This window comes from Rutidosis leptorrhynchoides, chromosome 4, assembly GCF_046630445.1.
Source record: "Rutidosis leptorrhynchoides isolate AG116_Rl617_1_P2 chromosome 4, CSIRO_AGI_Rlap_v1, whole genome shotgun sequence".
Taxonomy (NCBI): Eukaryota; Viridiplantae; Streptophyta; class Magnoliopsida; order Asterales; family Asteraceae; genus Rutidosis; species Rutidosis leptorrhynchoides.
In genome coordinates, this window is record NC_092336.1 from 419944984 (window position 1) to 420017072 (window position 72089).

The 72089-nt window shown below is 32.9% G+C and overlaps 2 protein-coding genes, 2 non-coding genes and 1 pseudogene across 4 annotated transcripts in view; 1 reads left to right on the forward strand and 4 right to left on the reverse strand.

Moving 5' to 3' along the window:
- Positions 1 to 20841: 20841 nt before the first annotated feature.
- On the forward strand, positions 20842 to 22825 carry LOC139842050 (uncharacterized; annotated as a pseudogene).
- Positions 22826 to 29672: 6847 nt separating this feature from the next.
- On the reverse strand, positions 29673 to 30284 carry LOC139842051 (uncharacterized). Its single transcript, XM_071832228.1, has one exon. The coding sequence runs from the start codon at positions 30282 to 30284 to the stop codon at positions 29673 to 29675; it is 612 nt and encodes a 203-aa protein (XP_071688329.1).
- A 17539-nt stretch (positions 30285 to 47823) lies between these two features.
- LOC139845695 (small nucleolar RNA R71) lies at positions 47824 to 47930 on the reverse strand. Its single transcript, XR_011758458.1, has one exon. It is a non-coding gene; the product is annotated as a small nucleolar RNA R71 (small nucleolar RNA).
- Positions 47931 to 66817: 18887 nt separating this feature from the next.
- TRNAE-UUC (transfer RNA glutamic acid (anticodon UUC)) lies at positions 66818 to 66889 on the reverse strand. The gene has a single exon. It is a non-coding gene; the product is annotated as a tRNA-Glu (tRNA).
- A 1418-nt stretch (positions 66890 to 68307) lies between these two features.
- The window catches only part of LOC139844210 (syntaxin-132-like), a 6828-nt gene continuing 3046 nt past the window's right edge, over positions 68308 to 72089 (reverse strand). The window contains exons 9-12 of the mRNA XM_071834431.1: positions 72037 to 72089; positions 71883 to 71963; positions 69186 to 69251; positions 68308 to 68754 (exon numbers count right to left, since the gene is read on the reverse strand). The exon at positions 72037 to 72089 is cut by the window's right edge and continues 25 nt beyond it. Of these exons, the coding sequence (XP_071690532.1) occupies positions 68581 to 68754; positions 69186 to 69251; positions 71883 to 71963; positions 72037 to 72089 (374 nt within the window). The 3' untranslated portion in view covers positions 68308 to 68580. The remainder of the gene's footprint in view (positions 68755 to 69185; positions 69252 to 71882; positions 71964 to 72036) is intronic.

Here is a 72089-nt window from a genome sequence, read left to right on the forward strand (position 1 = left end):
TAGTGAGGCTTCACTCGTACGTCTGACTAAGTCTAACATAGTTAAACATCTAAATATCATTCCTGCAGTTCCTGTAACCACATACAAACACGGATAGGATAATAACGAGCAATTATGGTGGCCTGTAAACTGTTGTACCTGCAATGGACGCGGGTAGATGTCTAGGAACTTGCATAAAATGCATCAACAGAAGGTGTGAGTTGTAAGGAAACGAAGGAGGTGAATTTATAAGAAAATCTCCGACAGAACAATTAAAATGGACGATCGCATTTAAAGCGGATCCTAATTCCCTTGATTACCTGAGAGTCAAATCTTATTAAGAAGATTTTCTTCAAATCCCTTGAAATCTGGGAATCAATCATATCTACGTCAAATAATAAGATGAATCTACACTTACTCATTTCACTCTTCTATGTTAGCTTCATTCGTACTCTTCATATAAATGGATTGTTTATCCAAATTTTTCGCTGATGATAAAACTCTAATTTTCAGCCCGTATGCATCATGAAAACATACTTATTATCATTCACGACCTTTCCACTCAAATTTCGGGACGAAATTTCTTTAACGGGTAGGTACTGTGACAACCCGGAAATTTCCAACCAAATTTAAACTTTAATCTTTATATGTTTCCGACACGATAAGCAATATTTGTTAAGTTAAATTGCAAGAATTTTAAACTATGTTCATACATTCATTCAACCTCGACCATGTTCCAATGATTCACGAACCATTAAACGAATATGATTATATATGTATATGTGTATATATATTATAACTTGAAACGTAAACAAAATATTAGATTAAATACTTTATATGATTGTATCTGTTTCAAAATATTTATCAATGGAATTAGAAGATAAGATCAAATGATTGAATTATCAGATATATTGAATTATGATTACAAGTCTCTGTTGAAAGGCCCACGTTGATTTGAGAAATCTTTCCGTTTTAACAATATTCGGAAAATGGTAAAGTGATTTATAAATAAGAACAAATTGTCAATCATTGAGAACTAGACAAAGGATAGTGGAAGATTGAATCTCATAAAGACTCGATTGATCTATTTAGTTTCAAACGTACAAAAACGTTTTCAGTTTAAAAAGAACTTTATTATTAAAACGTATATAACTTTTATAAATATCTAGAACCACTTTTGACAACTCATTACTTAACTAGTATGATAAAGATAACGATATTTATATTTTATTTTATTAAATATATATAACGATTTAAATTAATATTATATATATTTATACGCGTATTATACGTACATAGTTTTATACTTTTACTATACTTAAACTTTACCTTTACTTTATTTTTACTTTACTTTAACTTTAATAATTCACTTTAATAATTCATACTTTAATAATTCACTTTAATAATTCATACTTTAATAATTCACTTTAATAATTCATACTTTAATAATTCACTTTAATAATTCATACTTTAATAATTCACTTTAATAATTCAAAAATCTATTATAAATAGAATTCAATAGGTTTCATTATTTCATAGAAACTTGAAAATATTTTTCTCTAAACTCTCTCAATCGATTTACATATATATATTTACTCTGTATTATTTCAAGATATTATTAGTATACATAAAATATTACGACGGAGTGCTGTCCGAGTGATTTCGAAATTGTTTTTCGAGTAGGATAGGATTAAGGAAATTATGGGTTATAGCTATGGAGGTGATTGAGTATGGTTCATGGGTATGCTCGTGAGGTCAATATAGTGTTTATCATTTCCGTTGCGTCTACGTACCTTTCCTGCAATATTGAATCTCAATATTGATACGTGAGTACTCATAATTTAACTTTTACATACTAATAGTATATCCCTGACTAGTGCTCGAGTATTTAGGATTATGCATGCTTGTACTTTTGATATTGCCCTTAGACAGGTTAGGTTGAATATTGAATTAGTTACACTTGCGGTTGAGATAAGGTATAAGATATGCATGTCCTTGGAAAGCTAGCGAAAAATTAAGGACTTTTCCTTTAGATATCGAATGGTTTCGATGAATGGATTAGAAGTTATAATCAATTGAATTTTCTATATTTTTATTAAAAATGATTATTATTATTATCGTCGTTTTTATCGTCGTTCTAGTTTGATCTTATTATTATCATTATTATTATCTTTATCAATAAAAGGGATTTATCATTAAAAATTGTTATTTTTTTTATTATTACTATCGTTATTATCGTTAATGTAATAATTAGTATTATTATTATTATTATCCAATTATTATTATTATTATTATAATTATTAGTATTATTATTATTATTATCATTATTAATATATATATATCATTATTTAAAAATGGATATTGTCATTGTTATTATTATTATTACTATATTATCATTAAGATAATTATTAGTATTATCGTTAAAAATATTATAGTAACTATCATTATTAATATTAGTGTAATTAAAACAAATATTTGTAACACCTAATTATTTTGATTACTATTATTATCATTATTATGAACACGATATAAAAGACGATTAAAAGCTATTAAACGAAACGATTAGGAAATAATGAGTAAGAGTATCATGATGAAATTAAAATATTATAAGATATTGATTTAGATAAAATTATCGTTCTTATTATTTTTATCATTACTATTATTATTAAAAATATCGTTAGTATTAAAACTATCATTTTAACAAAAATTATCATTTTAATAGAAATGTCATTGTTACTATAAAATATCATTATTATTATTATTTTAAATAGAATTATTATTTTAAAGATAATATTAAAAATTATCGTAAATATTAAAGTTATCATAATTAGAATTATCGTTTTATCATAATGTCATCTTAGTAATTATAAATATTGATATTTTTATAATAATAATTATTATTATAAAATAATACAACTTTTACTTACTATCATTATAGATATTATTTTATCAAATAAATATGTGATACAAACATATTTTACTACGTGTAATAACTTACTTTAATAATACCTATCATATTATCTTGATGATATTAAATGAACCCTATAAATTTTATTACTTAATATATATAAAATTATATTATATTATATAAATTTAATATAAAATTTTATTTATTAATAAATAAATTATATTATTTACTCTAATAAATCTTTTAAAAATATAAAACGACGATATTTAAACTATATATTAATCATGTATAGATTTTTGGAAATTATTTTGAGTCAAATTTACTTTTGTTGACTTTTGCATATTAGTCTCGAGCATTAGGATTGTGGTACACTATGACTTGGCCTAATTTGTTAGACAAATATTGACCAACACATAATTATATATAATTAATTTAGGTTCATGAATCCGAGGCCAACCTTGCACTTATTCAATGACGTTATATGTATTTTTACTACAAAATACAGTATGGTAAGTTTTATTTGCTCCCTTTTTAAATGCTTTTGCAATATATATTTTTGGGACTGAGAATACATGCGCTGCTTTTATAACTGTTTTACGAAATAGACACAAGTAATTGAAACTACATTATATGGTTGAATGATCGAAATCGAATATGCCCCTTTTTAGTCTGGTAATCTAAGAATTAGGGAACAGACACCCTAATTGACGCGAATCCTAAAGATAGATCTATTGGGCCTAACAAACCCCATCCAAAGTACCGGATGCTTTAGTACTTCGAAATTTATATCATGTCCGAAGGAGGATCCCGGAATGATAGGGGATATTCTTATATATATCTAGTTAATGTCGGTTACCAGGTGTTCACCATATGAATGATTATTTTTGTCTCTATGCATGGGACGTATATTTATGAGAACTGGAAATGAAATTCTTGTGGTCTATTAAAATGATGGAAATAAATGATTATGATAAACTAATGAACTCACCAACCTTTTGGTTGACACTTTAAAGCATGTTTATTCTCAGGTGTTAAAGAAATCTTCCGCTGTGCATTTGCTCATTTTAAAGATATTACTTAGAGTCTTTCATAGCATATTTCGAAGAACGTTGCATTCATTGAGTTCATCAAAGATTATTATTAAATCAATTTATAGTTGGATAGTGGATATTATGAAATGGTATGCATGCCTGTCAAATTTTGATGTAAAGAAATTTTGTCTTTTAAAAACGAATGCAATGTTTGTAAAATGTATCATATAGAGGTCAAATACCTCGCAATGTAATCAACTATTGTGAATCGTTTATAATGTATATGAACGGGTCATTTCAAAAATAGCCTAAAAAACCATCGAGAAAACAATAAAAGTTGTTTCCCGCTAACCTCTCTAGCATTTGACCCATGAAAGGTAACGGGAAGTGGTCTTTGCGTGTGGCGTCATTCAACTTTCGGTAGTCAATACAAACACGCCACCCCGTGACCGTTCGAGTGGAAATTAACTCATTTTTATCATTGGTGGTAACAGTCATACCACCTTTCTTAGGTACACAATGTACCGGGCTAATCCACAGACTGTCAGAAATCGGGTAAATCAGACCTGCATCGAGGAGCTTCACGATCTCTTTCTTCACGACATCTTGCATGTGCGGGTTCAACCTCCTTTGACGTTGCACCACAGGTTTGGAGTTATCCTCCATTAGGATTTTGTAGGTATAATAGGAGGGACTAATACCCTTAATGTCGTGAATTTTCCACGCAATGGCCGGTTTATGGGCCTTTAGCATGGTTACAAGCTTAGTTTTCTGACCTGCAGTAAGAGAAGAAGAAATAATTACCGGGAGCTTAGATTCCTCCTGCAAATAAGCGTATTCCAAGTGATCTGGAAGTGGCTTCAATTCTAACTCGGGAGGTTCTTCAATTGAAGACTTGCTCCGGTAATCATCATCACGATCGAGTTCTTTGAACTCCTCCTCAGTCGGCTCATAGCCGTTTTCCATAAAGGCGGTTAAAATGTCCACCTCCTCAACCTGCAACTCCTCATCAATTTCAACCAATGAGCATTCTCCTGAACCCTGTAACTCTGGGAATTCCTGCAACAACTCAGACTGGACATCCTCAGTGTTAAGAAAATAACATGTATCATCAATGTAGGTAGGGTATTTTAAAGCATGGTCGATTGAGAATGTTGCACTCAATTCATCTATCCTAAGGGTCAACTTTTGGCCATAAACATCGATGATACATCTAGCAGTATTCAAAAATGACCGACCCAAAATAAGTGGAATCCTTTCATCCACTTCCATATCCAAAACCACGAAATCAGCCGAGAAAACCAACGACCCAGTCTTAACTAGCATATTCTCTATAATTCCATGAGGGAATTTAATAGAGCGGTCAGCCAGCTGAATAGCCATACGCGTGGGTTTTAACTCCTCGAGGTCTAGCTGTAAATAAATAGAATAAGGCATTAAATTTATGCTAGCCCCCAAATCCGCCAACACCATCACACAATCTAAATTACCAAGTAAATAAGGAATGGTAAAACTTCCAGGATCCTCAAGCTTCTCGGGAAGCTTGTTTGCAACTACCGCTAAGCATGCGGCATTCAACCTGACTGAAGACACGTTCTCCAGCTTCTTCCTGTTAGTTAGCAAATCCTTAAGAAACCTTGCATACTTTGGCATACCTGCAATCACATCAATAAAAGGCATATTTATGTTAACTTTTTTAATCAAGTCCATGAATTTGGACTTTTCCGCCTCAAGCTTCTCCAATCTCTGCTTCCTCGGGAATGGGAGCGGTGGTTGATACTCTTTAACTACCGGTTTCACAGCAACGGTTTCCGGTACCCTCACAATCTTCTCAATCACCTGTTCTGGCTCCTTTTCTCCCTCTGGTTCACTAACAATGACTGGTTCACTATCCTTAGCTAACGGCACTCGCAAATCATACTCATTGGACTTCCTTGGTGAATCATATGCTAAACCACTTCGGGTGGTTATAGCATTAACGTGCCCATTCTTCGGGTTAGTATCCGTTTTACTCGGTAATTCCCCCGGTTTCCTCTCATTACTCTGATTAGCAAGTTGACCAATTTGTTTCTCCAGATTCTGAATAGCTGCTTGTTGATTTCGAAACATTTGATCATTCTTCTCATTGTTTTGGGTAACAGTAGTAACAAGCTGAGTTTGAGATATCACAAGCTTTTCGATCATAGCCTCAAGGTTGGACTTTTTCTCTTTGGCTTGGGGCTTCTGAAAATATTCGGGAGCTTGCTTTTGATAACCTCCACTAGATCCTGGCTGGAACCTCGAACCTTGATTACCTTGAGGATTATAAGGATTGTTGAAATTCAAATTAAACTGAGCACGTCCCTGAAACTGATTGTTGTTCTGTTGACTAATAAAAGTGATCTCTTATTCCTTATTCATAGTCAAACCCGCATCACAATCTTTTGTTAAATGTAATCTCCCACAATATTCACAACCAACCTTCATACCATGAATATCCTTATCCAACTTCTCTAAATGCCTACCAAATTTATCTAACTTAGCATTTATAGACCCATAATCATCATAAGCACCAGTGGTTTCAGACCTCTTTACTGAAGCTGAACGGGGTAACTTATGATCTTGATGCCACTCGTGAGTATAGGCAGCTTACTTTTCAATAATCTCTAACGCTTCTTCTTCTGTCTTATCCATCAAAGTATCTCCTGCTGCTTGATCAATATTCTGGCGAGTTGGTATGTCACAACCTTTGTAGAAAATATGGACCTTTTGTAAATCATTCAACCCGTGTTGCAGACACGAGCGTAACATATTAGAATAGCGGTCCCAAGCATCAAATAATGTCTCACTGCTCTTTTGCCTGAATTGTGAAATTTCTGCTTGAAGTCTAGCAGCTCAAGACGCAGGAAAAAACTTTAATAAAAACTTATCCACCAACCCATCCCAAGAGGTAATCGCTCCCTCGGGTTGCTTATCTAACCATCTCTTAGCTTCTCCCTTAAAGGTCCAGAGAAAAAGCCTTGTCTTGATCGAAGTATCAGCAACCTCATTCAGCTTGAATAAGTTGCAAACATCATTAAAAACACAAATATGCTCGTTAGCATCCTCACTATCCTTGCCATGAAATTGGAAATCAGAAGAAATCAAACTTAGAATTGGACCTGCGATTTGGAAAGGCTAAGTGATGTTTGGTTGAGTAATCGAATTTCCTTGGCCAGCTCGGGTGGCCTTCAATTTTTATGCCATAGTCTGAGGACGAGGTGGTTGATCAGCCATCTCTTCAGTCTCAAAAATATCTAATGAAACGTAAGTGTCTTCTTCTTCGTTGATTTCAGGTGGTGTATCGGGCACCACAGTCTCAGAACTACTACCCAAATGAATTATATTATCACTCGAAGAAACAGGTGAATCCACCGTAGACTGTTGCTCTTGACTTAATGCTCTGTATAACTCTCTTTTGGGTTCGTTAAATGGTCGAAGAATCGGAGAATTTGAAGAACGCGTATGTGACATACACTACCTGCTATCTTGCAAAACACAAACGATAAAACGATTAAATGCACCGACTCAAAAAATAACTAAGATCTAAGAAAAATAATAATAAACTACAATTAAACTAAACTAAGAACAATTAGATAACAATCTTAATTTCCGACACAACTATCCCCGGCAGCGGCGCCAAATACTTGATGTGTAAAATTGTGTCTATAATTTATCTCTGGAAAATGCCGGTTTAAAAGATTACTACACACTAACGGGCAGTGTACCCGATCGTGTAATAGTATAAATTTGGTAATTTCGAAATCGTTCCAAGGACAGTTTAAAGTTAGAATTAAGATTGCAACTAATGGAAATAAACTAAGTTAATCAATTAAAATTGAAAGTACGAGATAATTGGTTTTTTGGCTATTTAACGATTAGCCAAATCAAGGATAGATCAAAAGTAAAAGACAATATTTTTAGTTTTTAAGTTTAAATAAATTAAATTGCAGACTCAACGAAAAATAAAGTTAATTGAATTCAATAGATAAAGGAATGTTCGCCTAGATCTCCTATTTGCAGTGTCGGATGATTTTTTATTAAGCACTAGTTCTATTTATCAATACATGCAACTACAAAGTCGGTTTACCCAGAGTTCTCTTTTAGCAAACACGTCAAACTAGGATTTATTGGCTTAGGGTTCCCTTTCACCAAAGACCTCTTTCGTTTGTGACTTAGTAATTAACTAATTATAAGATTAAGATTCAATTGGTTACGCGTTCGCTCCACACAATTCACCCCTATTTTGTTCAATCTATGTTACCCGGTTTACCCCCTTAGTCCAGTAAGCACCCAATTGATTAAGACAAATCAATTGAAAATTAGTTCACTAAATTGAAACAGGGTTCCCTTTGTTCAAACAAGATCACTAATCAATCCAAGTAACAATTATCAAATCTCATAAGAATGGTTCTTAATCAAAACTCATAATTATCATGTATTAATCAATTTAAACGTTTAAGTATCATTCAAACACATACGAATATTCAATCTAGACAAACATTAAAGAACTTAGCCAATAATCATGGCTAAAACCAAAATCACAATCAAAATAATAGAATAATTCATTGTTTGAAACAAAGAGATTAACCTAATAGATGATTGAATCTTGAACGATGAATGAATCGAAGCACGTTCCCGTAATGATTGAAGCGTTAGAATGATCTTGGGATTCCCAAAAATCACCCTTTTTCGTCAAAAAACTGCTGCAAATCGTCTGGGAATAGAATATGATCATTAGGGTAAAAATCCATGCCTTAAATACCCCAATTCTGAAGCCAGCTAGAGATGGAGCGGCGCTCCAATTGTTGAGCGGTGCTCAATATGCTGATAACCTGATCTGTGGACTTTTGAAAACTCTCGAACTCATTTTCACGCCTAATGGAGCGGCGCTCCATGTATCTGAGCGGCGCTCAAGGTCCAGTTTGCTGAATCTGGAGCTGAAAACTCATAACTCAACCCAAACGCGAATCATACCAACTTCTTTCACTCATTTACATAGAAAGTCACTAAAACCATCAAATAACTTCAAATTTAATCTTCTTGGTCTTAGAACTCGAAATTATTTTCACTTATCGAAATAAACGCCAAATCGTATCCGAAAGGACTAAAATGTGATCGATATCGCTAAGAAAAACGTGTATTAAATATGCGATATCATTGACTTACACACGTTCCCTTTTTTCCATAGTTATAGAGTAAAATCGTAATTTTAATTTTTTTTATCTTTTTTATTTTTTTGCTATTGTAAAACTTATCTACTTTGTGTTCTAGCAGTTAGCAAGAAGTACGTTTATCATGAGAAACTGTGAGTGTGCGGTTTTGCTTCGGATGCTTCAACATAAATTAGATCGACCCCGTTCCCGTTCATTTTCGGTGCACTCGCTTTATATCTCCGACACACTAGGAAGGACGTTTATTTTATATCTAAAGAGGTACATCATATCATGGTTCCGAGTACAAATATCACTATCCATAAATAACTTTATACGGTGTGTAATTTGGAGTCTTTATTTAAACTTGAACATCAAGTACCTCTTTACATACTTATTAATCATGTTAAATGTATAATCCCATTGGACTTATTAATCAAGTTAACATAGCAGAATATGTGTCTTACTGATATAGAAAAAGGAAGTTCAGTTGTATTATTCAAATATGACTGGCCTACAAGTTTTCATGTGCACAATCATTTATAAAGAACAAGAAAAAGGCTACATAACATTAGGAATGATGTTAATGGAAACATGTTTTTGTTTGATCTGACCATAGTTAATGTATAATCGGGTAATTTGGGAGGGTCGGTGATAGTGCTCCAAATGAACATATATTTAGTATCAATATCCTTCCAATATGTAAAGTTTTTAGTTACTATTGTTCTATTTTTATGTAATAATCGTTTAAATAAATAAGTGCGAAGATAAAAGAAGAAAACGACTATTTGAAGATGCAAACGACCAAAAAGCTCAAAAGTACAAAGTACAATCCAAGTGGTTCAAATTATTGATAAGAAACGTCTCAAAAGTTACAAGAGTACAAGACGCAAAACGCAAAGTACAAGATATTAAATCGTACGAAAGGACGTTCGAAAATCCGGAACCGAGACCTGAGCCAACTATCAACGTGCAACGCAACGGAGCTAAAATTACAAATCAACTATGCACATGAATATAATATAATATATATATAATTATATAAAATTATATATATATATATATATATATATATATATATTATATATATTAAATAAATATGTCGACAAGCTAGGAGCCAAAAAGTATGTGACCAGGAAATGACGGCCATGCGATCGCATGGCCAGAAGGCACAAATCTCATGCGACCATATGAGTTACTGTAGCAGGCCACATTCTATAAATTCAGCATTTTTCGGACGAATTTAACACATTTTTTTTCAATCTCTCTTTCTCTCTATGTAATATATAATTTTAATTATAATTTTAATTATAATTAAGATTAATAATAAATTATGGTTTAGTTGGGTTAATGTAATAAATGTTTTACGGGTTTTCGCGATTAATCACCACTGTAAGCTATGTTCTTCCTTTTTAAATTAATGTCTCGTAACTAAATTATTATTATGCTTATTTGAGCCGAAGTAATCGTGATGTTGGACTAAATATTAAGACGGGGTTATTAGATTTTGTAGCATAATTAAGGTTTGGACAAAAGACCGACACTTGTGGACATTGGACTATTGACTATTAAAAGATAGGGGGTATTGTCTAATCGAATGACAACTCATTGGAACCTGTCGAACATATCTTCAAATTAGTTAATCTAATAATTATTAAAATGATTATGTATGTTCTATTTAGTGACGTTTATACGACATCTTTTACGATCATTTAATTAATTATTCGGGTTGGGTAATTGATTATTCATTCTGATCAAGTGGGTAAATTAATATTCATATCTCATTAAAATAGGGGTGGACTACATACAAGGATAATTGGTGTAATTGTTAACAAAGTATTAAAACCTTGTTACAGTGCGAATCCCTAATTAGTTGGAATATTTGACTTCGGGAATAAGGTTAATTTGACGAGCATTTTATAATTATGACCGATGGACTATTATGGACAAAAACCAGATAGGTATCAAATAAACCAGGATAAAGGACAATTAACCCGGGTAACAATTAATTAAAATCAAAACGTCAAACATCATGATTACGGAAGTTTAAATAAGCATAATTGTTTTATTTCATATTTCATCGTACCTTTATTTACTGTCATTTTAATTACTGCAATTTACTTTATCGCAATTTAAATTCTATCATTTATATTATCGTCATTTATCTTTACGCATTATTTAAAATCGACAAACCGGTCATTAAACGGTAAACTCCCTTTTTTATAATAATATTACTATATATAATTATATATATTTTATATAAATATAGTTGTTAAAAATATAGCGTTAAAATCTGCTAGCTCCCTGTGGAACGAACCGGACATACTAAAAACTACACTACTTTACGATTAGGTACACTGCCTATAGTGTTGTAGCAAGGTTTAGGTATATCCACTCTATAAATAAATAAATAACTTGTGTAAATTGTATGGTATTTCGTAATAAAAATATAGCTATTTCGTATACACCGCTGCACACATCAAGTTTTTGGCGCCGCTGCCGGGGACTCGGCGAAATGCTATATTTTTACGCTATAATTCTTATCTCTAATTTTGTAAAAATATTTTGTATTTATATAAAAACATAAAAAAAATAAAAAAAAATTACTATATATATATATATATATATATATATATATATATAAGTGTTAATTAAAAAGTTTTTATAATTTAAAAAAAATTAATTTTCTATTTTTAGTTTATAATAAAAAATTAATAAGTGTTTTTATATAAGTTTATTTTAAATTTTTATAAATATTGTGTAACATTTACAAAAATAAAAAAAAAATTGAAATCAAAATAATTAATAAAATTATTAAACGGGCCGAAGCTGTTCGAAGCCCGAATGAATTCTGAAATTGTTGGGCCATGCGATCGCATGACCCAGAAGACAAAAACCCATGCGGTCGCATGAGCTGTTCTGACAGGCCAAATCAGAGGCATTTATTACGCAGCTAGGGTTTTAAATTTATTATTATTATTTAGTTTTTAGGGTTTAATTAAAATATTAATTAGTAATTTAGTTTTATTTTTAGTTTTAATTAGTTTTATTAAGTTTAATAATTATTATTAACTATATAAATTAATACTTTTATAAAATAATAATATAAAAATGATATTTTTATAAAAATAAGTGATTTTATCATTTTTTGTTTCTTTTTATAATTTGTATATTTTAAACATTTAATTCGTAATTTGTATATTTTTCATTCGTAATTAGTTTTAAGATTAGTATTTTGCCGCAGTTAATTTTTATTTCTAGATTTTAAGACTTTGCTGTAAAATCCCTTAAGTGCTTTTTCTTTAGATTAAGATTTAGGCGCTTTAGAATTTTGCGACGCCGTTTATATATTTTAGTGCCTTTTAAGTTATTGTCGTTTTGGATATAGATTTCCTTTTAAGCTTTAATACCTTTAGGAGCAACTTTTTAGATTTAGTTTTTAGACTTTTAAGTTCCGACGCTCTACTTTCTTATTATTGTTTTTCGACTTTTTATTTTTTGACGTTTTACGACGCGCTCTTTTTCTTTCTTATTTCTCGATGCTCTAGTTTTTAGGACATAGAATTTTCTATTTCTTCTCTAAAATTTCAAAACGAAAAATTATTTTAAGCGGTTAAATTGATAGACATCCAAAATTTTCTGGTTCCTAGTAATAGTTGGATTTGTTAGTGGTGAGTTGTGGGCTTCCGATTTAAAGGGTCCTGGCTACCTGCTGCATCTATTGGCTATTCGAAACGTGGGCAAAATTAGAAAAGTCTATTAATTTGATAACTTATATAATTTTTATTTTTTTTAACTAATAGGATATTCAGTGAATGCACCGAGCAAAATGTTCACCACCTGTAACTCGATCAAGACATCTAGCCAACATTGTCGCCGTTGATTTTTCTCTAGAATCGTCATCAAGTCGACCAAGTACTCCAATTCAAATTTCCAATAATCTATTTTTTGAACCCAACCTCACAATTGAGAATCCAGAGGATATTCAGGGATAATTCAGAGATCCTAAACCACTAATCATTCCTCCGGAACCACAAATTACTCATCCAGAGATTGTCGAGGAAGAAACCATTAAATCAGAATCCTCTAGTGATTCAGATTCAACAAATTCAATTATGGAAGTAACAGAACCTCTAAGTATGGAAGGCCGAATGAGAGCAACACGCACGGGCCAAGGTCGCGCCATTATTAAGCCAGATATTAATGCACCAGATTATGAAATCAAGGGACAAATCTTACACATGGTAACTAATCAATGCCAATATAGTGGTACGCCAAAAAAGATCCAAACGAACATCTTCGTACCTTTAATAGGATATGTACTCTATTTAAAATCAGAGAAGTGGAGGATGAACAGATATATCTCATGTTATTTCCCTGGACTTTAAAGGGAGAAGCCAAAGATTGGTTAGAATCGTTACCTGAAGGGGCGATTGACACATGGGATGTCTTAGTTGAAAATTTTCTTAAACAATTCTTTCCGGCATCTAAAGCCATGAGACTTCAAGGAGAAATTGTTACGTTCACGCAAAAGCCAAATGAAACTCTATATGAGGCGTGGACAAGATTTGGAAAGTTGTTAAGAGGATGTCCGCAACATGGTTTAGATACCTATCAAATAGTACAAATATTCTACCAAGGATGCGACATTACTACACGAAAAGACATCGACATAGCAGCTGGTGGTTCCATTATGAAAAAAACTGCAACCGAAGCTCACAAAATCATTGATAACAAAGCCTCCCACTCACATGAGTGGCACCAAGAAAAAGATATCTTTCGTTCATCTAAAGCGGCTAGATCCGATTCTAGCCATGACTTTGATTCCGTTTCCACAAAAATAGATGCTTTCGAGAGACGAATGGAAAAAATGAATAAAGATATTCACGCAATACGAATCAGTTGTGAGCAATGCGGTGAACCACACTTAATGAAAGATTGTCACATTGAGAAAACCATGGAACAACGAGAGAATGTTTCCTACATGAACCAAAGGCCGGGAAATAATTATCAAAATAATTATCAACCGCTAAGGCCAAACTTCAATTGAAATTAAAACATTCTTTACAATCCAATTGGACCCAACAATAATTCGTATAACCAACAAGGTCCGAATAACCAACCAACTCAAAACAACACTTTCAATCAACAAAGAGCTAGCTTGTATAAACCACCATAACAAACCGAAGAGAAAAAGTTAAATCTGGAAGAAATGATGGCAAAGCTAATGGAATCTCAAACACAATTTATTACATCTCAAACCCAAACAAATGAGAGGTTTGATCAGACATTAAGAACTCAACAAGCTTCCATTTTGAATCTAGAAAAACATGTAGGTACTCTTGCTAGCATGATGAGTGAGAGGGAACAAGGAAAGCTACCGAGTAATACTGAAGTAAATTCCCGAAATGAGAATGTTAATATGATTTCAACGAATTCTGAAAAACCAGCATCAGAAGATGGGAAGGTTTTAGATGTGAGTAACAATGAAGAAGTTACAACACCACCACCACCACCCGAGTATTTAAAGCCAGTAGTGGCACCATACAGACCACCCATCCCGTTTCCAAGAAAAGGAGTTGAGTATGAGCAAGTAATAGGTAATAAAGTTTGTGATACCTCTGGAAGAAGAAAAAGAATAAGAAAGTACAAGAAACAAAAACCGTAAAGATAAACCCGGTGAAGACAGTTCCACCAAAACCTCCACCCAGGGTGGGTGATCCGGGTGAATTTATTGTTCCTTGTCTACTTAGTGATTGTGTCATGTATGATGCACTAGCAGATTTAGGTGCGAGTGTAAGTGTTATGCCTCTTTCATTATATAAGAGATTAGGAATAGGTGAGTTAAGTCCAACGGAAATGAGTGTTTGACTCTTTGATCAAACCATTAAGCACCCAGTTGGAATTGCTGACAACCTACCCATTCAAGTGGGTAATTTAACCTTTCTAGTCGAATTCATTGTCATTGACATAGAAGAGGACTCAAACATTCCTCTAATTTTAGGCCGACCATTCTTAGCCTCCACCAGGGCGTTATTTGATGTAAGAAAAGGTAGAATGACACTTAGTAATGATGAAAAATCGATCACCTTTGTGAGTCGAAAGTCTAAATCTCCACCAACCAAAATCGTTAAACCAACAAAAATGATTGGTAAGAACCATGTTGTTTTACCAACTCCAACGGTAGTACTTAACAATAATAAAACGCCTAAGTGTGGGGAAGATGAAGTAACACCTAATAATGACCTGATAACAAAGAACCCCGTTGGTGATACAAAATTAAATGATCCCGTTATTAATAGTTCAATGAAGAAACTTATTAAACGGATTCGCGATGCTAGAATCAAGGGAAACTTTAAGTTATGTAACCGGTTAGTATCCAATCTATCGCCTAAAGAAAAGGCAAAACTAGTTGAATTTGTGGATATTACACATAAATCTGACAAATGGCTTAAAGCAAAAGTCACAGATATGCAAGTTGATTATGGTCCAAAAGAAATTGACAATGAAGTTAATCACAATTTAGACACCACAGCTACCTAAGTGTGGGGAGATTCAAATGTTCTAAAAAGAAAATGTTGTCTAGAGTTAGTTGTTCTGTTCTCATGTAGTTCCGAGAATGGAATCCGATTGGTCTTTTCCACTAGCAGACACTAAAAAACTAGTTTTCTCCCCCCATTCTAAAATTTTTTGTTTTGTAGGTTTTGTATGAAATTAATTTACATTTTTAAATTTAATTTTTGTGTGATTTTAAAAAATAAAAATTACTTTATTTCATTAAGTTTAAAAAATGATTTCTAAAATTCATCGTAAGTTGAAGACTAGGTCATAGAACCGAAATTGCTTTACCCGAGGGCGGGGCGAAAAATTTTGTTATCATTCTTTTTAATTTTATTGATCTAAAGTATACCCAAAAAAATTAAAAAAAAACCCCGAAAATCTTTGCTTATTAAAACACTCGCTTTGAAACGACAATTTTTAATTATTCATTTAAATTGTTTTAATAAATAAAGGTTTTATAAAAAAATAAAAAAAATATTATGTATATATATGTTTGTATTTTATGTTATGTACAAACAGGGTAAAACATCGTACTTTCAAAGACTGACATTAAGTTCAGCAAAAGCTACTAATTTTGACGACAAGACGCAAAATATCAAATGTGATATAAAATAATATGTTTGCAAACTCGGTATTTTTAATCATTTTTCTACACTACTCACCCTCATGAATTTAAATTTTTACTGATTTCATGCAAATGAGGGCATTGCAAGATTTCAAGTGTGGGGAAGGGTTATAAATTCTCTCGGGTTTACACTTAGTTTAATTGCCAAATTTTGTGAAAATTTGAAAAAATTTCAACTAAATGAATTCAAAATCATGTTTATACATATTTATGAACGATAAAACTAGGTTATAATACCGAAATTATTGTTACCTAGGAGAGAACATAAATGGAGAAACAACCCAAAACGTTAGAATTCATTTAAAATGGAATAGAGGAGAATAAAAAGGCAAAGAAAAAAATAAATAAAAGCTAAGTGTGGGAAGAATATACCAATTTCTTTAAAACACATATCACATATTTGGTACAGATTATTGCAGGTACTTTTGCTTTGGACGATTTTAATCAATTTTACCTAATTTACTGTAATATATTTGAAAGAAAGATGGATCTTCACGATGAATCAATTCCATCATTAAAAGGAAGTAAAGTCTTCCGAAAAAGACACGCGCTTCTTGATTTAGGTCAGGAAGTTGTCGTCCAGACCAGCTGTAGGTTGACGAAAAATCTAGAAAAATCATCTCTAAAATCAGCAGAAAATCCACGGACCTCAGCATCAAACAGGGTCGCCAAGTGGTCAGACTTATCCTAACCATGAGAGGATCTGTCTCGTAAAATGGGGAGGGCGTCGTGCAAATTAGCTTGATAAGACTAATGAATCAGACCCCCAGAAAGGATAATCTCTTTAAAGATTAAAAATCAGCTTTTAAGCCTGATATTACTCAATCCTTGAGATTGACCTTAAAGATTGAGAATTACAAACTCATGGAATTCGATGATATCTAAACTCGAGCTTGAACGAGAAAATATTTTGATCAAATTAAAACCGATTTGTTTTCTGAAAACCTATTTTCAATACGTTCATTACCATTGAACGTAAAATCCTAAGAATTCACCTGGAATTCAATAGGTAACCTGAACCAAATTGGGTGTCAACCGTAAGAACGGTGGTTGCATAGCATGGTCGAAGACAGGACCTTGTACCAGACCGAAAAATTATAGGGTGATCTTTACTATTTCTCCTACAAAGGATAGTAATTGCATCCGACACATTGTGGACCATGAACATTTGCATGTCATTAGACATTGCCTTAACAGTTGCTTGTTCAACGCTTTCCTTTACAACCGGACGGTAGTTTACCGAAAGGTAATATACGGAGCAAGTATACTGGACGTGTTGCTTTCCTAATACAAGGATTAGCAAGTGGGTGACACAAAACCACAAGTTTTTGAGCTAAAATTTTCAAAACTGAAACCCACAAAAATATTTTGCAAACACCGGTGAAGGGTTATTCCGGAAAACTTAGCTAGGGTAAAAGCTAGAATGAATTTTCAAAAGATCAAATATTTTCATAAAGATCCAATTTCCTTAAAGGATCTAAATTTTCATAGTCATGTGGGACTATAAACTACATCGTTACTATCATTGTTTATACCGCTGTATTAAAATCACTGATGTATAAAGTGTGAGAATAAAAAAAGTAATTCGAGTGAAGTGTGATTTTATTTCAAGTTCTGTATTGCTTGAGGACAAGCAACGTTCAAGTGTGGGGATATTTGATAGTGCTCCAAATGAACATATATTTAGTATCAATATCTTTCCAATATGTAAAGTTTTTAGTTACTATTGTTCTATTTTTATGTAATAATCGTTTAAATAAATAAGTGCAAAGACAAAAGAAGAAAACGACGATTTGAAGACGCAAACGACCAAAAAGCTCAAAAGTACAAAGTACAATCCAAGTGGTTCAAATTATTGATAAGAAACGTCTCAAAAGTTACAAGAGTACAAGACGCAAAAATGCAAAGTACAAGATATAAAATCGTACGAAAGGACGTTCGAAAATTCAGAACCGGGACCTGAGCCAACTATCAACGCACGACGCAACGGAGCTAAAATTACAAATCAACTATGCACATGAATATAATATAATATATATAATTATATAAAATTATATATATATATATATATATATATATATATATATATATATATATATATATATTATATATTATATATATTAAATAAATATGTCGACAAGCTAGGAGCCAAAAAGTATGTGACCAGGAAATGACGGCCATGCGATCGCATGGCCAGAAGGCACAAATCTCATGCGACCGCATGAGTTACTGTAGCAGGCCACATTCTATAAATTCAGCATTTTTCGGACGAATTTAACACATTTTTTTTCAATCTCTCTTTCTCTCTATGTAATATATAATTATAATTATAATTTTAATTATAATTAAGATTAATAATAAATTATGGTTTAGTTGGGTTAATGTAAGAAATGTTTTACGGGTTTTAAAGTCAGAACTCTGTCCGTGTAACGCTACGCGATTAATCACCACTGTAAGCTATGTTCTTCCTTTTTAAATTAATGTCTCGTAACTAAGTTATTATTATGCTTATTTGAGCCGAAGTAATCGTGATGTTGGACTAAATATTAAGACGGGGTTATTAGATTTTGTACCATAATTAAGGTTTGGACAAAAGACCGACACTTGTGGACATTGGACTATTGACTATTAAAAGATAGGGGGTATTGTCTAATCGAATGACAACTCATTGGAACCTGTCGAACATATCTTCAAATTAGTTAATCTAATAATTATTAAAATGATTATGTATGTTCTATTTCTTGACGTTTATACGACATCTTTTACGATCATTTAATTAATTATTCGGGTTGGGTAATTGATTATTCATTCTGATCAAGTGGGTAAATTAATATTCATATCTCATTAAAATAGGGGTGGACTACATACAAGGATAATTGGTGTAATTGTTAACAAAGTATTAAAACCTTGTTACAGTGCGAATCCCTAATTAGTTGGAATATTTGACTTCGGGAATAAGGTTAATTTGACGAGCATTTTATAATTATGACCGATGGACTATTATGGACAAAAACCAGATAGGTATCAAATAAACCAGGACAAAGGACAATTAACCCGGGTAACAATTAATTAAAATCAAAACGTCAAACATCATGATTACAGAAGTTTAAATAAGCATAATTGTTTTATTTCATATTTCATCGTACCTTTATTTACTGTCATTTTAATTACTGCAATTTACTTTATCGCAATTTAAATTCTATCATTTATATTATCGTCATTTATCTTTACGCATTATTTAAAATCGACAAACCGGTCATTAAACGGTAAACCCCCCCTTTTATAATAATATTACTATATATAATTATATATATTTTATATAAATATAGTAGTTAAAAATATAGCGTTAAAATCAGCTAGCTCCCTGTGGAACGAACCGGACTTACTAAAAACTACACTACTTTACGATTAGGTACACTGCCTATAGTGTTGTAGCAAGGTTTAGGTATATCCACTCTATAAATAAATAAATAAATAACTTGTGTAAATTGTATCGTATTTCGTAATAAAAATATAGCTATTTCGTATACACCGCTGCACCCATCAGCCGGGTTAGGTCAGATTGACTTTCTAAACATTATATATTATTTGACAAGTTAAATTTAATTTACTTTGTTGTTTTTTCTTTTATTTTCTTCTAAGTCAGACAGATATGAACAATCATTCGTCCTTTTAAGGGTCTATCGAGTAAATGAGGTAACTTTAAGTAATCATACATACATGTTTATGTTTATAAATTGTACCATTTTGACACTGTTTTTTTTTTCTTACTTACAGGGGACAGAGCAACAAGTACAAGGTGTTTTAAACCCTTATTGATTTGGCAGGTAGTGAACGACTTTTTATAAGCAAAGCAACCAGGGAGCGATTAAAGGGGACACATGTGTCTAACCATAAAATATGTTTTTTTTTTTTGTCTGCTTTGTTCATGAAGAAGACGTAGAGATACTAATTTGTTTTGGTTATATTGTCAGGCAGTTAATAAGATTTTATCTTAACTAAGTGATGTTTTTTGTGCCTTGGCAAAGAAGGAATATCATGTTCCTTATAGAAACTCTAAACTTACCTACTTCTCCAGGTACATTACTTATTAAAACCCTTTTTGATAAATTGATATGCAGCCAACACTTCTAAGATTCTTTGTGGCATAAAGCCAACTTTGGTGAAAACATCATCATTTTTATCATTTTTAGTTTAGACACGTGTAATACTTTTGAATATGTGTTAATAGAAGTTCTGCATTGTGTGCTTTTTTGTTTGATAAACTTGAATTCTTGGTCAGGTATATTCAATTAGAATTGTGTCAAGTTTCCTTATTACGTGATAATTAGGTGTGTAGTGTGTATGTGACGAAATGACAGTCATTAGGGAGTACTATATACTACAAATTTGTTTCCTTATCTTTTTTGTTGGGTCGTATCCTGCAATTTGTAGGACAAAAGATATGGCTGCCATGGAAGAGTTGATGTCATAAGGAATTCAGTATGCTAACCAGGTACTCTTATTCAATCTTTTGTTCATTATTTCAAGCTAAACATTGCTTATTTGTGTCTGTACAAATTCGTGATGTTAGGTATTGATTTAGGTCTACAAGGTACTTGCGTGATAATTCAGGAAACGAATTGGAGCATAAACCAAATTTGCAAATATGATTATTATATACGACATCTAGAATCAAGAATTAGCGTACCGTTGTCGAGGTAACTTTTTACCTTTATCAGTATTGAAACCTTTATCAGTAGTGAATTTTTGAATTTTACATTATTTTAGTTGATAAATTTACAAATATACTCAAAACTACAATATTGACTAAGATTACTTGTGTGGAAGTTTGGATTAGGGATTATCATTCAATTTATTTGTTGTTCACGTCTTTCTTCAAACGTTGTTGTTATCATGATCAAATTGTTGGTGTTAGTTGATGTTACTTACAGTGTAAATTTAAAGGTTTATTATTTCATACCTTATAATCTTTGTCTCCTTATTGTAAAATTGTTGGTCTTAGTTCTTATTTTGGAACCATTATCCCTAACTAACTATCTATGATAAAAAAATTTCAGCCACTTACAAAGACTTTCGTTAAGGCTTCCGGCATCGAAAACTACAACGATTTACTACTTGTCAATCGTCATATTACTACATGGACCGCAAAATTAAAGAACCAGGGCAACACACATCAAAAGCCGCACATTTGTGGCTGAGGTGGTTTTGTTAAAGGCAATCATGTTAAAGTTGGCGACAAGTTATCCTTCATGTAAAAAATAATGTTCTTCGTGTGCAACTCAAGTAAGACTGAATGTTGTTCAACTTTATGTGAATGTTCACCTCTTTTGAATGGCAATTGTTTATGTCGTAAACGATCTTTGCTATATTTTGGGTTGTAAATTCATTATGGGGTAAACATTTTGATGGGTTTTGAATGACTACTACTTTTATGTAACTATCTATGCTTCTATGCTTTATAATTATAATAATGTTGTTTACAAAATGTAGTTAAAGGTCATGGTTGAGTCATATAAAAAGACCATTAATTAGTATATATTTGTTAGTATATATTTGGGTGTAAATATTCTAATTTTACTGTAAATAGAATTCATAAAATAACCCTGCGAATTCGCGGGTCTTTAACTAGTATGAATTACAATTGAAATGTCAAACAACAACGACAACCACCTTACCCTAAGCCTAATACAGATGCATAAACTCAGCCCCTAATCCAACCATCAATAATATAGTATACTTCTATGTTTCAAGTTTGAACAAAAGAAAATAAATATAATTATTTAAAAGTGTATGAAATGTTATATATTTAAACTTAGTAGCTCATTGTGAAATTTTGTGAAAATTATTGTAAACCACCGTCAACCGTGTTTAACTTCAAGCGCTGAAACAACTCGAATTCAGTAAACCCTAGAAAATGGAGGAAATGAAAGACCAAAACTACTGGTTCTGACGCAAGCAACGACGGAGTTACAGCAGCAGATGCTCTCAAAGAGTTGCTACGTTTTTTTAAAAAAATTCGCCCCGGGTGAAAAAAAAATTCTGTTTTCGCCACTGGCCACCGCAAGTTACCGCAGCAGAGGATGAAAAAAGAAGTGAGGTTAGTAACGGAAATTGGAATCTCAGTCAGTTCTGGTACGAACCGTGGAACTGCGGAGACGGTGGCACGTGAAGTTTACGCGCTATATACTTTGATGAATTCCACACCTTCTGTTGCTTGCATTGCGTGTCCTACCTTCTACGCTTATCTCAAGGTATATATACTCACGTATCGTATATACATATTTATTTTGTTTCCAGAAACTTTCTCTCAATGTGCCTGTACAATATTTAAAATATGATTAGCGATTTGAGAAAATGCAAAGGTTAATTTTGAATTTAGTAATTTGTAATTTGTGTGTTCGTGTTCAAATTTCTTTCAGAAAATGTATCATGATTTACTTGTGCAACTCTTGTAATATGATAAGCGATTCGAGCAATATGCCGATATGGAAGTGAATTCACTTTCTATGACTATAATGAACCGCTAGAGCTACCCTCAGGATTCTAAGTATAGACCCATGGAGTCACGGGACACCGCTAGTTTGAAAATTTTTAGTAGAAAATACTCTGTAAATTGTATAGGACACCACTAATTTTAAATGTATGACCCCATATACTTTTCAAATCTATAGTTTTTCTTTTGAATTGTATAGAACACCACTAAATTCTGCTACTCGGATCCCATATATTTTTCGAAATTCTATTCTTTTTAAAGGTAGACTATCACTAAAATAGCAAATATAATGGGTATCGAAACGAATTCCGGGACACCATTGATTTATAATCCTGGAATCGCCACCGGCTACCCTCCTCTATGAAGCAATCTTTCCGTATTATTGTTGCAGATACTCTGTACCTGGTAATTGTTACTCACTACAATATGCTAATGCTAATTGTTATAAGAACTAAAAATTTGAAACACTTTGCTTGTACATCAATTCATAGCAGTGGTCTAGATTTTAAAATTTAAACTTTATGAAAGCCTTAAAGGCTACAAATGTTGGATGTTGTGTGCTAATGGTCCCTTAGATGTCCATCTTATTTCGGTTCTTCTGTGGTTTAACTGGAGATGGTTAACTAGGAAATGCATATAAATAGGCATAAGACTAAATGACCGGCTTAATGAACAGTGAACGCTGGTGTAGTTTGTGTACTAAAGTACCACGTGCACACATTATGTCAAAATGCTTAACCAAGAAATAACCTTGATGACTAATTGTTGCAATTATATAAAGAGCTTTGTTGTTCATACTTCGTCTTGTACTTCCGTGAAACTTGATGAAGTAAATTGAAGTTATTAAAATGGAGAATGATATAGAAATTTGGGAAAACATATAATAATTAAGTATACTATGTCTACAAGTGGGCATTTCATTTCAAGAAGGATGATACATGGTCTTGATTATGTCGCATATGATTTCTTATGTTGCTTGTTTATTCTAATAGTCAAACTTAACAGGATTCCAATAGTCAAACTTTACAGCATTCTAGATGGTTTATGCGAAAGCTATAATATGTTTATATATTTGCTACCTTTGGTAGATCTTCACCAATAAATAATCTAATTGAGAATTTTACACCTTGCATGAGTTTGTGGATTCAAGGCTCACGTCATGTCAATGATGATATTGTATTAGTTAAGTGACATGTCTGTTAATTTATGTGGTATATATACTTACAAATACATGGCTCCATGCCTGAGTGAGTTCCTAACGCCTGATTTATATTTGTGTATGAGATGGTTCAGATTGACCGGGGCATTTTGGGCCTTTTAGAAGCTGATCATCTAGGTAGATTATTTTTAGCAACTGTAAACCTGATCAATGAAGAAGGAAATTCAATAATCCTGTTTTGTTATTTGTTTACAAGAAGCAGGGTGGTCAGCCGCGCGTTGTGGCGGCCACCCCTCATTTACGTAAAACTTTTTTGTAGCATTCAATTATATATTATAATAAGAATATATTAAAGCAAAGCAGTTAACGTACCTATAAAACCATAATTCGTTTTAACATATTAAACATTTAATACAATTGCAAAGAACATATTATTGCAAAGAAACATATTGTCATATATTACTATATGGGTTGTAATAAATTAATTATCCTAAGCTGTCCAAATTATGTCGTATAATATTTTTTTTGAGATGTATCAAATTAATTGTTATAAATGATGGCCTATGTGTGTGGCGTGTGGCAGTGCGCTTCAGACCGATTGCTGGTAAAAATTGTACGTTCGAAAATATGATGCGAGTTAATTTGTGTAGAGATGTCTTTTTATTTCGCTAGGAAAATGAAAGTATTTTTGTTCAAAGCTTGGGGTGGGTTTATGAGGTTTTTTAGGTCTAAAAGCTATGTGCGTAGGTTCTAAAAGTTGCGTTGCCGGAAGTATGGAGGTTAGAGCTGGTGGAACAAAGACGAAAATAATTTAAAAAAAAAAAACATAAAAAGGACAAAGGAGTTACTATTGAGGAATAGTAACCTTTTTCCTCAATTGTATATAGTATTAATATTAAATATTAATGTTATGTTGTATACGTAATAATGGATAATTGGATTCACGTGCAGTGCAGCGTGATAGAGGCGTACAACTCATAGGCTTGCGCCCATGTGGGTTTCGCCCACAACACTATGACCCTGGGTTGAGATTAGGGGGATGGGAACAGGGGGAGCGGGTCTTTCGAGAAATTGTCCACTCCTGAGCCGAGGCTAGCTTCAGTGTGCAACTCACTCTCAGTGGTGTGTCTGTTTACTGTTTAGGTAGTTTTGTAACTTGTATTTGATACAACACAAACCGTAGTAGCTCTAGAGGAAGTTAACCGCATAAAGATTGTATATGTTTATGTTCGTTACCAATTACCACAAACGATGTTAGTAACTGCGGTTGCAAAACTTCTATTTTTTGATCATAAGTTCAATACTTGTTATTTTTTCCATTGTACATACAGATAGACTAAAAGCATGTCATCCGTTATTAGCTTAGGTGATATGCAACAGAGTACTAAACCTTTTTTCGATTGCTCGTTATTGAATTTTACGTTGTTTTGGTGGGATTCCGTTAACGTTGACATTAAATTGTTTTTGCTCGAATGTATGCACAGTATAATTAAAAATGAAAAATACATGATTAAAACGACAAAAAGATATCCAGGTAAATATTACATTCATTATGTAATATAGAATCAAAAGAGAGTCAAATGAAAGTACACATCAATCAGACAAGTGAACACTGAATAGATACGAAAGATTTTAGCCTCCACTTATGGGAGGTATAATAGCTAACTCATCTCCACTCTTAACGACTGTAGACTCACTTGTGTATTCTTCATTCAATGCCATTACCATACAACCACGCAGCTCATTTGATCAATCCATAATTAATGAATTACTTAATTACGAATTGAGTGCAATAATAAGATGAAGGATGGGATGTTTGATGATTATTTTGGGCCCCGATGATCGTCTTTCACTTTAGCAATCAAGTGATCAACCACCCCGACCCGGTCTTGATTGTCAATTAGCATGATTCACCTTAGCGCGATGTAAAAATCCCTTGGGCAAGATCACAAGTGGAAATCACAAAGGCTTGGGCAAATGGCAGAGAATCAACAACCTATAAATGAGAGGCCATGCTCTCTATTTATAGTATTCGAAATATCCGCGGGTTGCGGATTGCTTAACTATCCGCGAAAACTTAGCGGATTAAACCGCAGTCTTTTGTTAATGCGAAAACATAACTGATGTGCTTATTTTCAGCAGATATTGCATAACTTTGGATTATAATTCGCGTAATTCTGCTTTTAGCCTTTAGCAAATAAAATATACATATACAATGCTATGTATATGATCAAGTCCCCTCAGTTTATTATGATACATCTCGCATAGCAGATGTATCATGATAAACTCTAAAAATTCGCAGTTGTCATAACCATTACTCGCATTGAGACATTTACGCTCTATCTTTGTTACCGTTACAGCAAACTAAGTTACCGTTGTTATTCATTATCTAAAATGTTATCGTTTGAATTATCTCAACGAACAAACAACACAACCAAGTATTACATTTGCATCCCCTATATATACCATGGACCAAAATAACAAATTTCCCACTTGCATATTCTGAATTTCTTCGCAATTAATCAAATTCTCAATTAGCCTTTACAACTTTCTTCTTTATTCACAACTTTACCTTCATTCCAAAAATGAAAATCGACGAGGTTGATAGCAAGGTTAACCCAAAAACCTTGATCACCAAACTATTAACAAGCCCGGAGGCTAAATCGGCATCATCGAAAGAGAAGCAATCCATTCCAATTGTCGACTTAACTTCCAAATCGCCTTATACAAAGCCAAGCTCCACCAAGCGACCATTACAGACGCTGCCACAATCACAAAGTAAAAAGCTCAAACAACAAGACGACGCTCTTTTTGATAATCCAATTACGCCGGATTACGAAGGGGACCAGCAAACTGGTACATCGCGATTATTGTTTCATGTGAATAACATGCATTATTCATTTGTTTCGCTAGCTAACCAATTGCTTTATCTTGCAGGCGATTCCACTGGTGATCCCGTGTTTGCCAGCCCAAACACTATTGATCAGATCACAGAGTTGTTCCGCACTCCACCCGACTCCTACGGAGTGCGGATTGATGGTTTATCAGGATACACTTATGCTTCAGCTGCTGCTGCTCTGGATCAGCGCCAACAGATGAAGTTAGCAATCCCCGGCGAGCTTCGCCTTGAGTTCTCTAAGCTCTCTGCGCTGGATGCGCATAACAGTTTTGTTCAAAATTTCTACATGTGCTTTAAATTCGCATATGATATGATTTGCCGTCAAGAACAGTTTTTCAACGTTCTTGAAGCTGAAAAAACAAAATATCACACCGAGAAGGCCAAAGCTGCGGACAGCGAGAAATGCTGTGTTGACCTTTCCTACGAACTCACCGCAGCAAAAAACCACTGTTGATGACTTGAAACAACAAGTTTCTACTGCGACTGAGAAAGAAAACAATTTGCAATCCACCATCAAATCGCTGTCAGAGGATGTGGCGAAGCTTACAGCAGAGCGGGACAGCGCTCTAGCTTCTAAAGCTTCTGCGGAGCTTGAGTTCACCAAGCTCCGCCAACATCTCCCCGAATTGGCTAGGAAAATTCTCAATTCCAAGCCTGTTTCCAAGAATTTTTCAACATTCGCTGCCGCATTAAAACTACGCGAGAGGGTAGAGTTTATGGACGATATTGCCATCAACTGCCCACTGCCAGATCCACTACCATCTGCCATTGCTGATCGCCTTTGCTCTTTAGAAGAGGCAAAATCAGCATACGCAGTTGCTCAGCAGGGCATACCCGAAATTCCCCTCCCTAAGATAGCTGCAATAAGCAAGCGAGAGGATGTCACTGCAGATGACATCATCAAGCTTGACTTAACCAAGGAGTAGAAACTCGCTTTGTATAACAGTACGTAGCTGCCTCTGCGTCATTATTAATAAAATTTCTCTTTTTCTTATATTTGCAAATACTTTTATTTATATAGCGCTTTCATTATCAGATATTCATAACACGGACTTGTCCTTTGTAATTTCCAACTTTTATTATTGTGCACATAATAAATGTGTACTTTTGTGAAACAATCTGTATGCATATATTTTTATACGTTATGAATCTTCTAAGTCCGTCGTAACGATCCTTAGGCAATCAATTAGCATTGCGAAGCATCTAAGCATTGGCTAAATCAAACATGTAGGATATAAACTCCTTTCGCAATAATTTTTGCTGCCAAAGTGGACATTATCATCACTTTGCTATCTAAACACTGTGAAATATCACAACATTATGAAACAAAGTATAAAACATTTCATAATCATTTGCATTTCACAAGTAAATATTTCGCATATTCGTTCTGATGCCAATTCTGAAATTCTTACAAGCGTGATCAAGACTTGTAAAAATTAAAAATTAGAAGACATAAAAAGAATATCAACTGCAAGCCTTGAAGCTAATTTCGCACATTACGCATATGCATCTTAGGTTACATATAACTTTGTGCAAAGTTATGCATAATATCGCTTTAGTAAAATAGCATGCCACGCATTAGGTAAAGTTCGCCCATCCATATTCGCGAGCTTATATGAACCTGCTGCATTAATTGCTACAATTTAATAAGGGCCTTCCCAATTAGGTCCCAATTTGTCAAGCTTTTCTGCTCTGCTTGCCTCATTATTTCGCAGTACCCATTCGCCTATATCGAAAGACAAAGCTCGTACTCGTTTATTATAATACTTTGCAATCTGCTGTTTATTATTCGCTTCTCTGATAGCAGCCATTAACCTTCGCTCTTCAATGAAATTTAAATTCTCGCCCAATGCATCATCGTTTGCTTCTTCTTCAAAGTTAGCGACTCTATGCGTTGGCACAAGAATTTCAGCGGGTATTACTGCCTCAGAGCCATACACGAAACTAAAAGGTGTTTTCCCTGTGCTTTTCTTGAAAGTAGTGCGATGTGCCCACAACACAATGGGTAATTCATCCACCCAACCGGTTCGCTTTTCGCATAACCTCCTTTTAATGCCATTTACAATATCGCGATTGGTTACTTCGCATAATCCATTAGCCTGTGGATGCGCTACTGATGTAAATTTTTGTATTATATTCAAATCAGTGCACCATGCCTTAAAAGGATCTTTTGCTATTTGTGCACCGTTATCACTAACCAATTCACGCGGAATACCAAATCTGCAAACAATGTATTCCCACACAAAGTTTCGCACTTGCACACCAGTGATAGTGCGAACCGCCTTAGCTTCCACCCATTTTTTAAAGTAATCAATTGCCACAATTAGAAACTTGACATTGCCAGGTCCCGCAGGAAATGGTCCTACAATGTCAATAGCCCACTTGTGAAATGGCCATGGCGAATTGACAGGAATCATATCATGCCTTGGCATTCAATTTTGCGGAGCATGCCTTTGGAAACCTTTACATCTCTTAACAATTTTTGCAACATCGCGATACAGGGATGGCCAAAAGTAACCCATCCGCATAATTCTCACAGCAATAGTTTTATAGCCTGAATGCAGTGCACAAGAACCGCTATGCACTTCATCAACTATCATTTCTGCCTCAATTGGTCCAACACATCGCATCATTGGACCGCAATATAATTTGCGATATAAGATATCATTTTGAATGATATACATTGGTGCTCGCTCTCTTACTAGGCGAGCTTCGCGCTTATCATTTGGCAAAACATCACTGCGAATGTATTGCAAAATTGGTTCCATCCAATTTGACTGCTCCTCTTCAACAGTCGCAACCATTAAGTCATTATCTATTGATTTGCTTGGCAATTCCTCAACCTAAGCTTGTTTTTGAAAGTGTGAAAACGCAAAAGCAGCCAATTTACTTAAAGCATCCACCTTCTTATTTTGAATTCTTGGCACTTGTGCGAGTTCAAAGTATTCAAACCGCTCTGCTAAATCTTTCAATAATTGCAAATATTTCTGCATTGAAGAATCATGTGCTTCAAAAGATCCATTAAACTGATTTGCTACTAACTGCGAATCTGTGAATGCCCGTAACTTAGTTATATCTATTCTTCGTGCAATATTTAAACCAGCAAGTATCGCTTCATACTCCGCTTCATTATTTGTCACATCAAAATTAAAACGCAACGCGTATGTATGGTCTTCACCACTTGGGCTTGACAAAACCAAACCCGCACCTGCGCCCTCTGCACATGAAGCACCATCAGTAAATAAATCCCAAGTTTCACTCATTATCGGTTTTAACGTTGTTCGCTCATTAATAACCTCCAATTCTCCAGACATTTCAGCGAGATAATCCGCCATAACCTGACCCTTTACAGCACTTCGCGGAAGGTAAGATATTTGATAAGCACCCAACTCTACCACCCACAACGCAAGTCTGCAAGATATCTCTGGTTTTTTTAAGACTTGCTTGATCGGCATATTGGTTAACACATGTACTGGATGCCCCTAAAATAATCTTCTTAGCCTTCGCGATGTTAAAATAAGCGCGTACACAAACTTCTCAATCGGCGCATAGTTTATTTCACTTCCCGTAAGGGCTTTACTGACAAAATACACAGGCTTTTGTATTTTATCTCTTTCCACGATTAAAACTGAGCCAAAAGCTTCATTTGCCACTGATATATAAAGGTATAAAATTTCGCCATCAGTTGGCGCTATTAATGTAGGCAAAGTTTTCAACAACTTCTTCATTTCTTGAAATACAGCTTCTGCTTCGCTTGACCAAACAAAACTTTTTTGTTTTAAGCAGCCTTTTAAAGTTTTGAAAAACGGCAATTGTCTTTCAGCAGCTTTAGACAAGAAACGTGTTAATGCAGCTAACTTTCCCGTCAAACTTTGCACCTCTTTAACCGTTCTCGGCGCGGTCATATTTTCAATAGCCGCAATCTTTTTTGGATTAGCTTGAATACCTTGTTCTGTAACGAGATATCCCAAAAACTTTCCTTCGGATTCGCCATAACTACATTTAAGCGGATTAAGCTTCATGTTTATTCTTCGCAATGTGTCGAATGTTTCGCGCATATCTTCTACGATTCGCTCTTGCGTTGCGCTTTTGATCACCAAATCATCAACATAAGCCTCAAGATTACGCCCAATTTGTTTTTCGAACGCGGTGTCAATTAAACGTTGATATGTCGCACCCGCGTTGATTAAACCAAAAGGCATCATTATATAGGAAAATATGCCTTTGTCGGTATGAAAAGCGGTTTTGTCTATATCTTCTTGAGCCATTGGGATCTGGTGATAACCCCTTGCCGCATCCAAAAAACATTTATATGGAAAAGCGTGCAAAGATTCCACTTTTAAATCAATTTCTGGAAGCGGATAATTATCCTTAGGGCATTCTTTATTTAAATCCTTAAAATTAATATACATTCTCCATGAACCATCAGGCTTTTTTACCAATACTGGATTCGCAATCCATGATTGGTATTGAGCCTCGCGTAAAATTCCAGCTCTCACCAATTTTGTTACCTCTTCACATAGCCATTTCACGCGATCTGGGCCATGCCTCTACGCTTCTGCACCACAGGTTTTAAGGCTGGATTTACATTAAGTCGGTGTTTCGCAATATGACGCGGAACGCCAGTCATATCATTTTCACACCAAGCAAAAACATCCATGTACTGCACAAGTAACTGCACAATTTGTTTCCTTGTGTCCTGTGACAACCCGGAAATTTTTGACCAAATTTAAACTTAATCTTTATATGATTCCGACACGATAAGCAAAGTTTGTAATGTTGAGTCTTGAAAATTTTGGAACTATGTTCATACATTCAATTACCCTTTTGACTATGCTCGACTATTCACGAACGAATATATAAATGGATATGAATATATATATATATATATATATATATATATATATATATATATATATATATATATATATATATATTATAACTTGAAAATGTTAACAAAGTATTAAATGAATAATATTTTAGATTAAACGTATTTGTCTCAATATATGCTTAATATATTCATCTACGGAATTAGAAGATAATACCAACGATTGGATTAGCAGATATTTCAATAATTATAAATTCCGTAAGTATTGTGATAAGTCTTTGTTGAGAGGTCCACCTTGATTTAAGAAATCTTTCCTTTTTGACTGTATTTGATATATAAATAACTTGCAACGTGTATAGAAAACGTATTTATATATATTGTGTGTATATATATATATTAAGGTTCGAAATTATTTTTGTAAACAATAGTAACACCCATTTATTGTTCCGTTTGATAAATAAATATTATATACAAATTTATATTTTTCTAAACGAAAATATATATTTTACAATGTGATAATGCATAGAATTGAATTAGATATAAAATGTTTCGATATTATTAAATATATTTTAATAAACAACGAGGAGTTGATTTATAGAAGCAAATGACCAAATTACTAAAATGTATAAGTTATACTTTGAGTAATATAGTTTATTGATAATTTAAGATTATATTTTGACAAATGTACGAATCACGAAATGTAAAGTACAAGTTTTCTAAGCATACGAAAATGCATTCGAGAAACTGGAACTGAGACATTAGTCAAGCATAAACGTACGAGTCATCGGACCAAAAATTAAAAGTCAACTATGCACGTGAATATAATATAATATATAATTAATTAATATAAATTATATATATTATATGTATATTATAAAAATATGTCGACAAACAAAACAACAACAAAATTGTGAGCTGCATTTTGGGGTCATGCGATCGTATAAGAAATAGGCATAAAATCCATGCGATCGCATGGCAGTCAGGATTCAGAAACATTCTATAAATAGGCCAGTTTGCTCGACGTACACACACACACATATCCTATATGTTACTCCCTCTGTATTATATTTATATTATTATTATTATTATTATTATTATTATTATTATTAGTATTATTATTAAGATTAAGATTAATATTATTATTAATCTTATTATTATTATCAGTAGTATTAATATCATTTTTATTAGTATTATACATAAAATACTACGACGAGGTCATGTCCAAACGATTTCAAAAATGGTTTTCGAGTGAGTCAAAGCTAAGGAAGTTATGGGTATAGTTCGGGGGTATAGCTCGTGAGTCAAACCTAGTGTTTATCATCTATGTTGCGTCTACGTACTTTCCTGCAATATTGAATCACAATATTGATACGTGAGCATTCATATCTTATCTTTTATATATTAATAATGTATCCATGGCTAGTGCTCGAGTATATATGTTTATGCATTCTTGTATGCTAAATTTCGTCATTAAACAGTTTATGATAAATCACGAATTAAATACATATATTACTGATAAAAGGTTTATGATATGCATGTTTTTGGAAAGCTGGCGAAAAATCAATAACTTTTCATTTAGAAATCGCGTAATTTCGATGAACGAATTTAAAGATATGGTCAACTGAATTATGATTAACATTAATTGAAATTGCTTTTGAATCTGCAATTGATATTTAAACAACTTGTTTATAAGATTGATAAATTGAATTTTCAAATATTACTAATCGAGTAAGTGAATTTTTATATAAGGCACGTCTCGTCTTGTTGAGCAATTGTCAAAACTGATTGTTTTATCATGTTTTAAAGCCTTATAAAAACTATAGTTTAATTTTACAAGAATTGGGAAACTATGGGAAATTTTAAAATGTTTCGATTGACATGATCATTCAACTATAGTATTAAGTCAAATTGACTTTTTGAAATGACTTTTGATAACTTTTGTATGTCGATCTCGAGCATTAGCATTGTGATACACTATGACCTGACCTAGCTTGATAGACATTTATTGACCAACATATGTTCTCTAGGTTGAGATCTACGGTTATTTGGTATTCCGAGTTTCGGTCACATTTCGGTGAACGACTTTATGTGCTGCTAAGGTGAGTTTATAGATCCCTTTTTAATTGCTTTAAATATTTTTGGGCTGAGAATACATGCAATTTATTTTAAATGTAATGGACACAAGTACATACTAAATTCTACACTGAGTTTGAACCGAAAATCCCTTAGCTTTGGTAACTAGTAACTGCCAGTTATAAGAACTGGTGGGCACGAGTAGTAGTATATGGATCCATAGGGCTTGATATCCCCGTCCGAGCTAGAGCACTAGCCTTTTAACGGACGTATGCTATTTGAGAAACGTACACGTTGGTTTGCGTGTATTATTAAGATGATTATACAAAGGGTATAAACTATATATACGTTAAGTTTAGTTACCAGGGTGCTCAATTTCGTAGAATATTTTGATAAACGTTTCGGATGAAACAACTGAAATCTTGTAATCTACCTTTATGTACAAATTATGCAAAACATTAAAACTATGAACTCACCAACCTTTATGTTGACACTTGTTAGCATGTTTATTCTCAGGTTCCCTAGAAGTCTTCCGCTGTTTGCTTATATGTTAGACAAGCTATGTGCATGGAGTCTTACATGGCATATTTTTCAAGGAAACGTTGCATTCACCAAATCATCACCATGTATCTTATTTTGACTGCATTGTCAACGGAAGTACTATTGTAAACTATTATTTACGGTGATTGTCTATATATAGAAATCATCAGATGTCGAAAACCTTTGATTTAAATATTCATTTATGGTGTGCCTTTTCAAAAGAATGCAATATTTACAAAACGTATCATATAGAGGTCAAATACCTCGCAATGAAATCGATGAATGACGTGTTCGTCCATATAGATTTGGAGCGATCGTCACAGTTGGTATCAGAGCGTTGGTCCTAGCGAACCAGGTCTTGCATGAGTGTGTCTAACTGATATTTGTTAAGATGCATTAGTAAGTCTGGACTTCGACCGTGTCTGCATGTTAAAAGTTTTGCTTATCATTTCTTGTCGAAAATTACATGCTTATCATTATTAAGTCTAGACACGTTTTCCTGCATTTATTGCATAAATAGTGTATAGACAAAAATTCATATCTTAGCGTATCTGTTACTGTAAACTTTTCCTGACATCTTCCGAAAATTTTTCCGTGATTTATGGAATTTGGTATTATATATACATATGTAAATTATGTATTGAAGAATACCAAACTAAATTCTATAATCTAATTCATATCAAAAATCATCTCCCTAATTATACAAGATGGATCCCGTATCTAGCTCAAATTCCTTAAACTCTGACAGCTATTCCGATATGGATATTCACCTGAATTCCGAAGACAGTGTAACCGGAATGGATCAACCAATCAGCCATCACCTATTCTGGATGAATTGGGGATGGGTTCGTAGCCTATTTAATCATTGGAGACAAGAAGAAGGTGATCCCTTCCATCCACCAGATTCCCCTCTTGGCGAAGAACCTGAAGCACTTACCGGCGAACCTGTTCGAGACACCATTTTCTCTCTCATTTCCAGAGTATCTCGTCACGATAATATAATATCTCAAATTTTGAATCTTATTCATCCGCTCGTCTGAACCAACAATCATCCCGGTGTAATAGAAGAAGTCAACGAGCTTCGCGCTCGGGTAGTGGCTTTGGAGAATATGGTGCAAAGGTTACAAGCACCAGCAGCATCACCGGCATCAACATTACCACCATCATCAATACCAACAGTACCATTACCACCATCAACAGCATCCACATCCCATGATTCAACATCACAAGATGTTCCACGAGCATCAACGTCATACGCACCATAGATACCAAGGAGTACTAACAACAATAACCGATGAAGTATTGATTCATAACTTCATTGGAGAAATATTCTACAGCGATTATGTAATATCTAAAGTTTTAAAGATTATATATTCTAGTCCTAATCGAAAACCAAATGAGATTAATATTATGTTAACTCATTAAATCCATGATTACATCTAAAGAAAATATATATGCAGGTATATTTTCATAAAGATTATAATTAAAAATCCTTTTGTACAAACTATTAATGGTGAGAATATTTTAACGGGTAGGTAATACCCGAGAGATATATAAATTCACAATTAATATGTTACATTCTTCGATTCTGATTCAACAAATCATCAACTATACTCACTACTTTCACAACGAGATATATTCTTTCATAGAAATCAAAATAACCATACTCATTCAAATTCAATTACATATTCTGATTTTAACATATCAGAATCCAAGTTGAGATATAATCGATATCATCACTCTTAGATTCCAATATCTTTCAAAGCTATACTTTGAATTCAAAACTGTGCTAGAACATCACTTCTATCCATAAAACCCAGTAAAATAATTATGATATTCAAAATTCTAGAACATCATATGTATATTAATTATTACAATCTGTGTTCAAACCCTTCGAAATTCCTGAAGACACTTCAAATAATGAACAATCGAGATGATGATCCAACCAGATGTTACCCACGGTCATGCACCTGAAAAACCCTCGAAACCAAAGTCATAGTTTAAAACGTATCCGTGTCAGACCCTTTGGCATTTATTCGCAAAAATAACTTTTCAATCCTTTTTCAAAGAAGACAGTTTTGTCACAGCTTCAGCAAATCAACTTCAATTGTTCATTCAAATAAACCTTATTATAACGATTACTCCTTCATCATTGTTACCGGGGAATCTTTCATATCTCGCCACATTAGCAGTAAACTTACCAACAACTTCACTGGTCTTTGACTTTCCGAAAAATCATTATATTTATCAAAACCCCATAATTTACTCATCTGCATCTTGTAACAAGAATTGTCTTGCCAATTACTGGGAATCAACAATCAGTATTTTGAAATCTCGCAGCATGTCTACGCCAACAGTTATATGTGTACATATAACATCTATCTCCTATATTTATGTACTTTGAATGTGAAGTTTCTGAAAAACAGCCTAAACTGCAAACTAGTTCTCAAAATTTTAAAAGATGCTGATGAAGCAGCAAACACTGTAAACGACCTTAACAGTAAAAAATTTGATGATAAAGAATAGTGTGTTGGCAAAGCTCAGAAAAAGAGAAGGTTTGGAACTGGAAAATGAATTGAGCAAAGTATGAAGGAGACTGTGGACAAATCACAAAGACTAAATCTGCCTTCAAAGAATCCAAATGATTCACTATCTGCTAAAGTCATTAACGAATACCGTGCTCCTGACTCTAAACCCTTGCGGACAATATTCTTCATCATCCTCTGATATTAGAAATTTTAAGATATCATCGTATCTTTCATTATAAATATCCTTCATATTTCTGAAGATATTTCCATAATTAATCTTATCTAAAATCATTTATCTCTTCACACCATCTGTATTATATCATAAAAGAAACTATTTTAGTTTCTAAATTCTGAAACCTTCAAGTTTAAAATATGAATATTTTTGAAGTAGTGTTGGAACAGAAGCATGAGTTAGTATAATATAATGACACTTGATCAATGTGATTATATTACAGTAAGTCATGCTGAGTTTCTAAATGGAACATGACGATTCACAGACCAACCGTCATCATGTACCATGTTACACGACTCTGGTATTCTATTTAACCTCTAAGAATATCAAGAAAATATTTTCTTGATGATTCGGTCTTTTTCGGATATTCTGGTAATTTGATAAATTAAAATCGTGCCATTACAATTTCCTTCTTAGAACATCAACTATATTCATTTCAAAATCCATACCTACGAATTCTGGACCATTATTCGCTTGACTTGAAGTCAGGAAAAGGAGACAAAAGTATGGAATTCTTGGATATAAAAGAAAGTATAAAGCTCGACAACAACACATAAATTACAAACCGTGCATATCAATACGTATTGCCACGTAAAGCCACGGGAGAATTAAAATTACTATAACCCCAAGGTAATAGTAAAAATAAATAAAATTCTCCGGTGGTAGATGAAAGAGAAGAATGACAGATATGAAAGTTAGGAGTATATCAAGAACCAGAACTGGATGAAGCATATTGACGAATACTTTAAAGAATGAGTTGAGGGAGGAAGAATAGAAGGTGAGCTGTGGAAATAAAGAAACGAAGGGAGTGGATTTATAGCGAAAAATCTGACAGAGCAATCGTGACAGGATATCGCATTTAATCAAAGAAGATCCTAATTTCCTTAATTATCGAAGAATCAAATCTTATTACGAAGATTTTCTCTAAATTCCTTGAACTACGGAAATCAATCCTATCTACGTCAAAAGATATGACGAATCTACATTTATTCATTTCACTCTTTTATGATAGCTTCACTTATACTCTTCGCGTAATCAAATTGTTTATTCCATATTACTTGATGATGATAAAACTCCATTTTTAGCTCGTATGCGTCATGAAAACATACTTATTGTCAGCCATTACCATCCCAATCAAATTTCGGGATTAAATTTATTTAACGGGTAGGTACTGTGACAACCCGGAAATTTTTGACCAAATTTAAACTTAATCTTTATATGATTCTGACACGATAAGCAAAGTTTGTAATGTTGAGTCTTGAAAATTTTGGAACTATGTTCATACATTCAATTACCCTTTTGACTATGCTCGACTATTTACGAACGAATATATAAATGGATATGAATATATATATGTATATATATATATATTATAACTTGAAAATGTTAACAAAGTATTAAATGTATAATATTTTAGATTAAACGTATTTGTCTCAATATATGCTTAATATATTCATCTACGAAATTAGAAGATAATACCAACGATTGAGTTAGCAGATATTTCAACAATTATAAATCTCGTAAGTACTGTGATAAGTCTTTGTTGAGAGGTTCACCTTGATTTTAGAAATCTTTCCTTTTTGACTGTATTTGATATATAAATAACTTGCAACGTGTATAGAAAAAGTATTTATATATATTGTATATATATATATATATATTAAGGTTCGAAATTATTTTTGTAAACAATAGTAACACCCATTTATTGTTCCGTTTGATAAATAAATATTATATACAAATTTATATTTTTCTAAACGAAAATATATATTTTACAATGTGATAATGCATAGAATTGAATTAGATATAAAACGTTTCGATATTATTAAATATATTTTAATAAACAACGAGGAGTTGATTTATAGAAGCAAATGACCAAATTACTAAAATGTATAAGTTATACTTTGAGTAATATAGTTTATTGATAATTTAAGATTATATTTTGACAAATGTACGAATCACGAAACGTAAAGTACAAGTTTTCTAAGCATACAAAAATGCATTCGAGAAACCGGAACTGAGACATTAGTCGAGCGTAAACGTACGAGTCATCGGACCAAAAATTAAAAGTCAACTATGCACGTGAATATAATATAATATATAATTAATTAATATAAATTATATATATTATATATATATTATAAAAATATGTCGACAAACAAAACAACAACAAAATTGTGAGCTGGATTTTGGGGTCATGCGATCGCATGAGAAATAGGCATAAAACCCATGCGATCACATGGCAGTCAGGATTCAAAAACATTCTATAAATTGGCCAGTTTGCTCGACGTACACACACACACACATATCCTATATGTTACTCCCTCTGTATTATATTTATATTATTATTATTATTATTATTATTATTATTATTATTATTATTATTATTATTATTATTAGTATTATTATTATTAAGATTAATATTATTATTAATCTTATTATTATTATCAGTAGTATTAATATTATTTTTATTAGTATTATACATAAAATACTACGACGAGGTCATGTCCAAACGATTTCAAAAATGGTTTTCGAGTGAGTCAAAGCTAGGAAGTTATGGGTATAGTTCGGGGGTATAGCTCGTGAGTCAAACCTAGTGTTTATCATCTCTGTTGCGTCTACGTACTTTCCTGCAATATTGAATCACAATATTGATACGTGAGCATTCATATCTTATCTTTTATATATTAATAGTGTATCCATGGCTAATGCTCGAGTATATATGTTTATGCATTCTTGTATGCTAAATTTCGTCATTAAACAGTTTATGATAAATCACAAATTAAATACATATATTACTAATAAAAGGTTTATGATATGCATGTTTTTGGAAAGCTGGCGAAAAATCAATAACTTTTCATTTAGAAATCGCGTAATTTCGATGAACGAATTTAAAGATATGGTCAACTGAATTATGATTAACATTAATTGAAATTGCTTTTAAATCTGCAATTTATATTTAAACAACTTGTTTATAAGATTGATAAATTGAATTTTCAAATATTACTAATCGAGTAAGTGAATTTTTATATAAGGCACGTCTCGTCTTGTTGAGCAATTGTCAAAACTGATTGTTTTATCATGTTTTAAAGCCTTATAAAAACTATAGTTTAATTTTACAAGAATTGGGAAACTATGTGAAATTTTAAAATGTTTCGATTGACATGATCATTCAACTATAGTATTGAGTCAAATTGACTTTTTGAAATGACTTTTGATAATTTTTGTATGTCGATCTCGAGCATTAGGATTGTGATACACTATGACCTGACCTAGCTTGATAGACATTTATTGACCAACATATGTTCTCTAGGTTGAGATCTACGGTTATTTGGTATTCCGAGTTTCGGTCACATTTCGGTGAACGACTTTATGTGCTGCTAAGGTGAGTTTATAGATCCCTTTTTAATTGCTTTAAATATTTTTGGCCTGAGAATACATGCAATTTATTTTAAATGTAATGGACACAAGTACATACTAAATTCTACACTGAGTTTGAACCGAAAATCCCTTAGCTTTGGTAACTAGTAACTGCCAGTTATAAGAACTGGTGGGCGCGAGTAGTAGTATATGGATCCATAGGGCTTGATATCCCAGTCCGAGCTAGAGCACTAGCCTTTTAACGGACGTATGCTATTTGAGAAGCGTACACGTTGGTTTACGTGTATTATTAAGATGATTATACAAAGGGTATAAACTATATATACGTTAAGTTTAGTTACCAGGGTACTCAATTTCGTAGAATATTTTGATAAACGTTTCGGATGAAACAACTGAAATCTTGTGATCTACCTTTATGTACAGATTATGCAAAACATTAAAACTATAAACTCACCAACCTTTGTGTTGACACTTGTTAGCATGTTTATTCTCAGGTTCCCTAGAAGTCTTCCTCTGTTTGCTTATATGTAGACAAGCTATGTGCATGGAGTCTTACATGGCATATTTTTCAAGGAAACGTTGCATTCACCAAATCATCACCATGTATCTTATTTTGACTGCATTGTCAACGGAAGTACTATTGTAAACTATTATTTACGGTGATTGTCTATATGTAGAAATCATCAGATGTCGAAAACCTTTGATTTAAATATTCATTTATGGTGTGCCTTTTCAAAAGAATGCAATGTTTACCAAACGTATCATATAGAGGTCAAATACCTCGCAATGAAATCGATGAATGACGTGTTCGTCCATATGGATTTGGAGCGATCGTCATAGTTGGTATCAGAGCGTTGGTCCTAGCGAACCAGGTCTTGCATGAGTGTGTCTAACTGATAGTTGTTAAGATGCATTAGTAAGTCTGGACTTCGACCGTGTCTGCATGTTAAAAGTTTTGCTTATCATTTCTTGTCGAAAATTACATGCTTATCATTCTTAAGTCTAGACACGTTTTCCTGCATTTATTGCATAAATAGTGTATAGACAAAAATTCATATCTTAGCGTATCTGTTACTGTAAACTTTTCCTGACATCTTCCAAAAATTTCTCCGTGATTTATGGAATTTGGTATTATATATACATATGTAAATTATGTATTGAATAATACCAAACTAAATTCTATAATCTAATTCATATCAAAAATCATCTCCCTAATTATACAAGATGGATCCTGTATCTAGCTCAAATTCCTTAAACTCTGACAGCTATTCCGATATGGATATTCACCTGAATTCCGAAGACAGTGTAACCGGAATGGATCAACCAATCAGCCATCACCTATTCTGGATGAATTGGGGATGGGTTCGTAGCCTACTTAATCATTGAAGACAAGAAGAAGGTGATCCCTTCCATCCACCACATTCCCCTCTTGGCAAAGAACCTGAAGCACTTACCGGCGAACCTGTTCGAGACACCATTTTCTCTCTCATTTCCAGAGTATCTCATCATGATAATATACTATCTCAAATTATGAATCTTATTCATCCGCTCGTCTGAACCAACAATTATCCCGGTGTAATAGAAGAAGTCAACGAGCTTCGCGCTCGGGTAGTGGCTTTGGAGAATATGGTGCAAAGGTTACAAGTACCAGCAGCATCACCGGCATCAACAGTACCACCATCATCAATACCAACAGTACCATTACCACCATCAACAGCATCCACATCCCATGATTCAACATCACAAGATGTTCCACGAGCATCAACGTCATACGCACCATAGATACCAAGGAGTACCAACAACAATAACCGATGAAGTATTGATTCATAACTTCATTGGAGAAATATTCTACAGCGATTATGTAATATCTAAAGTTTTAAAGATTATATATTCTAGTCCTAATCGAAAACCAGATGAGATTTATATTATGTTAACTCATTAAATCCATGATTACATCTAAAGAAAATATATATGCAGGTATATTTTCATAAAGATTATAATTAAAAATCCTTTTGTACAAACTATTAATGGTGAGAATATTTTAACGGGTAGGTAATACCCGAGAGATATATAAATTCACAATTAATATGTTACATTCTTCGATTCTGATTCAATAAATCATCAACTATACTCACTACTTTCACAACGAGATATATTCTTTCATAGAAATCAAAATAACCATACTCATTCAAATTCAATTGCATATTCTGATTTTAACATATCAGAATCCAAGTCGAGATATAATCGATATCATCACTCTTAGATTCCTATATCTTTCAAAGCTATACTTTAAATTTAAAACTGTGCTAGAACATCACTCATATCCATAAAACCCAGAAAAATAATTATGTTATTCAAAATTTTAGAACATCATATGTATATTAATGATTACAATCTGTGTTCAAACCCTTCGAAATTCCTGAAGACACTTCAAATAATGAACAATCGAGATGATGATCCAACCACATGTTACCCACGGTCATGCACCTGAAAAACCCTCGAAACCAAAGTCATAGTTTAAAACGTATCTGTGTCAGACCCTTTGGCATTTATTCGCAAAAATAACTTTTCAATCCCTTTTCAAAGTAGACAGTTTTGTCACAGCTTCAGCAAATCAACTTCAATTGTTCATTCAAATAAACCTTATTATAACGATTACTCCTTCATCATTGTTACCGGGAAATCTTTCATATATCGCCACATTAGCAGTAAACTTACCAACAACTTCACTGATCTTTGAATTTTCAAAAAATCATTATATTTATCGAAACCCCATCATTTACTCATCTGCATCTTGTAACAAGAATTGTCTTGCCAATTACTGGGAATCAACAATCAGTATTTTGAAATCTCGCAGCATGTCTACGCCAACAGTTATATGTGTACATATAACATCTATCTCCTATATTTACCTACTTTGAATGTGAAGTTTCTGAAAAACAGCTTAAACTGCAAACTAGTTCTCGAAATTTTGAAAGATGCTGATGAAGCAGCAAACACTGTAAACGACCTTAACAGTAAAAAGTTTGACGATAAAGAATAGTGTGTTGGCAAAGCTCGGAAAAAGAGAAGGTTTGGAACTGAAAAACGAATTGAGCAAAGTATGAAGGAGACTGTGGACAAATCACAAAGACTAAACCTGCCTTCAAAGAATCCAAATGATTCACTATCTGCTAAAGTCATTAACGAATACCTTGCTCCTGACACTAAACCCTTGCAGATAATATTCTTCATCATCCTCTGATATTATAAATTTTAAGATATCATTGTATCTTTCATTATAAATATCCTCCATATTTCTGAAGATATTTCCATAATTATTCTTATCTGAAATCATTTATCTCTTCGCACCATCTGTATTATATCATAAAAGAAACTATTTTAGTTTCTAAATTCTGAAACCTTTAAGTTTAAAATATGAATATTTTTGAAGTAGTGTTGGAACATGATAATGCTAAAAACGAACATATATTTCATAGCATTATCCCTCAAGAAAGACAAGGTTTTAACTACAACTGTTCTATTTACAAGTGATATTCGTTTAAATAATAAAAGGTGAAGACAAAAGACAGATTCGAAAAATTGAAGACGCAAACGACCAAAAAACTCAAAAGTACAAAATACAATCAAAGTGGTTTCAATTATTGATAAGAAACGTCTTAAAATTACAAGAGTACAAGAAGCGAAACGCAAAATACAAGATATTAAATTGTACGAAAGGACGTTCGAAAAATCGGAACCGGGACCAAAGTCAACTCTCAACGCTCGACGCAACGGACTAAAAATTACAAGTCAACTATGCACATAAATATAATATAATATTTAAATAATTCTTAAAATTATTTATATATTATATATTTTATTTAAAAAACCGTCGGCAGAAGAAACAAGCTCATGTGAGCTGGAAAAGCAGGCCATGCGATCGCATGGTCTGGCAGTTATAAAGCCATGCGATCGCATGGTGAATAGTACCAGGCCACATTCCTATAAAAAGCACGCTCTTGTCGACTGATATCCATCCTTCATCCATCTCTCTATCTATAAACGTATATATATTTATATTTATATTTTAATTTTAATTTTAATTTTAATTTTAATTTTAATTTCTAATAATAAGGGTATGTTAGTGAATGTTGTAAGGGTGTAAGTCGAAATTCTGTCCGTGTAACGCTACGCTATTTTTAATCACTGTAAGTTATGGTTAATGTTATTTTTATTTTAATGTCTTGTAGCTAAGTTATTATTATGCTTATTTAAATCGAAGTAATCATGATGTTGGGCTAAAATATTTAAAATTGGGTAATTGGGCTTTGTACCATAATTGGGGTTTGGACAAAAGAACGACACTTGTGGAAATTAGACTATGGGCTATTAATGGGCTTTATATTTGTTTAACTAAATGATAGTTTGTTAATTTAATGTAAAGATTTACAATTGGACGTACCTATAAATAACCATATACACTCTATCGGACACGATGGGTGGGATATTTATATGTACGAATAATCGTTCATTTAACCGGACACGGGAATGGATTAATAATCTATGGAATTATTAAAACAGGGGTGAAATTATGTACAAGGACACTTGGCGTAATTGTTAATAAAGTATTAAAACCTTGTTACAGTTTAAGTCCCCAATTAGTTGGAATATTTGACTTCGGATATAAGGATAATTTGACGAGGACACTCGCACTTTATATTTATGACTGATGGACTGTTATGGACAAAAACCAGACGGACATATTAAATAATCCAGGACAAAGGACAATTAACCCATGGGAATAAACTAAAAATCAATACGTCAAACATCATGATTATGGAAGTTTAAATAAGCATAATTCTTTTATTTCATATTTAATTGCACTTTTAATTATCGCACTTTTATTTATTGTCATTGTATTTAATTGCACTTCTAATTATCGTACTTTTTAATTATCGCAATTTTATTTTATCGCACTTTTATTTATCGCAATTTCATTATCGTTATTTACTTTACGCTTTAAATTAAGTCTTTTATATTTTTAATATTTACATTAGGTTTTAACTGCGACTAAAGTTTTAAAATCGACAAACCGGTCATTAAACGGTGAAAACCCCCCCTTTTATAATAATAATATTACTTATATTTATTTTTGTATTTTTACAAATATGGTTTTAAAAATATAGCGTTAAGCTTGTTTAATTTTCCCTGTGTAACGAACCGGACTTACTAAAAACTACACTACTGTACGATTAGGTACACTGCCTATAAGTGTTGTAGCAAGGTTTAGGTATATCCATTCTATAAATAAATAAATATCTTGTGTAAAATTGTATCATATTTAATAGTATTTCGTTATAAAAATAATACTATTTCCTAGTACACCTCGCACACATAAAGTATTTTTGGCGCCGCTGCCGGGGACATTCTTGCTTAAACGCCGGAAGCGCAACGCTATATAAAAAAAAAAATATTTTTCTTATAAAAATATACGTTTTTGAAAAAATAATAATATATTCAAAAATATAAAAAGAAAAACAAAAATATAAATATTTTTAAGAGTTTGTTAAATATATATACATAATTATAAAGTTTCTTTATTTTTATTTTGTAAAAAAAAATAAGTTTTATTTACTTAATATAAATATTTTATAAATTTTAAAACAGAAAACTGAAAAAAAAAATTAAAAACAATCGAGGCCTGGTACTGTAGTAGCCCAACCCTGGGCCGAAATCCTTATCCATGCGATCGCATGGATTTTGAACGTGAGGACCATGCGATCGCATGGCCCTGTCTGACACGCCCTAATTGACCATCCAACAGCAATTATTACGGATTATTATTATTAATTACAAAACCCTAATTAGGGTTAGTGTATTAAATTAATTTTTATTTTTGTTTTAGTTTTAGTATTTAATTTGTATTTTTAGTTTTACTTAGTTTTAATAAAATATAAAATTAATAGTTTTATAAAATAAATAATATTTTTATAAAATTGTGTTTTTACAACTTTTAGTATATTTTTATATATTTTGTATCTTTTATTCGTTTTAGCGTAATATTTGTATTTTTCGCTCGTATTTAATTCTAAGATATAGTTTTTGCCATAGTTATTTTTATTTTTATTTCTAGATTTTTAGGCTTTGCCGTAAAATCCGTTAAGTACTTTTTCTTTAGACTAAGATTTAGGTGCTCTAGAATTTTGCGACGCCATTTTATAAAATTTAGTACCTTTTTAAGTTATTGCCGTTTTGGCATATAGTATTCCTTTTAAGCTTTAATATTTTTAAACGCAACTTTTAATTCTTAATTTTTAGTTCCTTTTTAAGTTTCGACGCGCTACTTTCTTATTTTTATTTTTCGACTTTTTATTTTTTTCGACGTTTTTCGACGCGCTCTTTTTCTTTCTTATTTCTCGACGCTCTAGTTTTTAGGACTTAGATTTTTTCTATTTCTTATCTAAAATTTCTTTAAATTTAAACGAAAAAATTATTTTACGTGGTTAAATTGATAGACATCAAAATTTTCTGGTTCGTAGTAATAGTTGGATTTGTACGTGGACCGGGTTATTGGAGCCAAACAGCACTCAATTATATTGAGATCAAACGAATCCTGCCCCTCTACTGCATCTTTTGGCTATTCGAAACGTGGGCAAATTCAGAAAAGTCTATTAATTTGATAACTTATACAATTTTTCTTTCTTTTTAAAAACTAATAGGATATTCAGTGAATGCACCGAGCAAAACGTTCACCACCTTTTGTACGTTCACCACCTGTAACTCGATCAAGACATCTAGCAAATATTGTCGCCGTTGATTTTTCTTTAGAATCGTCATCCAGTCGACCAAGTACTCCAATTCAAATTTCCGATAATCCATTTTTTGAACCCGACCTCACAATTGAGAATCCGGAGAATATTCAGGGACAATTCAGAGATCCTGAACCATTAATCTTTCCTCCGGAACCACCAATCATTCAAACAGAGATTGTTGAGGAACGAACCATTAAATCATAATCCTCTAGTGATTCAAATTCAACAAATTCAATCATGGAGAATCTGGAACCTCTAAGTATGGAAGACCGAATGCGAGCTAAACGCACTGGCCAAGGTCACGCAATTACTCAACCAGACATTAATGCGCCAGATTATGAAATCAAAGGACAAATCCTACACATGGTAACTAATCAATGCCAATTTAGTGGTGCGCCGAAGGAAGATCCAAATGAACATCTTCGTACATTTAATAGGATCTGCACTCTATTTAAAATAAGAGAAGTGGAGGATGAACAGATCTATCTCATGTTATTTCCCTGGACTTTAAAGGGAGAAGCCAAAGATTGGTTAGAATCGTTACCTGAAGGGGCGATTGATACATGGGATGTTTTAGTTGAAAAATTTCTTAAACAATTCTTTCCTGTATCTAAAGCCGTGAGACTTCAAGGAGAAATTGTTACGTTTACACAAAAGCCAAATGAAACTTTCTATGAGGCATGGATAAGATTTGGAAAATTATTGATAGGATGTCCGCAACATGGTTTAGACACTTGTCAAATAGTACAAATATTTTACCAAGGATGCGACATCACTACAAGAAAAGACATCGATATAGCAGCTGGTGGTTCCATTATGAAGAAAACCGCAACTGATGCTTACAAAATTATTGATAACACTGCTTCCCACTCACATGAGTGGCATCAAGAAAAAGATATTGTTAGATCATCTAAAGCAGCTAGAGCCGATTCTAGCCATGACTTAGATTCCATTTTTGCAAAGATAGATGCTGTCGAGAGACGAATGGAAAAGATGACTAAGGATATTCACTCAATAAGAATTAGTTGTGAGCAGTGTGGAGGACCACATTTAACAAAAGATTGTCTTAGTATTGAACTAACAATGGAACAAAGAGAGAATGTTTCATACATAAACCAAAGTCCTAGAAATAATTATCAACCGCCAAGACCAATCTACAATCAAAATCAGAATTATAATCAAAATGTTCCATACAACAACCAACAAGGTCCTAGCAATCAACAAGTATCCAACAATACTTACAGCCAGCAAAGACCTAATTTTCAAAATAAACCACCACAAACCGATGATAAAAAGCCAAATTTAGAAGATATGATGTCAAAGCTAGTTGAATCTCAAACGCAGTTTTTCACATCTCAGAAACAAACCAATGAATAAAATGCTCAAGCATTTAGAAATCAACAAGCTTCTATTCAAAATCTGAAACAAGAAGTGAGCAACCTAGCAAGGTTGATAGGTGAAAGAAAACCGAGAAGTCTACCTAGTGATACAAATGCTAACCCCCGGAATGAAACAGCTAAAGCCATTACCACAAGAAGTGGTATTACACTTAAACCTCCTGAAATGCCTATAATTTCTGATGAAACTATTCCTACTCCACAAGAACCACAACCTGAGCAAGATAAGGAAATAGAACCGGTAGTTGAAAAGGTTAATGAAGATAACACAGTTAAGGCTAAACCTTATGTTAAACCATACCAACCACCACTTCCTTACCCGAGTAAAATGAGAAAAGAGAGACTTGAAGCCGAGCAATCCAAATTCTTGGATATGTTTAAACAAATAAATGTCAATCTTCCTTTCATTGATATGATTTCAGGAATGCCTAGATATGCTAAATTTTTGAAAGATCTAATCACAAATAGAAAGAAAATGAAAGAACTCTCGGCTGTTACAATGAATGCTAATTGTTCTGCAGTGCTGTTGAATAAGATACTAGAAAAATTATCTGATCCAGAAAGTTTCACAATTCCATGTTTTCTGGGAAGTCTTAGTTCAATAGAAGCATTGGCAGACTTAGGTGCTAGTATAAATCTAATGCCGTATTCACTATACGCTAAACTAGACCTTGGATAATTGAAACTAACACGAATAAGCATACAACTAGCCGATCGATCAGTAAAATATCCTAGAGGGATAATGGAGAACATGCTAGTTAAAGTTGGTACTTTAGTATTTCCAGTAGATTTTGTTATTCTGGATATGGAAGAAGATTCTCGAGTTCCTCTCATATTAGGAAGACCATTCTTAAACACGGCTAAAGCAATAATAGAAGTGTTCGGTAAGAAACTGACCCTAAGTATAGAGGACGAGAGTGTTACCTTTTCTGTTGATAGAGCAATGTAACAACCGCAATCTGCAGATGATACATGTTACTATATTCAAACTATAGATTCACATGCAGAATTGTTAGAAGAATTTCCAGAATTACAAGGAACAGGAGAATGTTCTTTAGGAGAAGGAACTGAACCAATTAATGAAACTGAAATGTTAGCTACACTTATGGTTAATGGATATGAACCAACAACAAAAGAAATTCAAATGCTAAAAGAGGAAGACAGATATCGATATAAATCATCGATAGAAGAACCACCGACATTAGAGTTAAAGCCACTTCCAAACCATTTGGAATACGCTTATTTACATGGTGAATCTGAATTACCTGTAATAATATCGTCTTCTCTTACTGAAAATGAAAAATCTCAACTTATTTCTGTGCTAAAAACTCATAAACCTGCTATTGCATGGAAGATTCATGATATTAAAGGAATAAGTCCTTCGTATTGCACACATAAAATCCTTATGGAAGAAGGTCATAAAATGTATGTGCAACGCCAACGAATATTAAATCCTAATATGCAAGATGTTGTTAAGAAAGAAATTATTAAACTGCTTGATGGAGGTTTAATTTATCCAATTTCTGATAGTCCATGGGTAAGCCCAGTTTAATGCGTACCTAAGACAGGTGGCATGATTGTCATGGCAAATGAAAAAAATGAGCTTATTCCTACTAGGACTGTAACAGGATGGCGTGTTTGTATTGATTATAGAAAATTAAATGACGCCACCAGAAAAGATCACTTTCCCTTACCTTTCATTGATCAAATGTTGGAAAGATTAGCCGGAAAGAGTTACTATTGTTTTCTTGATGGTTTTTCCGGATATTTTCAAATTCCAATAGCACCCGAGGACCAAGAGAAAACCACATTCACGTGCCCTTATGGTACTTTTGCTTACAAACGCATGCCATTTGGACTTTGCAACGCCCCTGCAACCTTTCAAAGGTGCATGATAGCGATTTTTCACGACATGATAGAAGAATGCATGAAAGTTTTCATGGATGACTTTTCAGTCTTCGGTGATACATTTGAATCATGTCTAGTTAATCTTGAACGAATGCTTATTAGATGCGAACAACCAAATCTAGTACTTAATTGGGAGAAATGCCATTTCATGGTTAAAGAAGGCATCGTTCTTGGACATAAAATTTCAAATGAAGGAATTGAAGTAGATAGAGCTAAAGTAGATGTAATTGCTAAACTTCCACATCCCACCAATGTTAGAGGAGTTAGGAGTTTTCTAGGACATGCCAGTTTTTACCGACGTTTCATAAAAGATTTTTCTAAAATTGCCACTCCTATGAATAAACTCCTAGAAAAGGATGCTCCATTCATCTTTTCAGATGAATGCATCAAATCTTTTAATATTCTTAAAGAAAAACTCACTAATGCGCCGATCATGATAACTCCAAATTGAAATTTACCATTTGAACTTATGTGCGATGCAAGTGATTTTGCAATGGGAGCCGTTTTAGGACAAAGGATTGAAAAACGATTTCAACCTATTTATTATGCTAGTAAGATGTTACAAGGAGCACAAACGAATTATATAACTACTGAAAAAGAACTCCTTGCTATTGTCTTTGCTTTTGACAAATTTCGTTCATATCTCGTTCTAGCTAAAACGGTGGTCTATACCGACCATTCTGCTCTTAGATACCTATTTTTAAAACAAGATGCTAAACCACGATTAATCCGTTGGATCTTACTCTTACAAGAGTTTGATATTGAAATCCGAGATAAAAAGGGAGCAGAAAATCTCGCCGCTGATCATCTTTCTCGTCTTGAAAATTCCGAATTAGAAATTCTAAATGAATCGGCCATACAAGACAACTTTCCTGATGAATATCTATTGAAGATAGATTATAATGAAATTTCATGGTTTGCAGACTATGCAAACTACTTAGTATGTGGATTCCTTGACAAAGGATTATCGTACCAAAAATGAAAGAAATTCTTTAGTGATATAAAACACTATTTCTGGGATAGTCCACATTTGTTTAAAAGTTGTCCCGATGGAATAATACGCCGATGTGTATTCGGAGATGAAGCTAGTCAAATCTTAAACCATTGTCACACAGGACCAACAGGAGGGCATTATGGGCCTCAACTCACAGCAAGAAAAGTTTACGATGCTGGATTCTATTGGCCTACAATTTTCAAAGACGCACACCTTTTTTGCAAATCCTGTGATGCTTGTCAAAGGGCCGGAAAAATAAGTCAACGAGATGAAATGCCACAAAATGTCATTCAAGTATGTGAAGTATTTGACATTTGGGGTATTGACTTTATGGGTCCATTTCCAAAATCTCATAATAATCTCTACATTCTCGTTGCCATTGATTATGTATCTAAATGGGCGGAAGCACAAGCTCTCCCAACTAATGATGCACGAGTTGTAGTCAACTTTTTAAAACGTCTTTTTGCAAGGTTTGGAACACCGAAAGCTTTAATAAGTGATCGGGGTACTCATTTTTGTAATAATCAAATTGAAAAAGTTCTTAAAAGATATGGAGTAACTCATAAAATCTCCACTGCATATCATCCACAAACAAGTGGACAAGTTGAAAATACCAACCGAGCATTAAAACGTATTCTTGAGAAAACCGTAGGATCAAATCCGAAGGAATGGTCCATTAAATTGGAGGATGCACTCTGGACTTTTAGAACAGCCTACAAAACTCCAATTGGAACCACACCTTTTAAACTATTTTACTGAAAAGCATGTCATCTTCTAGTAGAAATTGAACACAAAGCATTTTGGGCTTTGAAGACATGTAATCTTGATTTACATGAAGCCGGACGTCTACGATTAAGTCAACTAAACGAATTAGAAGAATTGAGACATGAAGCATACGAAAATTCGTTAATCTATAAAGAAAGAACGAAGAAATGGCATGATAAAAGAATCAGAAGTTTAAAAGAATTTAAGGAAGGAGACAGAGTTCTTCTTTTCAATTCACGATTCAAGCTATTTCCTGGAAAATTGAAATCAAGATGGTCTGGACCATTTATAGTCAAAAGAGTTTTCCCATACGGAACAATAGAGTTAATAAATTCAAATGGGATTGAATTTAAGGTTAATGGTCACAGAGTTAAACATTACATACATGGTCCGATGGAAGTTGACAACGAAGTTAATCACAATTTCAACAAACCATCTAACTAAGTATGGGTAGGTTCGAATCTTTTTAGGGTAATATGTATTTCTGTTAGAGTTAGATTTTCTGTTTTCATGTAGTTCTCGAGAATGGAATCCGAATAGTCTTTCCCTAGCAGACCCTAAAGAACTAGTCTTCTCCCCCCATTCTGAATTTTTATTTTTTTTAGGTTTTACGAGATGAAGACTTCCTGTGAATTAAACCATGGTCTAATGCTACACGCTTTGATCACTAAACGTAATAATGACACCCTTCCAAGTGAATTGGTATCATTAATCAGAGGTAAATTGGACGGAGTAAGAAAAGAATCCAGGAACGAAAATAATAAGTTACAGTTTGGTAAAGGAAAATCAAAATCCGCAGTGAAAAGAAGAGCACGACACCTTGAAAGATGTCACAAATGCGGAAAATGGTCGCACGAAGGAAAATGCTCGACGAATCAGACATATTCCAATACCGAATTTGTTACTTTATGCAGAGACGGACCATTCATATGTTTAGAAGAAAAGTCGTTGAATGCTCGAGGTTACGCCTATGTAGCTATGGAAAACCAATTAGTCCGACTATCTTATGAGTGGGCTAGAGCATATCACTAAGAATACTATCTCACAGGTAAGTATGTACAGTTTTTATTTTTATTTCTATTTTTAACCTTTTGATAATAAACGCTAATTTGTTTGCTATAAAGTATTAAATTGGTATTCGATAAAATTAGGTCTTGCAACCGAAATTATTGATATCATACAAAAATTTATTACATCACTGCGAAATTTACCGTTTATTCTTAAGGTATAAATATCTTTAATCAATCAACCCAAAATATTTCAAAAATTCGTCAGGAGTAAAACTAGGTAATATAGCCGAAATTACTTTACCGAAAAGAGGGGCGTATATTTTTGATAATATTTGATTGATTAAAGTGGGATAAAAGACCAAAAAGATTTTTTTAATTTTACTATGTTTTTAAAATTAATATTTAAATATTAAATTTTTATTGTAAACTCTTTAAAATCAATATATTTAAATTTGTAAATATTTGAAAAATTAATATTTTTTAATATAAGTTTGTTGTATAAAAACAAAAATATAATTTAAGTTTGGTATGAATTTTTAATATTACTAATATGAATTTTTAATTTTATGTATTTTAAATTTAAGTTTGGTGTGAATTTAAAAAAAAAATTACTTTATTTCGTTAAGTTAAAAATATGATTTTTAAAATTCGTCGTAAGTTGAAGACTAGGTCATTGAACCGAAATTGCTTTACCCAATGGAGGGGTGAGAACTTTTATTATCATTATTTTTAATCTTATTGAATTAAAGTATGCCAAAAACATTTAAAAAACCCAAAAATCTTTGCTTTTAAAACTGCGCTTAAAATTGACAAATTTTAAAATTTTGTCGAGGGACGGACTAAGACAACGATCCGAAACTCCCTCATCCTAAAAAGAAACAAATTTTTAAAATTTAATTAATTATATGTTTTAAAAGTGTAAGATTTTTATAAAAAAAAAACAAAAAAAAAAAACAACAGACCCCATGCGATTGCATGGGGTTCCTTCACAAACTCCATGCGATCGCATGGAGCTGGATTCCAGGCCACAAACAAGTACCAGCGACTGGTCTGTCTTTCTCCACAATACACACACACATACACGAAAATCTCTCAAATCCTCACCAAATTTCACCAAATTTTCACCGTAATTCGTCAAATTTCTTGCTCTAATCATGCCTAGGTTCGGATTCTTCAACAAAAGGGTAAAAATTACACCCCTAAACTCTAAAATTTCCTAGTTTTTGTGATAATTACCAATATTTTACCTAATGCAATTTTGTTAATTTCTAGTGTAATTAGAGTTAAATTGTTAGTATTTTATGCATGTATAACCTAGATTGATGCTATTTAACATGATTTGAAGCCAAAAACTTCAAAAAATTTAGAAATCTAGGGTTTGTGTTCTTGAGCAATTTGGTGCTTTTTGATATAAACAGGTTATGACCGATTTTTATCATGAATTATTGCTAAATTAAGTAGTGTAACATGTTTAGGTAGCTAAATGATCCAAACATTGATCCTAAACATGATTTTTGGAGATTAAAGTAGACTTTTTAAGTCTAAAATTCATGAACTTGATTAATTTGATATAATTGCCATTTGAGACTTGTTTAATTGTTAATAATGACTATTTTGACATGTTATTTAAGTTAAATGCTTATGAACTTTGTATACATTTTCATATGTACTTATTTGAAAAAGTGTAGAATTGTAAAAAATATGAAAATGTGTATAAGTTTAATTTTGATTGAACATGTTATTATGGTTAATTTAAATTGTTATTTTGCTAACACTAATGCATATTTGGATGCACGAATTTTGTGTTTAATGTGTTTTGCAGAAAACCGATACTGCTGGTGCTTCATCATCATCTAGACAACCACAGCAGGAACCTGAACCAGAATATGAGCCGCAATACGAGCCAGAACCCGAACAAGAACCACAACAGGAACAACAACATCAGCCTGATCAACATGTACCTTATTATGATCCGCTGCAGTTTGATAATGAATTCATAGTCGTTCCGATGCATCCGCCACTAGAATACCCAACGATTCCTGAACATACATTGCATCCTAATCTAAGATTCGATAGAAGCTGGAGAGATTACCCGGCATATCAAAGTAATAAATTCAAATTAGTAACGAAAGATGTAGAGGTGCCTAGGGTAATTGATTGGAATCCTTTGGAAAGGGTTCAACTTGCTGACCGTGTTAGGGAGCATTTGATCCAAAGGTATAGCAGTTCTTCTTTTACTGATTGGGAACGCTTATTCCCCATTCATAGACCTGTATATAAGGAATGGTGTGTTGAGCTGATGAGTACTATAGCGTTAAATGTAGATGTAGATAGATTAGATGATAGAAGTTTTCTTAGGTTTATACTTGGTCGTAGGATGTACAGGATGTCCATGCTGGACATGGCCAGGGCTTTGCAGATATATACGCCCGCTGAATTGCTACTAACCGATTGTATGAATTTGATTTATCGCGGTGAAAGGGTAGATAGGAATTTTGATGCGAACGTCGTCTGGAGGCGTATGTCAGATTATAATGTTTTTGGGCGGGGAGGAACACATACCTACTTACATATTAACAGAGCCGAGCTTCGTATAATTCATAGATTTTTGGCAAACTCGATTACACAGAGAGGTCACAACAAGGAAAAATTGACCTTACATGATTTATTTTACCTAAAGTGTATTCGAGACCCAAGAGGCTTTGTTAATATCCCTTACTGTGTTGGTTTTTATTTGTCTAAGATGGTTGAAGGAATACAGAAAGGGGGGATAATTGGAGGAGGTATTTTTGTTACTCTCATTGGAGAGTATTTAGGTGTAGATAAGGATCAAGGGGGTCCACTTTTGGAATGTAGGGAACAGGTTGAGCTTTTAGGATTGAGGGTTTATGCGGGTGCTAAGGTATTAAAGAGTAGACGCAACCAGGCAATACCCTATGAGGGTAGTCATCCTCAGGTAGAGAGAGGCTCAGACGAGGAGATGAAGGAAGCAGATGACGTTAGGGATGTCATTCGGGAGGCTATGACTGATGTCTACCAGCGTGTAGAGGAGGTAGATATGACAAACGCGGAGAGATTTCGTCGGATGGAGCAGTGGCAAGCCCGGAATGATTACGAGCATTCCAGGCAATGACAGCATGATAGATGGGACTATCATCAGCGTCAGATTATGAGCCGACTGTCACCTCAGGATCACTACGTTCCGACCCGACCCGCTTACTATCCTCAACACCAGCCCTAGATGAGACCACCTTATACTCTCTACGACCCTAACCAGGCATACCAGTACACCTATCACCAACCATGGAACCCGGACGACGACATGAACTGGAACCCCTATCCAGATTGATTTAGTTCCAGCTGGTAATTTTTATGACTTTTATTTTTATTATTTCTGTTTGTTTATGTTTAAACACATTATATTATGATACTTTTATTGTAATGTTTAATATTTTTATTTGTTGTACTAATGTTTCATATTTGATTTGAAAGTGAGATTTTAAGTCCCATTTCAAATTATCATGCATGTTTATATTTGTATTGTATGTATATTGTCGATTGTACAAAACAGGGTAAAACATCGCATTTTCAAAGACTGGCATTAAGTTCAGCAAAAGCTAGTACTTTTGACGACAAAACGAAAAACAAATGTGATGTAACAACAAGATGGAATGAACAAATGATGTGCACCATTTATCATTCAGCAAACAAACGCCAATATGTTTGGAAACTTTGGTAAAATTTAATCATTTTTCTACGCTAATCACTCTCAATAATTTAAATTGTTACTGATTTCTTCCAAATGAGGGCATTGCAAGATCTTAAGTGTGGGAAGGGATTAAATTCTTTCGGATTTTTAAAATTTTTACCTAATACACTTGGTTACCATTAAAAATACTAGTAACGCAGTAGTTGTATTAGAATATAGTGCTCTCTGATAATAAAGAACAGCCCTAGTCTTATATACTGACTACCCAATTCTAGTAAAATTTTCAAAATTTTCAATTAAATGAATTCAAAATCATGTTTATACATATTTATGAACGATAAAACTAGGTGTTAACACCGAAATTATTGTTACCTCGAAAAAGGACATAAATTGAGAAACAACCTAAAATGTTAGAATTCATTTAAAATGGAATAGAGAACAATAAAAAGGCAAAGAAATGAAAATAAAAGCCAAGTGTGGGGAAAATTTACCAAGTTATTTAAAACATATATCACATATTTTTGTACAAATAACTGAAGATACTTTTGCTTTAGACTAAACTAAACAGTTTTACCCGATTTACTGTAATATATTTGAAAAAAAAATGGATCTACACGATGAATCAATTCCATCATTAGAAGGAAGTAAAGTCTTCCGAAAAAGAAACGCACTTTTTGATTTAGGTCATGAAGTTGTCGTCCAGACCAGCTGTAGGTTGACGAAAAATCTAGAAAATTCATCACTAAAATCAGCAGGAAATCCACGGACCTCAACATCAAACAGGGTCGCCAAGTGGTCAGACTTATCCTAACCATGAGAGGATCTGTCTCGTAAAATGGGGAGGACGCCGTGCAAATTAGCTTGATAAGACTAATGAATCAGACCCCCCAGAAAGGATAATCTCCTTAAAGATCAAAAATTAGCGTTTAAGCCTGATATTACTCAATCCTAGAGATTGACCTTAAAGATTGAGAATTACAAACTCATGGAATTCAATGATATCTAAACTCGAGCTTGAACGAGAAAATATTTTGATCAAAATTACAAACCGATTTGTTTTCTGAAAACCCTATTTTTAATGCGTTCATTACCATTGAACGTAAAATCCTAGGAATTCACCTAGAATTCATTAGGTCACCTGAACCAAATCGGGTGTCAACCGTAAGAACGGTGGTTGCATAGCATGGTCTTCGACAGGACCTTGTACCAGACCGAAAAACTAAAGGGTGAGCTTTACTATTGCTCCTACCAAGGATAGTAATTGCATCCGACACGTTATAAACCATAATTAAAAGCATGTCAGGGGATATTGCCTTAACAGTTGCTTGTTCAACGCTTTCCTTTACAACCGGACGGTAGTTTACCGAAAGGTAATATACGAAGCAAGTATACTGGACGTGTTGCTTTCCCAATACAAGGTTAGCAAGTGGGTGACACAAAACCATAAGTTTTAAGCTAAAATTTTCAAAAATAAAACCCACCAAACCCACAAAAACAGTTTGCAAACACCGGTGAAGGGTTATTCCAGAAAACTTATCTAGGGTAAAAGCTAGATTTAATTTTCAAAAGATCAAAGGTTTTCATAAAGATCCAATTTCCTAAAGGATCTAAATTTTTATAGTTATGTGGGACTGTAAACCACATCGTTACTATCATTGTTCATACCGCCGTATATAAATCACTGATGTACAAAGTGTGAAGAATAAAGAAGTGATTCTAGTATTTTTATTTCAAGACTATATTGCTTGAGGACAAGCAACGCTCAAGTGTGGGAATATTTGATAATGCTAAAAACGATCATATATTTCATAGCATTATCCCTCAAGAAAGACAAGCTTTTAATTGCAACTGTTCTATTTACAAGTGATATTCGTTTAAATAATAAAAGGTGAAGACAAAAGACAGATTCGACAAATTGAAGATGCAAACGACCAAAAAACTCAAAAGTACAAAATACAATCAAAGTGGTTCCAATTATTGATAAGAAACGTCTCAAAATTACAAGAGTACAAGAAGCGAAACGCAAAATACAAGATATTAAATTGTACGCAAGGACGTTCGAAAAACCGGAACCGGGACCAAAGTCAACTCTCAACGCTCGACGCAACGGACTAAAAATTACAAGTCAACTATGCACATAAATATAATATAATATTTAAATAATTCTTAAAATTATTTATATATTATATATTATATTTAAAAAACCGTCGGCAGAAGAAACAAGCTCATGTGAGCTGGAAAAGCAGGCCATGCGATCGCATGGTCTGGCAGTTATAAAGCCATGCGATCGCATGGTGAATAGTACCAGGCCACATTCCTATAAAAAGCACGCTCTTGTCGACTGATATCCATCCTTCATCCATCTCTCTATCTATAAACATATATATATTTATATTTATATTTTAATTTTAATTTCTAATAATAAGGGTATGTTAGCGAATGTTGTAAGGGTGTAAGTCGAAATTCTGTCCGTGTAACGCTACGCTATTTTTAATCACTGTAAGTTATGGTTAATGTTATTTTTAATTTAATGTCTCGTAGCTAAGTTATTATTATGCTTATTTAAACCGAAGTAATCATGATGTTGGGCTAAAATATTTAAAATTGGGTAATTGGGCTTTGTACCATAATTGGGGTTTGGACAAAAGAACGACACTTGTGGAAATTAGACTATGGGCTATTAATGGGCTTTATATTTGTTTAACTAAATGATAGTTTGTTAATTTAATGTAAAGATTTACAATTGGACGTACCTATAAATAACCATATACACTCTATCGGACACGATGGGCGGGATATTTATATGTACGAATAATCGTTCATTTAACCGGACACAGGAATAGATTAATAATCTATGGAATTATTAAAACAGGGGTGAAATTATGTACAAGGACACTTGGCGTAATTGTTAACAAAGTATTAAAACCTTGTTACAGTTTAAGTCCCCAATTAGTTGGAATATTTGACTTCGGATATAAGGATAATTTGACGAGGACACTGGCACTTTATATTTATGACTGATGGACTGTTATGGACAAAAACTAGACGGACATATTAAATAATCCAGGACAAAGGACAATTAACCCATGGGAATAAACTAAAAATTAATACGTCAAACATCATGATTATGGAAGTTTAAATAAGCATAATTCTTTTATTTCATATTTAATTGCACTTTTAATTATCGCACTTTTATTTATTGTCATTGTATTTAATTGCACTTTTAATTATCGTACTTTTTAATTATCGCAATTTTATTTTATCGCACTTTTATTTATCGCAATTTCATTATCGTTATTTACTTTACGCTTTAAATTAAGTCTTTTATATTTTTAATATTTACATTAGGTTTTAACTGCGACTAAAGTTTTAAAATCGACAAACCGGTCATTAAACGGTGAAAACCCCCCCTTTTATAATAATAATATTACTTATATTTATTTTTGTATTTTTACAAATATGGTTTTAAAAATATAGCATTAAGCTTGTTTAATTTTCCCTGTGTAACGAACCGGACTTACTAAAAACTACACTACTGTACGATTAGGTACACTGCCTATAAGTGTTGTAGCAAGGTTTAGGTATATCCATTCTATAAATAAATAAATATCTTGTGTAAAATTGTATCATATTTAATAGTATTTCGTTATAAAAATAATACTATTTCCTAGTACACCTCGCACACATCAGAACAGAAGCATGAGTTAGTATAATATAATGACACTTGATCAACGTGATTATATTACAGTAAGTCATGCTGAGTTTCTAAATGGGACATGACGATTCACAGACTATACCGTCATCATGTACCATGTTACACGACTCTGGTATTCTATTTAACCTCTAAGAATATCAAGCAAATATTTTCTTGATGATTCGGTCTTTTTCGGATATTCTGGTAATTTGATAAATTAAAATCGTGTCATTACAATTTTCTTCTTAGAACATTAACTATATTCATTTCAAAATCCATACCTACAAATTCTGGACCATTATTCGGTTGACTTGAAGTCGGGAAGAGGAGACAAAAGTATGGAATTCTTGGATATGAAAGAAAGTATAAAGCTCGACAACAACACATAAATTACAAACCGTGCATATCAATACGTATTGCCACGTAAAGGCACGGGAGAATTAAAATTACTATAACCCCAAGGTAATAGTAAAAATAAATAAAATCCTCCGGTGGTAGATGAAAGAGAATAATGACAGATATGAAAGTTAGGAGTATATCAAGAACCAGAACTGGATGAAGCATATTGATGAATACTTTAAAGTATGAGTTGAGGGAGGAAGAATAGAAGGTGAGCTGTGGAAATAAAGAAACGAAGGGAGTGGATTTATAGCGAAAAATCTGACAGAGCAATCGTGACAGGATATCGCATTTAATCAAAGAAGATCCTAATTTCCTTAATTATCGAAGAATCAAATCTTATTACGAAGATTTTCTCTAAATTCCTTGAACAACGAAAATCAATCCTATCTACGTCAAAAGATATGACGAATCTACATTTATTTATTTCACTCTTTTATGATAGCTTCACTTATACTCTTCGCGTAATCAAATTGTTTATTTCATATTACTTGATGATGATAAAACTCCATTTTTTAGCTCGTATGCGTCATGAAAACATACTTATTGTCAGCCATGACCATCCCAATCAAATTTCGGGACGAAATTTATTTAACGGGTAGGTACTGTGACAACCCGGAAATTTTCGACCAAATTTAAACTTAATCTTTATATGATTCCGACACGATAAGCAAAGTTTGTAATGTTGAGTCTTGAAAATTTTGGAACTATGTTCATACATTCAATTACTCTTTTGACTATGCTTGACTATTCACGAACGAATATATAAATGGATATGAATATATATATGTATATATATATTATAACTTGAAAATGTTAACAAAGTATTAAATGTATAATATTTTAGATTAAACGTATTTGTCTCAATATATGCTTAATATATTCATCTACGGAATTAGAAGATAATACCAACGATTGAATTAGCAGATATTTCAACAATTATAAATCCCGTAAGTATTGTGATAAGTCATTGTTGAGCGGTCCACCTTGATTTAATAAATCTTTCCTTTTTTACTGTATTTGATATATAAATAACTTGCAACGTGTATAGAAAAAGTATTTATATATATTGTATATATATATATATATATATATATATATATATATATATATATATATATTAAGTTTCGAAATTATTTTTATAAACAATAGTAACACCCATTTATTGTTCCGTTTGATAAATAAATATTATATACAAATTTATATTTTTCTAAACGAAAATATATATTTTACAATGTGATAATGCATAGAATTGAATTAGATATAAAACGTTTCGATATTATTAAATATATTTTAATAAACAACGAGGAGTTGATTTATAGAAGCAAATGACCAAATTACTAAAATGTATAAATTATACTTTGAGTAATAAAGTTTATTGATAATTTAAGATTATATTTTGACAAATGTACGAATCACGAAACGTAAAGTACAAGTTTTCTAAGCATACGAAAATGCATTCGAGAAACTGGAGCTGAGACATTAGTCGAGCGTAAACGTACGAGTCATCGGACCAAAAATTAAAAGTCAACTATGCACGTGAATATAATATAATATATAATTAATTAATATAAATTATATATATTATATATATATTATAAAAATATGTCGACAAACAAAACAACAAAAAAATTGTGAGCTGAATTTTGGGGACATGCGATCACATGAGAAATAGGCATAAAACCCATGCGATCGCATGGCAGTCAGGATTCAGAAACATTCTATAAATTGGCCAGTTTGCTCGACGTACACACACACACACACATATCCTATATGTTACTCCCTCTGTATTATATTTATATTTATATTATTATTATTATTATTATTATTATTATTATTATTATTATTATTATTATTATTATTATTATTATTATTATTAGTATTATTATTATTAAGATTAATATTATTATTATTATTAATCTTATTATTATTATCAGTAGTATTAATATTATTTTTATTAGTATTATACATAAAATACTACGACGAGGTCATGTCCAAACGATTTCAAAAATGGTTTTCGAGTGAGTCAAAGCTAAGGAAGTTATGGGTATAGTTCGGGGGTATAGCTCGAGAGTCAAACCTAGTGTTTATCATCTCTGTTGTGTCTACGTACTTTTCTGCAATATTGAATCACAATATTGATACGTGAGCATTCATATCTTATATTTTATATATTAATAGTGTATCCATGGCTAGTGCTCGAGTATATATGTTTATGCATTCTTGTATGCTAAATTTCGTCATTAAACAGTTTATGATAAATCACGAATTAAATACATATATTACTGATAAAAGGTTTATGATATGCATGTTTTTGGAAAGCTGGCGAAAAATCAATAACTTTTCATTTAGAAATCGCGTATTTTCGATGAACGAATTTAAAGATATGGTCAACTGAATTATGATTAACATTAATTGAAATTGCTTTTGAATCTGCAATTGATATTTAAACAACTTGTTTATAAGATTGTGTGACAACCCGTAAATTTCTGGCAAAATTTAAACAAAAATCTTTATATAATTTCATTTAACCTCGACTAATTCCGACGATTCACGAACAATTATTTGTAAATAATTACGCATTAATTTGATATATTAATATTATTATTATTAATATCCTTTTTAAACAAGATATCAATAATTAATATCTTTATTATCAGTATTGTTATTATGAATAAAAAAAATATTGACAAATATTCTTAGAAAAGTAGTAAATCAATTTGTTTATTTTAAAAAATATATATATAAAAAAAAATTCCTTAAAATAAATGATTTTTTTTATAAAATAAATAAATAAATAAATAAATTACTTTTTAATTAAAAATTATAATGGAAAACTACTTTTATTATTTTATTTTGTGCATTATCTCATGACCTAACATTTAATACTTTTGAATTTTAAAATCCCATTAAAAATTAAAATATTTCTTTTTCTTTTAATTATTTTATTCTTTTTACCTAATTTTTTCAAGTATAAATACCCCTCATTTCTCATTCAAACTCACACCAAAATTTCTCTCATTCTCTCTTTGAAGAATTACTACTAGTAAGTATTCTTTTCTTACTTTTTGCTTTTTACTTTTTACTTTTTACTTTTTACTTTTTACTTTTTACTTTTTACTATTTACTTCGGTTTATTATTTTTTTACCGAAACATGTAAATAATGTTATAAATTATATGTAATTAAAATTAAAATAAATAACATGTTATAATTAATAATATATGTTACTAAAAATTATAAAAGTATTTTTATGAATTAATATATAGGAGTTATAATTAAAATCGAATTAATGAATATATATGTATATACGCACCTAACGTGAAGGTTATAATTAAAGATAGCGTACAAAGACTACAAACATCATCGCTACTTGTGGCCTAGGGTGATCCTTGTTACCATTATGGGACGCTTGTAGATCTCGAATGCCAAGACTTAGATTCTGGTCAAGAGATCCTGGGCCGCTAGGTAACAGGATTTTCAACACTACATAAAAGTGCATCATCACTTTCTTCCTCGGTCAAGTTCACACCTTTCGCCGGACCATTTTTACAATTCCTTTGAAAGTGTCCCTTTTGATTGCAACCCCAACAAACAGCTTCACTTCTATCTTTCGATGGATACCTCTTCTTAGACTTCTTTCTACCCTTCTTCTCACCGCATTCAAATTTCCTACCACGGTTGTCAGTACTTAACAAAGAACCGGATGTCGATTCCCCCGAGTTTCTCCTACGAGTATCTTCACCAAGAATCAAATCCCTTATTCCTTCAAACGCTAGCTTAGTAGTTCCCGTAGAGCTACTAACTGCGGTAACCGTACCCGACCAACTTTCCGGTAATGATGAAAGCAAGATTAGTGCCTTTAACTCATCATCAAACACAATATCTACCGATGCTAACCTCGATATGATGTTGTTGAACTCGTTGATATGATCCGTTGCACTCGTACCTTCCTTCATCTTCGTATTGAATAATTGTCGCATGAGAAAAACCTTATTAGAAGCGGTAGGTTTCTCATACATGTTAGAGAGTGCTTTCAAGCAAGCAAACGTCGTCTTCTCATTCACAACATTGTATGCAACGTTCTTAGCAAGTGAAAGACGAATAGCGCCCAAAGCTTGACGATCCAAAAACGTCCAATCGGCATCGTTCATGCTTTCAGGCTTGGTCTCTAACAAGGGTTGGTGTAGCTTCTTTTGATACAAGTAATCTTCAATTTGCATCTTCCAAAAGCCAAAGTCTCTCCCATCGAATCAGTCGATTCTAAACTTCCCGTCTTCCGCCATCGTCCCCTTAACGAAACCTTTTGCTCTGATACCAGTTGTAAGGATATTAGGACCCAAAACAACGCAAGTGATTAAACACGATCACTCACCGATAGTAATTCTACAAGATTACTAACCCACTTAATGAACGAAAGATTATAAATGCAAGAAATGTAAATCGACACAAGAGATAACGTGGTTATATGCAATCGTTGTGATTGCTTTAGTCAACGGACCAACTAGAGAATGTATTTACTGAATATTTGTGGTGTGTTTACAATGAGTTACAAGAGGGTCTATTTATAGAATGATTTAAGGAGTAAGCTAAAAACAATTCCTTGAAGCTTCATATGAGATTCCTGACAGCTTCATGGAGGCTACATGTGAGTTTCCTGACAGCTTCGTGGAAGCTACATGTGAATTTTCTCACAACTTCGTGAAAGCTACATGTGAGTTTCCTAACAACTTCGTAGAAGCTACATGTGAGTTTCCTAACAACTTCGTGGAAGCTTCGTGTGAGTTTCCTGGAATCTTCCCTCTAATTGTTTAAAGTTCTTCATATCTTCAACAAAAGGTTATGAAATTCCATAAAAGCTCAATGTATGTAACGTAAAGTTCATTTAGTGAATCAAAATGCGAGTAAGTTCAGTTTTGTCTACAAAGAGGATTATTAGTTCATTTTTGTATAACATTAATTTTAAAATGCGATTCTATTAACAAAAAAAGGTAGAGTAAAATGAGGGGTGGACCTACATTATAGTCAGCGGTGGGCACGCGCCACCAGTCCATTAAGATTCCACTTAAGGTTGTAAAAGTTGTTAGGCGGGACTAGTCGGTCGAGACCTTGTAGGGACTAGTCTGGAACTAATTAGAAGTTGACCTGGTCAACTACTTATTAGTGAAACTCAACTTACAGTCCTAATATCGTGTGAATACACCGTTTTTTACAACTTTCATTACCTATTTATGAAAATTGGCCTTAAACTGCAACATAGTTAAATTTGACTGTCAATATATATGCACCAAATAGCTTATTCTGTATGTTACTAATCGCATAACTCATCAAAAAAATCATAAGTTGCATCGTTTCAGTAACGAAATATTAGTTTGTATATCAAGGTGAAACTAGATTGCATTTGTCCTTTAAACTGTTTTAATTTCTAACTACTAGGGTAGTAATTGAACATACAGAAATAGAAAAAATACCATAAATTATAGACGAAAGTAAGAAAACACAAATAACAAACTTTAAATTAACAACGATTCATACCTGTTTTTGATGGAATTGCAACAATTAGTAATATAGATGCTAACTGAATTTAGGGTTTTGAAAATAATTGAGGTGTTTGTTATGAAATCGAATAACATCAAATCCGAACCAACGATGAGTAAGATTGTTTGACCTCAAAACGGAATGGATATATGTTTGAATTGGGTTCCGAACTAATTGACCAGTTAGTTAACAAATTAAAAAGTTCCATTGCCGGGAATCGAACCCGGGTCTCCTGGGTGAAAGCCAGATATCCTAACCGCTGGACGTCAATGGAAGATATGTTTGTTTATTCTATGTATACTTTTATTAATACGAAATCAATGGAAAGTTTATTGACGATTAACTTTGGAAGTGATCGATAGATACAATGATACATCATCATACTTTAACTCGTATATAGTATATGTAGTAGTGTATAGCTAAAATATGTGGTATAAGGATCACTACCCTTAGGTAGCGTTTGGTTCGAGAAGTTGAAATCCTATCATGGGTGTGGTTCGGGAATTCGAAATCGTAAACGTAAACCTTAAACGTAAAACATATGTTGTAAAACGTAAACCGTATAACGTGAATCGTAAAACGTAAACGTAAACCTAAAACCTAAATGTAAAATGTAAATGTATAACGTAAAATAGAACATAAACCATAAATGTAGAACGTAACGTAAAAAGTAAACCGTAAAACGTAACTTAAACATAAAACGTAAAACGTAATGCAAACATAAATCGTAAGACGTAACACAAAACTAAAAGGTAAACGTAAAACGTAAATGTGAAACTTAAATGCAAACGTAAAACGTAAACGTAAAACATACAACGTAAACTTAAATTGTAATAGTAAACATGAAAAATGAAAAACATAGGATTTGAAATCCCACACATGTACAAAGAATTTTGAATCCCATGTTCATGGGATTTGAAATCCAAATCCCTTGTAAAAATCTCTACCAAACGTAGGATTTCATGGAATCTGAAATGCAAATCCCACGAAATCTCTCAAAATTCCACGAACCAAACGCACACTTAACATTTTTGAGAATTTAGTTTTGGGAGTTAAAATATAACATAGTAGACTGATTTTATGCCTCCACAATTACCCTTAACTTTATGCCTACAGCCCTCCACAATTGCATAAAGGACCAACTATTAACATGAAAGAACCTTTCAAATTAACTGTTCCTGAGCCTTTAAAGTAGACTGATTTTGTGATCAATTAAGGGCGGGTTAACTTTGGACTGTCGAAAACTCTCATCGGGACCATCCCTATGTCCAGTTAACTGTTAACATTCACATTCTCCCCCTTTAACTGGACCGAGTCTGTTACATCGTTTATGTTTCGTATCACAATGAACTCACTTGTGCCAACGTTTTAGACTTTTAGTAAATATGTCGGCTCCGAGTTAACATGTTCCACAATGATGTGCACATGTTCACTTCACTCTTGTATGAAGTGAAAACGAATGTTAATGTGCTTTACTTACCCCATGAAATACATGATTCTTCATCAATTCAACGGCTGATCAATGAACAAAGTGACTGACTGACTCAATCTATTGACTAATATGATAGCAGATATTCAGCTCGTGTTCTGCTAGACGCTATCACGCTAACATTACATTACAATGAGCATTAAAATTCAAGCTTCGTGTTGATCCACATTTCACTTCTTATATAACATTACCTGGAAGAAAGATATATTAAAATATATAAAACAGAGTAAATGTGAATACCAATAGAACAAGCAGAGTCAATGACAACTTACACAAAGTCAACAATACAAAGAAAGAAAAAAATGCTCTCAATATACATAAGAATAAGGCATAAAATCAATATATATCAAGTAGTATCATATATGTTCTACTCCCAAATAATATCCCACACTTAAAACTCTCAAAGGGTATACAACGCGAGTGCAAATCACGAATCTTTTGACATCCGGTTAAAATAGTCCAATATGTTCCAACTCCTAAGCCCCATTTCCACTTTTCCATGGCTTGAGGACGCCAACGACAACAATTGCAATAACTATGAGTAGAATAATGATTGCGATGCACATCCATTTCCTCGAGTTCTTTTGTAAACTCTTTGCCTTGTAAAGGGCTTTGTTTCCATCTTGCACATGGTCTACCGCACTCGAAACCTATACACACATTGAATAAAGATGGTAAAAAAAAATAATGGGTCAAATATGTCACCCAAAATTTAAACATCGGGAACAACATAACAGATCAGTCTGACTTTGAAGGTCAAACAGATTAATCTTCAATTCTAGTATTAATATGATTTTGTTGAAAAGAATTTGTCAGCATTATGACTGAATCGTTGACTTGATGGATGATACAAATAGAAGGGGGGGAGAAAAAAAAACAGATAATTTCACTGCAAATCTATAAGTTAAGCATTTTTTAAGTAATAAGTTTTACCACAAGAAATGTCAAAAGATGACTCTTAGTTATCTCAATGGATGATACATACACAGAAAATCAGTATTTATTGGCAATTTTATTAAATTATGTTCGGTTTTAAAAGAGAAACACGTTTTACCAAGTTATAGATGTGTTTTTCAGTTACCTGTGTTTCAATGTTGTCTAGCATTTCCCCTTGAGCATCTACCAATACAGCCATATCCATAAATATCTGCATGAAAAGTTGGAATAAAGTCAAATGTCCAAACCACCCTCACAATGAACTATACGTTACAGTACGATCCTTAATCTATGTGGTAATTTGTTTACAGAGGTCAAACATGAACAAAACCAATTGTTTCTTGTTTTGAAAGGATCCTAAATTAGGACACATAAGCATACCGACAAATAATTCCAGCAACAACGAAAAGAAACAAAAAAACAGAAGAAGAAAAAAAATTGTTTTCTGAAAAGGAACATCAAATGACTGTCACCTTCCAGTCTATAATTACTCATTTTGATGTAAAGTCATCATAACCGGAGAAATAGATAAACAGGTAGCAATTTGGGTTACAGGGTCAAATCCATCCCCACAAACCCAACCTTATTAGTTAATGGGTTGAGTATATCAAGCCAACCAGAAACCTGGACACGTATCAGGTAACCCGTTTATCTACTCACGTCAACAGGTTGCAAGTCAGTTTGGGTTAACGGGTCATGTGGGTGGGTTGATATGTTCTAAAGTTACTTCTAATCATGAACACGCATAAAAATACTAATAAAATATGGTAAAATTTCAATATAAAGTACCAGCCAGCCCCAAAATTGTCTTATTGATGGTCAAATGGCATGAAAATAGGACTGCGGCGTTTATTACTATGTACAACTTTCTGGCGGGGGGGCGGACAATATTTAATGATTATTAAGATACAATATAAAAGAGGCAAAATATTTTTTGATTATCAACATTTAATACAATGAAACATTGATATAAAAATATTATTTATGAATTAGGCATTTAATTCCCCAATTAATCTACCTTTACAATTTTTCTAGTGATACTCAAATTTTAGGATTTAACTAAAATGATTGTCCATGTGTACACATCATGGTTGCACCCATTTAACTCTTGGCGGGTGGCCAAATAGGAGTGACTCTTACTGTTTTCTATATTTGAAACAAACAGTAAGACACATCAATCTGTATTTTAAATACAGATAATAAAGTTAATAGCTACATGGCATGAGCTAAATGGTACCAGCATTACCAACAAACATGAACATAAGTTAACGTCAACCAAAGTTGAATGTTACTAGCTTAGCCTTTGTTTAGAAACTAGATAAAACAGCTCATTTCAGTACATTTCATTATGTACAAAGTTGTTTAAAACATGTAATTAGCCGGATTCAATAGGACTGTGACATGAAACCAAAAACATATAAACCGAAAAAGGAAAAGCATGATAGATGTTTTAGTGTCATTACCCGAATGAGCAATTACAAACTATTCAAAGAGTCCAATCGTTGGACTAGTAATTGGAGAAGACATTCTTCACAAGAATCCTAGGAGCATAAGTCGAAAAACACGAGGGATTGACAACAATCCATGCTACTTCAGTCGCTAATTCGCCGTCCCTATTCATCAACGTACACAAAAAGCAAATGAAATGATCAGACGAAATTAGTCCCAAAGGAAGTACTCATAAGCAAAAAAGTGTAGATAAGGGAGTTAAAAATATTATTGAGATTATGATACACAGCATATAACTACGTTTTTCGCCGTTGCTTCTAATAGGTAGTTATTTGTTCGGTATCATAATCTCAAGAATAGTTTGTTAACCCCTTCACTTCTTTGTTTATTACGGAGTAATACTTTCCTCGCGATTTTTTTCGAACAATCATTTGCTATTGGTGTACTTCGATGAATAGGGATGACGAATTAGCGATTGGACTGCTTGGATTTTTATCTATCTCTTGGCTCTTACGAGTTTTGCTACTAACATTCTTTTGAAGAATCGTCTTCTCCAATTACAAGTGATGATTGGAATCTTCGAAAAGTTTGCAATTGCCCATTCTGGTAATAACACTAAAACCTCTAACTTCTTTTTTTTACTTTATCAACTATATGTTTTGGTCTTATGTCCCAATCCTGTTGAATCTAGCTAACTACATGTTTAATCACATAATAAAAATTGTTCGGATCCTAAATTATAAGTATTACTAGCAAAATTGTGAAGATGGATTTATTGGACGGATGGATGCCATTTGACTCTATTTTCATTCACGCAAGTGCTTTGGAGTTTAGGTAAGCCTTCTAACAAGTAATAGTTACATAACTAATGTTGGACACAAAATCACAGGCCAAGCTAGTTACTATATTTTTTGCTTTTTTATTTGTTTTGACAGTCTTGTGATCTTTGAAAGGACCCATTAAAATATCAGATATCTCATATGAAACAAGTTACTACATCCGTCCTCGCCAATTTTTGGACCATCTAGCAAATATCTCTAATCTCTGGTAACCTTCAATTATGACATATATAAGGAATTTTGAGGATCTTCAACAAGTATCCAGATAGGCGACTCAACCCGAAACCCACAGGGGTGACACAAACCCAACCTGAAAAAGAGGGTACGTGGGTCAAAATTCCCAAACCCAACATGCTTTTTGCGGTCGGTTTCGTGTCAAGTATAGCTGGGGTCAACCCTAGATTGAGGGAGATACGGGTAAGCAGGACTAATATAGTATGATGTATGCTATCATTTTTCAATAGACGGTATTCAACAGCTACTTAATGGGTGTTATTAAACAGAAAAATAAAATAAATGATCATGCTGATTGAGTATATATGTATTGGTCCCACCTGTTGCAAATCAAGAAGCTTCTTTTCAACTTCTCTTACTGCATCATGGCGTTCTTGGATCTCTGCAAGGGTGTCGAGTACCTACACCAACACCAAATATACAAATAAGACATCCTACAAAAAAAAAACAAAAAAGGAACCGGAAAAAACAAACCTGTCCTCGACCCTGTTCCCGAATTGCTTTCTGAAAAATCTGTTCGCTATCTC

What these genes read in the sequence shown, in the direction of transcription:
- LOC139842051 (XM_071832228.1), bottom strand. Translation starts at nt 30,284, where the DNA reads ATGCCGATCAAGCAAGTCTTAAAAAAACCAGAGATATCTTGCAGACTT.